General features: G+C 34.8%; 1 protein-coding gene across 1 annotated transcript; it reads right to left on the reverse strand.

Annotated features, from left to right (window-relative positions):
* Positions 1-9283: 9283 nt before the first annotated feature.
* On the reverse strand, positions 9284-48022 carry LOC129953643 (serine-rich adhesin for platelets). Its single transcript, XM_056066965.1, has 4 exons — positions 44151-48022; positions 35601-35697; positions 15472-15995; positions 9284-10054 (listed from the first exon to the last, which is right to left on the reverse strand). The coding sequence occupies exons 1-4, from the start codon at positions 47768-47770 to the stop codon at positions 9820-9822; spliced, it is 4476 nt and encodes a 1491-aa protein (XP_055922940.1). The 5' UTR covers positions 47771-48022; the 3' UTR covers positions 9284-9819.
* Between the last annotated feature and the right edge of the window lie 24067 nt (positions 48023-72089).

Below are 72089 nucleotides of genomic sequence, written 5' to 3' on the forward strand. Positions count from 1 at the left end.
CCTTTTGCATTTACATATTTATTTTGTCTCCCAACACAATTGCAAAACAGTGTGAGGTGAGAGTGGGCGTGGTTAATCCTGAGCCTACTTTCTTTTGTCCCGTTTTTGGTAGCAGAAAAGTAGAGTAGAATGCAGATCAAAAAATGAGAGTAGACAATATAATAGACTATACTAAAACACATATTCCCCTGTTGCAAAGATTTGTAACTTTAATACCGCGTTTGTTGGAGGAATGCGTTGAGGGGAAAGAAATGCAACAGCATAAACAGCAAGCAAAAGCAAATACCTACTGAATAATATGGTTGCCTGGTGAATCTAAACAAAGAAGCACAGTGAGTAGAAGAAGTCTTCGAGACTCACGCAGAAGTTGGTATAGATTCAGAGGTATTCTGCAAGCACTTTTTGAATTGTTGGCTTCCACTTTTTTTAAGGGTTATATTTTACTTAAAAAAATGTTAGAAAGTAAAAGCCCTATTCTGCTATTCACGTGGATCGTATATTCCATTCACCCATTCGATTCCCTTTCACACTGCCTTTGCATTCTGCTATCCATCGGGTGAACTACATTATCCCAAACCAATTTGACATTCAAATAAATAGCTGTTCATGTAAAAATCTTGGGAATGTTGGATAAACTGTTTTGATTCATAGAAAAATTGAGTTTAATCAATCCACCTAAAAAAAAGAATAATTTGTGTAATTTTTGGAAATGAGCAGTATTTGACTTTTTATTCCAATTGTAAGCAGAAAAATGAGAGAATCCTCAAACAGAGAGCTTTAGAGAAATGTTAAAAAATGTCTTCATTCTCCTAAAAATGTTAATATTCTTTTATTTATAAAAAAAATATTCTAAATTTAGCAATAAATTAGTTTTCACTTACGTTTTGCTTAAAAAAATTAACAAACCAAACATCAAATGAAAAATCCTCTTCATTTTATATGCGGATCTCAATTGTATAGAATGAAAGCTTTCACGTAAATAGAAGAATATCGAGCAGTATTACCGACGTTACCGAGATACAGAGATTCACTTCGAAGGAATAGCAGAATAATGATTAGGGAAAAATCAAGTATAAAAGTCAACCCTGAATAGCAGAATAGGCCTGTAATACTTATGTTAAAAATAATATTCTGAAGTATTATTATTTGCTATTTTTAACATATTGTTTTAATACAAGTTGGTAAAACTCAAGTAGGAAAGACTTTTTTAATACTAAGGCTAATTTGCCTTAAATAACTAAGGTAACACATTTTATGACCGAATGTTATTAGACGAGCATGATTTTACCTAAAACTGAAGAAAGATGTATCTCCTTAGTAATGTGAAATAGACAAATTTGACTCAGACAACATTACCCGTTTTTTTGGAATTCTATAAATAGTATAGTAGAAAATTCACAAGAAAACGCATCGGAAGTAGTCAGATTTTTGTATTTAAAAATTGGTACAACTGAAAGAAGATCTGTCAGAATAATAATAAAAAACACATAAAAGAAGAAAGTTTTGTGAAAATCAAAAGTTAAAATTAACTTCAGCAAAAAAAAACTTACTAAAACTAATAAAATGGACAATTTTCAAGAAGAAATGGTAAGAAAACACCTGGAAATTGAGATTCTATAAAAATTCATCTCACAATTGCTTCCTTGACATAAAATAAAAACTTCAAGAAGGGGGTTCGTTCGTAGACTACAACATTAACATGTAGTTAATGTAGAGCTTGAGGCTCGTCTCAATTCTTTATTTAACGGAATCGAGTTGAAATGAGTTTGATTTGACTCGATTCGATCGGAGTCGATTCCAAATTTTGTGAAGAAAAACCTGTGTGGAATAGTTGGTTTTATTTATGTACAAAAAATATAGTTTTGTTTTAATCAAATTAAAAAAAATGCACATGGAGTAGGTAGCATATTCTTATGTATTGCTGAACTATTCAGTTCTTCATTGTTTAACACGAATCAAACGATCTCACTTGCACTTCATAGGAACATCGAAACACCATTTGCATTTTAGAAAGTGATGTCAAACTCAATCATTTTTAAAACTTCTTGTGCGGTGGAAACACCAAAAAGATTTATTTAATCTAAACTGAGATAAACCTTTGGTGGAAACATAGCAAAACTTAATTATCTTTTCTATTCTTGCAAAATAAGCTCAGTTAGTGCAATTTCTTTAACAAAACTAAATAATATCAACAGTAACAGATTGATTTTTTTTCGCCAATGGAAAACAGATGCACAACTACTCAACGAGCACAGCCATCGAGATACAAATGCAATATCAATCTTATCAACATTTTACAGCGAAATCACATAAGATCCATTCGAGACTCAAAGAAATGTCAAAAACCCATTTGTAGTAAGATTCTACTTTTACCTGTATCGGTAGTATTCATACTACGGAAATTGTTTTGTTATTCGTGTAAAATCCTACTATACTTTTGATAGATTTTCCAAGAAAACACGGGTATTGTGGTTTGCCTTATATAACCAACCTGGCCAATCAAGTGCAAATTTAGGTAAAAATGAGATAATTTTACGCTAGATAGTAACGTAAGCCACTAAGATCCAAAGGCGATAATAAATGGCTTTAGCATACATTTTAATAAAATAAAGAAAATCACCCTTGGCACTAAGGTCTTTTAGCTTACAAAGATGTTGAGACAAAAAATAATTCCTAGGAAAAAATTAATAAGACAATTTTGAGAATGGAAATAGAGTAGTTATGCTTAGTTTTAGGCAAGTGTTAGCAAAGATTTGGATTTTACCTGTCTTACACAAATCATTTTCATTTCACATTCAGGCTTTCATCAAAAAAAGGCAAAATTGTTTGTAAAAAAGCTTTGTTCTTGAAACGAATTTTGGTCTAAATAGGTCTATAATAGGGTATTTTTAAAACTTGGATGGTTAGTGCGTTGGACTCTCTCCCGAAAAAGGGATAGGACAACTCCAACCCGTCAAATCTTCGGTTGATAAGTCTTTTTCTGAGTATCAGCAAAGTTTTCAAAAAGATCATCAATTGGGCTCTGACTTAGTGGGTTGCGGACAACAAAAAAATTCCGGATAAACAGTTCGGGTTCAAGGCGGGTCATGACACAATTCATGCTGCGTCTAAACTCGTTTCTGATATCCAATGGAATAAATTAAAAAAACAATGCACAGGTGCTGTGCTGGTTGATTTGGAAAAAACCTTTGACACCACATGGTTAGGGGGTCTTTAACTAAAACTGAACAGGCTTGGCATAAGCAAGCCATTGTTGTATATACTTTATTATATGCTTAACGGTAGAAAGTTTGTTTTCAAAAGTGGTAATGTATCTTCTACCACAACATTCTTAACTAAAAATGATCTTCAACAGGGAGCGGTGAATTCGCCGATTCTCTTCAGCATTTACACCAGTGATCTACTAGGTTGTCTTACAAAGGCAATTGCGTACGCCGACGATCTAATTGCGTACAGAACGGCCCGAAAGGGTGAAGTTATTAGAATTTTCTTGCAGCGTGATTTCGACAAGATTCAGCGATATTGCGACGACTAAAAACTGAAAATAAATGTCCAGAAGTCAGAGACAATTCTGTTCCAGACTCCGTTGGCTAGGGCCACGAGGGATACGTGCAAGAATTGGCTCAAGATGGCATCATCGTTGATCTCCATGGGCACTGGGCAGCCATTAGCGAGCAAAAGTGTAGTAAAGTACATAGCTATCTAAATAGTGTGTTTATATTTCGACAGACATATAAATGCTACTCTGACCAGGGCCAGAGGAACCTTTGCTCTAACGATACTGCTGTTTTACAGCAATTCGCTTGACCCCAGAGTGAAGGTAATTTGCTACATGGCCCTCATACTGCCGATGATCGTTTATGGTTGCCATGTGTGGTTTAACGTTGGCCCTTTCCAGATGGAAAAGTTTTGTGTGTTCGAGCGGCAATGTTTACGAACCCGTACAAGCTTGTATCGAACAGCCGAATCTTCTTACGTGCATTACTATTCCAACGAGGTCCTATACAACGGGGCTCAAATCAACAGAATTGAAAATTTTTTGATAAAACTCGTTCGAGGTCACAAGAGCTATGTCTTCGATCAACAATTTAATTTTCGGGACGTTCTATCCGAACGACGAGCATTTAGAGAGTGCACGCTTGATCGGCTTCATTCCACCAGAGGCATTCCTCTTTTTAGATAGATGCGGTCGGATACAGGATAGATTGGCAGTTCCGCTAATTTACCGCGTCAATCGGGACGTCATGGCACAAGGCGGAGCAGAGCTCTTTCGGTTCAGTAGGGCTGGGTCCAAGCAGGAGAACCAGTTTTGGTGGCTTCAAATGGCACTTGATAGTGGGTAGTCGGGATGGGGTTTTAAGCCTTGGACGGCTTACATACTTGTTTTATAGTTTTAGGGTTTAGTTTTAAGTAGAATAGGCATGGTGGCACAAAAAGAAAAACAAAAAATCCAAAAAAAAAAAAAAAAAATTTAAAAAAAACATGGTGTACAAAATAAAATTATGAAAAACAAAAATTATAGATAGTTAGATTTGCTGCTATGGTTGTTCTTATTAACTTCCCATAGGAAGTTATTGTAATGGGACCGATTTGTCAAATTGAAAATTTTGACATTTCTCGACGTTTCAAGGTCCCTAGAGTCGAAATAAAAGATTTTTAGAAAGATGTCTGTGCGTGCGTGTGCGTACGTTTGTACGTTCGTACGTTCGCGACGTTTTTTTCGTCGTCCATAGCTCAAGAACCAGAAGAGATATCGACTTCAAATAAATTTTGTTATACAGATAATAAGGCAGAATGATGCAGAAAGGGCTCTCAAGAAAATTGCGTGGGTGGTTTTTTTACCATAGCAGTTTGAAAAAAGGTGAACATTTTGGTTACCCTTAAATATCTTACGAACCAAAAACGCTAGAGACTTAAATTAAATTTTATATAATATATTGTAACGTGATACTAAACAGGTATATTTTTTGAAAAAAAAATCAATATAACGGTTTATTGTATAAATCAATAAAACTGAAAAAAAATGTATCACCTCCAAAATTTTACGACTGAAATATGATTTCATCTCTAAAACAATTTTGTGCAACGAAGAATAGTGTTTTTGAAATCTGATAAAATTTTGAGAAAAATCGAATTGACAGTTTTTTTTTACAAAAAATAAAAACCTAGAAAAAAATGTATAAAAGTTGGTAAAAATTGATTTTCGTCTCAAATATCTTTTAAAAATAGGTTCCTACTAATTTTTTCTTATAAAAAATATTGTTTTCAAAATAAGGACAAATTTTGAGAAAAATCGAATTGACAGTTTTTTTACAAAAAATAAAAACCTAAAAAAAATGTATAAAAGTTGGTAAAAATTGATTTTCGACTCAAATATCTCTTCAAAAATTTGAAAAATTGGCTTCAAACTAATTTATCTTATAAGAAATATTGTTTTCAAAATTTGGTAAAATTTTAAAAAAATTCAAATTGACAGTTTTTTTACAAAAAATAAAACTCTAAAAAAAATTATACTAAAACTTGGTAAAAATTTACTTTCGGCTCAAATAGCTTTTCAAAAATTAAAAATATTGGCTTCAAACTTATTTTAATTCTGAGAAAATATTGTTTTCAATATTCAGTAATTTTTATATAAAAATCCAACAGTCCGCTTTTTTCATAAAAAATAAAATCTACAAAAAATAGTGCGCAAATTTGGTAAAAATACATATAGACAAACTTTTAAGCAAGACAAATCGACAGACGGGATGGGAAGTTATCAGTGTGGGTCGCATCCCAGCCTCTTTTTTTTAAGTAATTTATAGGTAGGATATGTAGTTTAAGTTAGCTTTAAGTTAATAAATACAAAAATAAATTAAATTTAAATTGAAGTAAAATCGATCTTAGGGCCGAAAGGCATTAGTGTCAAGTGATATAGTTTAACTTAGTCTGTCCATATGGGACCAGTAAGTTAGTTGTAAGTTATGGTTAACTAGGATAGTTTAATGAATTTTTGTCTAGATCTAAGATAGGTTTAATATTGAATCAATAAAAATCAAATGGGGTGGCGCAACAATCCGTTGTGAACCAGGGCCTAGTGGCTTACAACTCTCACCCATTCCTGTGTGTGAGTACTGTTGTCAGGAATGGAAATTTATGAATTTAAAATAAAATAAAAAAAAAGTGCGTTTGAATGCCATGCAAGGGGTCAATCCCTGCCTGTGCCATCTAACTTTTTTCACGGGTACTACCTCCTGCGAGGAATTGACAAATCATCCAAGAATAATTCTTGTCATGAAAAGTGCTTTCTCATATTAGCTTCGGGTTCGGCTTATAAACTGTAGGTCCCTACCATCTCTAACTAAAATGATTTAAATTGTATTTCAGTTTTATTTTAGCCTTAACAACAAAGTGTTTCAACGTAATTTTGTGGGTGAGTGTTATCAAAAAATTAACAACTCTCAAGTACGAGCCTCGAAAAATTTATCTTCTTAACATCACATTTTTTTTATTATTGATTTAACAGGCGACCATGCTGTCTAGTGGTACTTGCTTTTGCTTGGAGCTTCTGCTTCAAAGTTGACATCTAATGCTTATTCTCTTCTCTCTGCCCCAACGACTTCTTAAAGTTCCCTTTCTTCCCATATCCACACGCAGAGCGCTAACATGCCAAATTAAATTTTATTCTTCGCCCCAGGTGACCAAAATGAGTAGTAGGTATACTTTTGCCTCATTTATTTGAATGAACAATACTAGGAAATAGTTATGTATTTCGAGAAACTTAATCCCGATCGCCAACACTACTACAGAATTAAACAAACCACGCCTACTTTCTTCTCTCGATCTTCTTACATTGATAAATAAAAAATATTTCATGTAGGCGTTTAAACAAAAATTATATAATAATTATTACACCTATGTATTATGACACATATATGTAAGAAATGCCAAACAAGGTAAAATTAGGAATATGTACCTTCCTTGCAGCATGTTCGCCTAGTAACACAAATTGAATTTAGTTTCTGCGGAACGGGAATGGTAGGTTGTGGTTTAGGGGTTTGTGCGAAGCACTTTTTAAAAACATTCGCAAATCTTGTTTTCCTTTTATTAAAACAAAAATTAATAATTTCTACTTCCGACAAGTTCTATTCTAGTTCTAGTAATTAAAATGAATTGTGAGCCAAATTTTGGAAAAAGTTCAATAATGAAATTAAGCTCTGTCTATATTATATATGGAATTCCTTATTCAAATAGATTTTTCAATAATCGTCAAGGAACTGACAAACAATTTTATAAAACTAAAGAAAACTTATTATTTCTTCATATTTTTTGTTTATTATTTTAGTCAAGTAATCTTAGTTTTGTAAAATAATAGTAGTACAGAATCATTCATTTTCTAAAACAATTTCTTAAAGAAAGTTTTGTAGGTATTCCCTTTTTGGTTTCCTCATAAAAGTTTGACTGGACTTAAAAGGTAGGTACTCAAAGTGTAATGTTTTTGTTGTTTAGGTTTCTTAGAATTGTAACGTTGTAAAAAACTTCTTTTTGGTCTCCTTGTTTCTCATTTATTTATCCCATTTTTAGCGTGAAATGTTTCTATGTTTTTAAAAGGTTTTTTTTTTATATGTTTCTGAAACGTATTTTTTTGTTCTGGAATTAAATTCCTTTAGTTCCATTGATCACAGCTTCAAGGAGTCATAAAGAATCTTCTGTTTTCCATTCAATTTTGGAACATTCTTACGAACTATTTCAACTAGTATTTGAATATCCTAATGGCATTCTCTTTGCAGCTCTTGATTAAGTGCATCATGCATAGGACAAACTGGGAGATGTCATGCTTAAAAGCGATAACACTTTATTTGAGATAATTAGATACTTGTCTTCTATCATAACACTGGTCAACGAGGTAATTTGGTTATAAATCAAATTAACCTTTTCTAAGGTTATTGATTGCTTTAGCTCGAATCCGACTTAAAAATCAATCTATCACCTCAGGTTTTTGAGATACAAGTTAATATAGTTGGAAAAAAAACCTAAATGGAACACAAACACGCTTCAGCTTCGCCTGACGTTTACGAGTTCAGCCCTAGGAATTCAATGCATGCCATCACAATGAAACTTCGACCTCACGTTTCATTTGGCAATCATAAGGAAATAACGTAATGTTACGTAATGTGACTCCATACGGAAGCTCTAGTTCAAATTGCGGAACCTTTGCTTGGTCTGAAAACTTAACAGCTGTAAGAAAGTCAACAAACAAAACACAATTGCTTTTGAAGGGATTCCCATTGGTTGTTATAAGCTGTTTAAGCTACTCATATTTTTTTATTTTGAGAACAAATAACAGCTGCTAATGACAGAAGTGCCATTTTAGAAATGCCATATTGCCATATGACACTTCGTCATTAAAAACAACCTCGAAGATGGCTCAACGTAACGCAGATGAAGCCGAAGCTGAAGCGTGTTTGTGTTTTAGCTATAAGGCTTTTTGAGGTTATGTAAATTCATGAAGAAATTTTACTCCAATATTCCGTTAGAAAATGTTCAGTATCTAGCTCTATTTAAAAAAAATCCTTATTACCTTTTAAATGCCGTTCATCAACCTTAAAAGTTTCTTGACAGAAAAACATAAAACCGTTTAAAAGCAATGTTTTATCTTTGATTCGTAGTCTTATGGTTATAACATCAAGTTCTTGAAATATATTTAACAAAATATACAAATATTTTTGAAAAACTGTTTTATCTGATTTCAAGCACATATAAGCCAAAATCAGCATTAGGATTCGGAATTAGAACTAAAACGGATAATTTAATAACTTAAAGGTTCAAAGGGTTTTAATTCTTTAAACAAATATTTTTGTCTTTGTACCACGAGAAAAAACGTAATTTTGTCGACCAGTGTTATGAAAGAGATGTACAAAGGAGAAAATGTTTTAATTCCACGTGTCCTGAATCCTGATGATTCCAACAGACTTGCCATTTAAGTTTTAGCGACTATCGTTCCAGGTGCGCTTGGCCCTTGCAATTACCTACTATAAACAAATCGCAGTTGAAAGTTCGCGAAATACATTTAGAATAAACGTGTTTTTGGCGTGTTCGCACTTAAGGAAAACAAATGCATATATATATATTTATGCTCCTAAAACTATAGTTTACCATAAAGCTTCATTTTTTATAAATAAAATATCCAATATTTTTTGAAATGCAAATGATTTTTCTATTGATAAGGCAGGGTTGTAAGAAAACAATGTACAGATGATACAAAGTTCAACGGGTCAGCTAGTTTAAAAAATAAAACAATAAATTAATTCTTTTATGAATAAATGTACGCATAACACAGTTTATATTATAATTATTTACAAATAGAAATTTACAATGTTGTTTTCTTAAAAACTAAAATATTATAATATTTTTGAATAATACCATTTTTTTAAATATATATTTTTGTATACACAATTTATGTTTGATTTTTGTTTAATAATACATAATAATAATTACAATAAATGTGAAGCATAATAATTTTTGACATTAACAACATAATTTAGTTGAATGTAGCATATTTTTCTTTTTAACGGCACTGCGTGGCGAATCAAACAAACAAAATAAACAAAAATAATATTTAATACAAATTTAAATTTAAAAAAATATATATACATATATTTATATCACAATAGAGAGGAATACCATATTATATAGCTCTTTTGGAATTTGTTAAATCTAAGCTCTGTTTCTCTTTTTGTTTAATTATTTTGTGAATAAAGCTTAAACAAAAATAAAAAAAATACAAAATAAAGAAGACAAACTTCGAGAGCACTTTAATTTGTTTAACAAAAAAAAAAATTAATTATCATTGTTTATATTTGAAATTTTCGTTGCATACATATGGGTAACTTTGTAAATAAATTCGTATTGTTCCTTTGTCTGGACGGCACTGGCTCGGCCTCGTCGTACACTGTAGACAATCTGGGGTATATCAACGGTACGTTTGGGTTCTTCAAGGCAGCGCATGGCAATATCACATGCTAGAATGGTTCCAGTTCGGCCCGTACCTGGAGAGCAGTGAATCGTAAGGGGGCTATAAGTAAGTAGATAAATAGACAAAATTACAAATCGATTAGTTTATTGAACAATCACAAAACAAAACATAAAAATGATGATGTAACAAAAAGTTAGTGCACAAAATCTAAGTTTAAAATGACGAATTCGAAAAAAAGAGCGAAAAAATGCCATGACAAACATATAAAATAATGAAATGCCAAAGGTAAGGTTAGGTTAGGTTAAAGTGGCTGCGAATTCATAATCCACACAATTAGGCCAAAAGAAAAGGCCCATTGTGATACCACATGAATCTAGAGAGTTAATTCCTACTAGTCGAATCATTTTGAGCTTTTTATAAAGCGAAGGAGATATTTGATATCCTTTTTAGCTAGTTCACTGGGATTATCAAAAGATTGTTCTCCCAGATGAAGTTTACGTCTTAGTGAAAGACCAGGTTAAGTGCAGAGAAGGCGAGAGATTGTTTCCTCTTCTTTCTCGTCCATGCAGCTCCTGCAGAAGTCATTTGAAGCTACACCAAGTCGTACTGCGTGTCTGCCTATAAGACAGTGTCCCGTAAGGACACCTATTAGGGAGCTAATATGAAGTCTGCTTTGAGATAACAGGCCTTTAGAGCGCTTTAGGTCCAGTGAAGGACATATGAAAGCCATATTGTGGCTGCGCATGTTGACAAATTGTGCCACCTAGAGTTTGCTATCGCAAAAGCTGTTCCTTTTAGCAGAAGTTTACATGTAGCTATCGGTATACCTATCTTCTCCCTTTCAGGTGAAATAGGTATGACGGTTCCATTTTTAGCGAGTTCATAGACTCTAAAATTTCCTGTGTTCTCTCTGTGGCCCGGCACCCAACAGAGGTGAATTTTAAATTTCTGTCCCATCTCCTAAGAGACGATCGACGGTCAAGGGCCGTTTAAGATTTGGTTGAGACACCGTCAAGAGATTTAACAGCAGCCTGACTATCAGAGAAGATGCGGATATCAGAAGTTTATATCACGTTTTCTCTTAGCCAAGAGATAACCTCTTTGATCGCTAAAATTTCCGCTTGGAAGACGCTACAATGGGCGGGAGGGAGAATGACCAACTCCGTCATTTGTTTTGGATCCATCTGTATAAAAATGAATACTTTTGTTATCCAAGAATTTTGTTTAATGAAGGTTTTTAAAAGTAGCTTTTCCTTCAAATCTCGAATTTAAGCTTTATAAAATTGATTACAAAATATATACTTGGCAGTAGTAAGGTAGCATATATACCAATCTCTGTAAATTGTGCAATATAGGTTTAAGTATGAAAAATATAAACACAAAATTTGGCTACAAATAAAATATATATATATATAAGAATTTTGTGTCTTCCTATTCTTCTCTGGATGGAATGGATACCTATAAGTTTTTTCCAAATAGGGGTTTTGGAATTTTTCAAAATGACGGAGTGCCCCACATTGTTGTTGGTCCATTGAGACGAGGCGTCGAGTCTTATCGCTGTACTCGCTGTTATTTGTTAGCTAAATATGTCGAGGGGTGTCAGATGGAAGATAGTGTCTAACGTTGCTGAGGGTGTGGTTCTCAATGTCCCGCTTATGCAGAGGCATGCTGTGCGTTGGACTCTGCTGAGTTTGTTGTAGTATGTGACTTTCTCCAGTGGAGTCCACTATACTGCAACCCTGTACATAAGTATTGGTCGGATGACCGATGCGTATAGCCAATAGGTTATGCGAGATTGAAAGCCCCATTTGCATACTATGGCTTTCTTGCAAAGGAACAAAAACTACTGTAGCTTTTTTAACTCTTTCCTGAGTGTTAGGTTTCCAACTTAAATTTTGTCCAATATCAGACCAAGATATTTGACTTCATTGGTAAAAATTAGTGGTACACCTTTTATAGAAGGAGGTACAGTTACTGGGATCTTGTATTTCTGTGTAAAAAGGGCAAGGTCTGTTTTTTGAGGATTAATAGTAAGTCCGCAGTGATCAGCCCATCTAGTGAGCATATTGTATTAGGATGTTTTCCTGCGACGGCGATAGCAGCATCATCGGCATACGCAACCACTCGGTATCCTTCCGTCTCAAGGGATATTAGTAGTTCTTTACCAATATGTTCCACAGAAGAGTGACAGACCTTACAAAAATCCCCCATCTTAGAGTTGATCCTGCTTTTTAGCATTAGATTTATTAACTCACAGAGTGATTATTCAAAGTTTGGGGTCATCATAGCAGAAGTGATAGCGGATGTGTCAACGTTGTTGAAAGTGCCCTCAATATCCAGGAAGGCCACCATAGTATATTCCTTTTGCTCTAGGGAGTATTCGATAGTTCTTACCACATTGTGAAAGGGTGTTTCTACCGATTTCCCTTTGTAGTAAGCATGCTGAGACATCGATAATAGGTCTTAGATCTTTAGGTTTAGGGTTGACATGCGAACATTTGGCCGCTTTGGGAATGAAAACTACCTTTACTTCTCTCCATCCCTGATGTATAGAGACCAGATCTAGACAACTTTTAAAGATCATCTTAATGATTGGTTAAGTTATGTCAATTGTAAGTTGTAGCTCAGCTGGTATGATTTGATCTTGACCTGCAAATTTATAAGGTTCGAAGCTATTCAGAGCCCATGTCAATTTTTCTTGTGTAACAAGACCTTGAGGAAAAGTTAAGTTAATACCCGACCCAGAACTGTTTTTTGTATCAACGGATTTCGAGCTATCTGGAAGTGGGTGTCCAGTAGCAGGTTGAGCGTTTCTTCGCAAGAGTTAGTCCATGTATCATCTAAGTTTTTAAGACAACTAGGCATGGTTGGATTTGTCGAGAGAATCTTCCTTATCCTTGATGCCTTCTAGGATTCTTCTATTGAGCTACAGAAGGATCTCCATGAGGATCTTTTGGCTATTTTCAGTTCTTCTTTACACTTTTTGAGGGATTCCTTACAGGAGTCCCAGTCTTGGGGATATCTAGTCTTTTTTTCACGATTAAAAAGCCTTCTACAATCTTTTCTGAGTGTTTCTAGTTCAGCAGTCCACCAATATGGTTTCTTCTTTCCCCGCAATGTAGATCGCTGAAGTACCGACATCCATAGAAAACGATCCAAAACATTCACTTTACGACGCTGAGTTCTCAAAAATTGAGCATCAAAAAGACCGCATTATAGCTTATTTTGGACAAGGTACAGAATCTTGGTTAACACTAATACAATACTAATTCAAGCTGACTCAAGATTTGAAGTCGATGAGCCATTTGAAGGCTACGTATGTTCTCCGATTGGGCTTGCGAGAAGATGCTCCAAGATGACGAATTTCAACACAAAATCTTTAGTGACGAAGTTCATATACGTTTTGGACCCGGTGCAAATCTAAATTTGCTTCATGAGAGCGGCGTTTTTGGACCATTTTTTTCGTCAACGATAACGATCGTAACGTTACTGTTAATGACCAGCCACCAGCGTTATAGTGCCATGATTGGACCGAATTGGAAGATATGGACTTCGAAGACAAATGGGCCAGTAAATTGACGGCCTCTAGCTTTTTCTACAGGCCAAGCAATATTGAGTCATTGGTTTATACAATCTAGCTGAAAGCGTTTAAAGACCTCATTTATAAACGTTATTATATATGAATTACACGATTACATTTTTACACAAATTTAATATTATCGTTTTTATTTGGCACACGTTCTTGTCTCTTCTAATAATATTCACTCGACAGTTCTGATTTAAAAAAGAAATACTAGATTCGCGTCGTGAAATGAGGATCGAAATTAGAACCACTTAAACGTCAAACTAGACTGCTGTCATTTTTAGTCTTATAATTTCCCGAAGTGATTACTATCAATAATTCATTTGTTTCACGTATAAAATCACACCAAACGTTTGTTGGATCCTTAGAAACACCAACATTTGAAAGATATATCATGTGTATTACAATCATAATAATTGACAGTTGTTAGTTTGACAAGATTTGTATTCACAGTGAAGAATATACATTAACAGTTATGGCAAGGTAAAATCAATCTAAAAGCGTAGCCTAAACACGCGTATTACACGCTGAACAGATTTTGATAGATTAGAGCTGAGACACACTTGCTGCGTTCAATCTCGTGTTGGATAGGTGGATTTTTAGATACCTTGTTAAACGAACAAATAAAAACAACTTTTACATTATAAAATTCGGAGGCAAATAGCTTTTTCATAGTCTATTATGTACAGAACATTCTCAAATACAACTTCAACTAACATTTTTTATCTTTTTGTTTACCAACAATTACAAAAAGCTGAAATCAATTCTCAAGTTTCATGAAATTCAATCATGTCAGCTGTTCTGTCAGATACCTACATACCTACCCCAGAAATTCTTCGATACTTTTGGATTCCTTTCCTGACAACTCAGCTGTTTTTGATCAGCTGTTATTTTACACGTAAAACACTAACAAAAAGTTATCCGGATATCCTATCTGTCTGAGATTGAACGCAGCCACTGGATACCGAAGAATTAAACTGTCAGAATTTCTTTTATGTCATACGTATTAAACGTGAAGTCAACCGCACTCAGCTTTTTACCCTATAGTTCGGTTATTTTTTATTCAGAGCCTGTGAAAAAGAAACACAAAAAGAGCGCTCAGATTATGTCTGATAGCACGTTTCCACCAACAAATAATCCGAGATTTAAGGCAAGTGATTTAAAATAAATCATGAGGTGTTCCATCAAAGAAAAGGACATTAATTTGAGGTTTGGTTAATGTCATAACAACCAAATAATAATATATTATTGATTGATAATTCAATATTTTTTTAATTTATTTAAAAATGAATGAGTTTCGGTAACTTAAAACTTTAAGTATCTCGTCAATTGATTCTTCTTAACAATTTTTAAGTGGTAATGGGTGCATTGGACAGGAGAATTCATTTTTTATAGAAAAAAATCCTGCAGTGCTTAATAAACATTTTGGTTTTGTTGATAATTTTTGTTGACATTTCCATCTGTCAATAAACGAAATTGGCGTTTAAATGGGTCGGTTCAACAATTATTCTCTAAAAACAAAAAGTTTGTTTGATTTGACAAACTTATGTTTCCAAGTAGATTTCAGTGAGTTTCATTTGAAATCTTCATTTGAGGAGATTAAAATTTGTATGGAAAATTTTCGAGATTTTAAGGAGATTTGTGACAAATATAGCTAAATCTCTGTTTAGTGCACGGTGGAAACGTAGTATGAGCTACAAAATAAAATTAGATTTTTTCGAAAGCTCATTTCATTGCTCTGAGCTTAAAAATAAATATAAAGACACAAAACTTAAACTGAGATGAATGAGAAAATAAGGCCTGTTTGTTGATTTGACGTATTTTACAACCAGCTTAAGTTGCAATATAATTTAACGAAAAAGCTAGCGTTAATTTGAATGAATATAAAAATGATTTGAAAAAATATATGACTCATTTTTACATTGACACATACCCTTGATCCTTTGTTGATGGTTTTGACTTTTCCGATGCAACATTTCCATTTATTTCAATCTTCGCCGACGATGAATCATCTTCAGCGGTAAAATTTTCAATTTTAATATCGCTCTGTTCGATTGTGGAAGCCTTAAGGGAACTTCTTGCCTCAAGAAGCATTGCAATTATAGCAGCCTCATCTGTAGGTACACCAGTTTCAGGCCACTGATACCAATAGTGGGTAATTTCTCGACTCTCTTCATTGCCATCAGTATTCTTGAGCATCAACGTTGAAATGGCATATTTTTCTTTGACTTCTCGATGCTTCAATGTTACTTGATAATCACCAAAAACTGTATGATTGTCAAGTGTCACCGATGGTGGTAAATATTCAGCACACTTGTCAATGCCATTCTCGATGAGATCAGTTGCCATTATAATGACACGAGAATTTTGTTCCCATATCATTCGCCAAAAATCATTGACAGTTGTTTCTAGAGGTGCCTGACATGCAATGTAATAATTCGTTGTGTCTTTTGGACCCTGTATTAAATAAAAAAAAAGAAAATAATAACAAATTAAATTTGATATATATATTTAATACACATTTTTATTATAAAAAAAGTTTTAATTCTATTTAATTAGATTATTTTATAGACTATGATCAGACATGTTCAATATAATGAGTAATCCAGATGGCGCTGATGTAATTAGCCTCGTCAGAATAAACAAAAGAATTCAATCAAGAGATTTACTGGGTATGTGTTTCGCTTCATTTGATTTAACTATTGGCATTGGTGTTGATATACATAATGATGTAGACAAGAAAAAACAGCTGACATTGTGAGTGGAAATTGAACAACTATACGGCCTTCCTAAAAGTCAATTAAAAGTTGTAATTGATTTTAAATCGAATCAAATTGTGCAAATAAACAAAAAAAGTAATACAATAAATTGTTACATAGTTCAAAAGAAGTCAATTTCAATAATCATAAAGAAACTACAGAAATATCAAGAACTTTGATAGATTCGAACGGACTTGATATAGTCCAAGTGTTAAATCCACTTTTATGGATTAATCTTGACCCAAAAGTCTTTTAAAAATAAATTAAATCATGGTATTTATTGAAGAAATTAATCACAATTTGATCGAGTAACAAATTTTAAGGGCCGATGTTGTATGCGAACCACACCTAAACGTCATGTTTTTTTCTGCATTTCATTTGACATTTCTGAATTTCTGACTGATTCAATTTGAATCATATATGATATATACTATACATATATGATACACAATGGAGCAACGTCTTCAAGTTTTTCGGGATTATTATGAAAATTGGCGTTTGTGATGTTTATGGTCAATTTAATCGTCCAAATATGCGTTCAATCGAAAAAATCTTTGCAAACATTTTAGCTAAACGGGTCTACAGTAGATGTAAAAAAAAATTACCAGTGCATGCTCGTACATCTCGTAATTTAGAAAATATTACTCCTGTTCACTATAGTGTGGCTCAAGCACCGACCACGTGGAATGTTAGGTTGCTTAACAGACCAAGTGCGGCCGAAGAATAAGCGGAGGCCCTAGACTGCTATAAAGCAGACATCACCGCCATCCAGGAAGTACGATGGGATGAGCCGGGCAAAAAGAGGATGAAAAACTGCGATATTTTCTACCACGAAAACCAACAGCGCTTATTTGGATGCGGCTTCGTCATTGGAACCAGACTTAGACAAGAAGTCTTAAGCTATAGGTGCATCATTGAGCGCTTCATGACCATACGCATCAAGGCAAAATTCGGCAACATTAGCCTGATATGCGCGCATTCCCCCACAGAAGAGAAAGACGAAAACACCAATGTTCTTCGAGCTCCTAGCCAAAACATATGAGCAGTGCCCTAGCTACGATATTAAAATAGTCCTTTGAGATTTTAATGCCAAGCAAGGAAGGGAAGACATCTTTGGTGGACAACGGATTCAGGCTCATAGATTTTGCTGCGGGGCGAAACGTCATGGTAGCCAGTTCGCGTTTTCCACACCTCAACATCCACAAAGGTACTTGGACTTCTCCAGATCAATCTAGCGTCAACCAGATTAACCATTTTGCTATCGACGCGCTTCCAGCATCATAGATGTACGACCTTTCCTAGGAGTTAACATCGACTCGGACCACTACCTCGTTGTGGCCAATGTAGCACTTCGGATTTAAAGACCCAAGGCAAAACAAGGATGTGCTGGGAGAAGGTACAACGTCGAACGGCTACAATCGCCAGAGGTCGCCAAATCCTTTTCCGATCGAGTTACAAGCAACCTCTCTCTAAGTTCTTTGCCGCCAACACAATGTATCAAAAACCAGTGGCACATTGCCAAGATGCAATCAGAGAAGCCGCCTCTGATGTGCTGGGTTTCAAACAGCCACCAACAAGGAACCCTGGTTTGATGAGGCAGGCAAATGCAGCCAAACAACAGGCACGCAAAGCGGCGCTGTATAAAAGGACGAGAGCTGCTCATGAGCTCTATGAGCAAAAGAGGCGAGATTAACGCCGACTTCTCAGAAGGAAAAGAGAGGACATGAGAAGCGTGCGGTCGAAGATGTTGAGAGGTTTAAAAACAGGAATGAAGTTCGAAAGTTTTATGAACAGGTGAAACGAAATTCACAGGTACATAAACCTAGAACCGAAGGCTGCAAAGACGAAAGTGGAAACATCATAATGGAACCGCAGTCAATGCTGAGGATATAGAAGGACCACTTCTGCACACTGTATAACGGCGACGACAAACTGAATTCCGCTGTCGGGCAGGATGATCCATTCAACATAGACGAAGAAAGCCAACAATCCTGTCCTCCCGACTTAGACGAAGTAAACATTGCCATATCCAAGCTGGAGTCTAATAAAGCCGCTGGAGCGGATGGATTGAATGCTGATTTCTTTATAGCAGCTTCAGATAAGTTGGTTAAGAGCACGCACCAACTTATCTGTAAGATACGGTCGGAAGAAAGCATGCCCGATGAATGGAACCTCAGTATTGTTTGCCCGATCCTAAAAAAGGAGACCCTATAAACTGTACCAACTATAGAGGAATCAGTCTACTTAACATCGCCTATAAAATCTTTTCTGCCGTAATATTTGAACATCTTAAGCCCATCGTCAACAACCTGATAGGTCCTTATCAGTGTGGTTTTAGACCGGGAAAGTCAACAGTTGATCAAATATTCACATTCCAGCATCTACAGGGACGAGCTGTATAGAGCCATGTCTAGTTTAGGCATCCCTGCCAAACTTGTCCGTTTGTGCAGAATTATCATGAATTCACGCTGCTCCATAAAGGTTGGAAACAACTTAACAGAACCGTCCGATGTCAAAAAAGGTTTTAGACAAGGTGATGCGCTGTCATGCCATTTTTTAAACATCGTGCTTGAAAGAATAGTGCAGAGCTTACACGTCAACACTAAAGGCACTTTCTTTCAAAAGTCTTTCCAATTACTAGCATATATAGCGTGATGTCAATGGGGTTTTTGTGAGTATTGAGGCAGAGGCGGCAAAAATGGGTTTAATGGTTAATAAGGGGAAAACAAAGTATATGCTGTCGTCAAGAAATTACATACAACACCACCGTCTTGGTCAAAACGTCACCATCGACAGACGTAACTTTGAGGTAGTCAAGGACTTCGTCTACCTAGGCGCCCGCTGTAAACGCAGACAACAACACCAGCGCTGAGCAGCGCTGAGATCAAACGCAGAATAACCGCTGTTTTTTGGACTAAGAAAGCAATTGAGTAGTAAAGTCCTCACTCCAGGGAACAAAGTGTCGCTATATAAGACCCTTATCATCACCGTCCTGTTATACGGTGCAGAAGCATGGACTATGACAAAAGCGGATGAAAGCACCTTGGGTCGGTTCGAGAGAAAAGTTCTTCGTGTGATCTACGGTCCCGTATGCATCGAAGGGGAGTGGAGGAGAAGATGGAACGACTAACTGTACGGGCTGTACAGCGACGTAGACTTAGCCAGAAGGGTAAAAGTCCAACGACTAAGATGGCTGGGTCACGTAGAGCGCATGGAAACCAATGCTCCGGCCCGGAAAGTCTTCGAATCCGCACCCACAGGACAGCGCAGTAGAGGAAGACCGCGGAACAGGTGGCGCGCACAAGTAGAAGGTACCCTCACCCAACTTGGAGCGCGAAACTGGAGACATCTTGCTAGGGACCGAGCTAGATGGAGAAGTTTGTTGGAAGAGGCCGTAATTCACACAGGACTGTAGCTCCGCCGAACACAGACAATGCACTATCTGCTTCACCAAACACTGCACTCCTGATTTCCTTCGGAGTTGCAAAAGGTTTTTTTTGCTTTCCCGAACAATTAGTGTATCTTCTCTATGAGAGGTTGACTTTGGTCTCGGCTTTCATGGTATTTTTTCTATTGTGTTATTTTTCTTGAAATGTTCGAAATTCCTTATGATGGCTCAAAACTTCACGTCGAGTCTTTACGTCACAAGATCTGTTTTTTCCCATTTTTATTACCTAACTAAACAATTAAAATTCAATTGCCGAAAAGACAAGATACAAAAGTGTAACTTACAATGCCCAAAAATAACTTTTTAATCTTAAAAAGCCTTAAAATAAGGTTCGTTTCTAATTATATGCACGATGGATTTTGTAATTTTGTGCTTTTTGCTTTCTTTAATGAAAAAATAACGGTGTCCTATGTTACTATTATGGTTTTATAGTGAAGTTGGCAAGATTTCAATGTAAAAGCAAAAAAAAGATGGCCGCATTTATTTAAAGAACACATAATATTTGAAAGTTGGAATTTGACCCAAAAAGCGTTTATAATTGAGTGCACGACACTTAAGCTCTAGATTAAGTCTAAAATGTTTTAAAAACATATTGCTGATGGGTTTAAAGACATTCTAGATATCTGTAAAAGGACTTATACATATTAAAAGATAAGATATTTCATTTTCATTTTAAATCAATAAAACGCTCAAAAATGATACTAGCCAAATTACAGCCAGGACTTCGGCTACAACACTATATTATTGTTATGAAATTTTGCATGACCAATTAGAACATAGCGGGTGTATACATACAGTGGTGGACACGAATTTAGCACATTGAAAAGAGTACAAGTATTTTTCTACTTTCAATTCTTTATTATTTGCAAGTAACGGTTCATTTTTATGTTGTTACTATGACTACCTTATATGGTAATAAAAATGTGCAAATGATTGAAAAGTAAAATACCGTTTTGCGAAAAATGAAGATTGTTTGCGATTCGCGTTGTTTTATGCTGGAAATAAATTTAACCCGTTTTGCAATCAAAGAGTGTATTTTTAATTTTTTTTTAAAGTAATAATTTTTGAGGTAATAAAATATTCCCTTATGATCTATATTAAAAAAAAAATAAAAAAAAAATGAATTAGTCATGTCAAAATGGTGCTCAAAGGAAAAAAGAAGTCTGATCTTGAATATGAAGTCAAAAGGGCGGACGGTAACAGACATTTCTAAGTTGTTAGAATGCTCCAGAAAGCTAATTTATAATGCCCTTCGTCATTTCAAAAAGTTTAGGATGATTAAAAACATTAAGCAAAACCCCGGGCCAGAAAGACAACTACAAATGAAGATAGAATATTATCGACCAAGGATCCGTTTAAGACCTCCAGTGCCATTCAAAGCAAACTTTCAAAGAACTATGGAATGAATGTTTAATCAAGGACCATAAGACGTCGATTAAATAAAAACAAATGAAGATAGAATTATTTATAGGTTATCGACCAAGGATCCATTTAAGACCTCCAGTGCCATTCAAAGCGAACTTTAAACGAACTATGGAATAAATGTTTACTCAAGGACTATAAGACGTCGATTTAATAAAAACAATCTATGTGGGTGCGTTGCTCAGAGAAAACCGCTTGTATCAAAAAAATCTGAAATCTAGGTTACAGTTTGCCAAAGCTCACCTAGACAAACCAATTAGTTTTTGGAAAAAATATGTTCTGCCGGTTCGGATCAGATGGAAAAAAATATTTATGGCGTCCAAAAAACAGGTAGATAATATGAACCAAGGTACACCATTAAGACAGTGAAACATGGTGGATTCAACGTTATAGTCTGGGCTGATTTTTCATGGCACGGCGCGTCGCGGCGTTGGCCCCATCGTAAAAATTGACACCAAAATGGACCAGAACGTTTATAGAGATATCCTGTTGAATCATATGATACCCTACGCAGAAGACAATTTGCCGTTATTATGGCGCTTCATGCACGACAACGACCCTAAGCACACTTCTAAGTTAATGGAGTGTGCCTTAGAGGTGAAAAAAAATCGACGTTTTGAAGTGGCCAGCACAATCACCCGATCAAGAATTTGCGGAATGATGTTGAACATCACATTGAGCAAAAAAAACAAACAATTTAACACAATTGAGGGAGGAGATTCAAAATACTTGGTATGCAATTTCAAAGTCACGATGCGAGGCTTTGGTTGAAAGTTTGCCAAGAATTGCTTCTGTACTGCATAATAAAGGTTTCGCTACAAAATACTAAGAAAAACTCAGAATTGATAACGGTAAGTAAAATTTTATCAAGAAACTGTTGAACGTGCTAAATTCGTGCCCAGGCGAAAAATTGATGTTTCTACATTCCAAACAAAGTGCTATGTATATGTTTTGTAAATAAAATATAACTAATTTCATAATAAGAAAACAAATTGAAAATTAAATGGTTTTTATTTTTTTTAACAATGATGCTAAATTCTTGTCCACCACTGTATATCTTTGATTACTTCGTGAATGCCATTTTTAAGAGTTTGAGTCGATTGTTGAAAAGTCTAAAGACGTTAAATTATAAGATCTGCCTGACCAGTTGTAGAACAACTTTATGAGAAATAATATGCTTTGGAAACCATTTTAAAAATGAGTTTTAACATTGTTAAAGCCGGTACCGCCATCTTTTTAGTAATGGTATAGTTTTTATGTAGACAACAACTTCAAAAGTGCCAACCGCCTAAATAGAGCTCTATTTAAAAATGAAACCTTTTATTGGAAAATTTAATAGTTAGCATTATGCAGCAATTTCAACTTGAATTAGTTCCGAACTTTAAAGGCATCCTCCTTTATGTATAGTGCTTATTTAAACAATTTCTGATTTAAAAAGAAATAAAAAAAGTTACCTTTTTCAGAACGAAAGTACTAAAAAAGCCGTTTTAAAATGACTTAAAAAACATCAATTTCATTATCCGTGCACTGGGGCGTATGTGGAATACTTTTTTTAATTTTATAATACAGGGTGGGCCAAGAATTCGTTAACATTTAAATGTAGCTTACCGCGCAAACTATTGCCACGCGGGGCTCGTACGCGGGAGGGGCACTAGCTCGCTTCTTGGAAATTTAGTCGCAATGGATAGCTTCGGGGGCTGCAACGAGCTTACTGCGTGAAACAGTTTTATTTAAACAATATTTCGCTCATTATTGTGAGACGATTATTTCGCGTTGAATATGGTTTACACGACTCATGTCAGTGTCCAAGTGCTCCTTTAATAAAGAAATGGGTGAAGAAGTTCGAAGAGACGGGATCTACACTAAATGTAAAACAAACCGGCGGCCCGCGGTCTTCTTGGAGGGAAGAGAACGTGCAGCAAGTTTCTGCCTCTGTTCGACGTGATCCAGATTTATCGACACGTAAACGTGCGTTCGGCTGAATTAGGATTATCCCGCACATCATCACGCCGTATTTTGAAATAAGATTTGAAATTACATCCATATAAGATCCAGGTAGTGCAAGAACTAAATTCTAATGATTTAAATTTGGGTAAGTCATATGCCGAAACAATATAAACTCGATTCAGTAATTTTGACAACATCCTATTCTCTGACGAAGCCCATTTCCACCTAAATGGACATGTAAGCACACATAATTGCAGGTATTGGAGCAGCGAAAATTCTAAAGCTAAACATAAGAGGCCACTTCACTCTCCTAAGGTAACTGTATGGGCCGCAATTTCAGCAAAAGGAATCATCGGACCTTACTTTTTTGAAGATTCTCGAGGCCGTTCAGTTACTGTTAATTCTACCGAGTATGGGAAAATGTTACGGGAGTTCTTAGAACCGATGCTACTGGAATTTGCTGGCTATAATCGTAACACATGATTTTAACAAGATGGAGCCACATGTCACACATCGAACGAGTCCTTGCCGGTGGTCAAAGAAATGTTTCCGGAAAAGCTGACTTCCAGACGAGGTGACATCCCATGGCCACCCAGAAGTCCAGATCTATCCCCAGCAGACTTCTTTTTATGTGGTTATTTAAAGAGCCGTTTCTACATTGATAAACCGAATACACTAGGTCAAATTAAAGAAAAAATCATCGAAGAGATTTAGGTGATCTCGCGGTCTCTTTGCAGAAGAGGACTCGCTTAGATGAGTGCAAAAACCGAAACGGTGGTCATTTGGATAATATAATTTAAAAAAAATAAATTACAACTAATTAGCTTTCTCGTAAATAAATGGCCCACCCTGTATTTAATAAACCAAAGCTCAATGGTGGACGATATTATTAAGTTGATAACACAAAGTTGATTATCCATGTATGTATTTATATATTTTTTTTTTCGTCCACACTTTAAAGTGTACATTATTAACAATTTACAACTATAAACTAATAATATGTTAATATGTGCATTCATCGCGGCGTGGCCTGGCCATGTTAAACTTCTAGATATCAATCAAGGTTAATAAATTGTATCTATTAACTATTTTAAGTCAATCCATACATGTGCATATTTTTTTGCTAGTTTTATTCTGTGTTCATTGAAAATGAGACACAATTAATAAAAAAAAGGCAATAGGTATGACATATTCTCAACAATATTTAATTCTTTAATCTTTAAAGCTTTTTCCTACACCTACGTTTCGTTTAATATACAATAATTTAATTTATGGTAATAAAAAAAAGACGCTTTTGATACGATGACAAATCATTGGTGCTTATAATAAAAAAACCGTTATAAAATCAAAATAACCTAGAATAATGTTAAAATGAGGTATGAAGTACATAGATAACACACATACATATGTAGATGGAAGTTTAATCATTCATCAATTTTGACATTTTGGAGGAAACCTTTCCTTTATATAGAGATAAGGGTAGGCGTTTGTGTATGATTTACATATGGACAGTTCATATTTGATAGTAAAAAAAAAGTCAATAAAAAATGGCATCTGAAAATACCACGCAATAAGGTGGAATCGCATGATTTATCTGTGATGTGGTAAAATAAATGTTTCAAAGCTAGATGACCTCTTGAAACGCGCTATGTAGTAGATACCTTGCAACGGATGACAATCAATCAATTGAGTATAATATATATAAGTAACTAAAGGGTGTTTTTTGTAGACGTGTGGTTTGCAAAGAGAAATTAATCGCATATAATTTAATGTTAGGGATTAAGGTTTGCTATTAAGTTTAAACAATTATTCCGAGCCGTGGCTGCCTTGAATACGCTAACCAAAATGTTCTTTCATTTAATTGATTGTTTAGTAGGTATTCGATTGTCAAATGTTAGACATGTGCATTTAAGAGGACTCAAGTATCCACAGGTTTTTTTTCTCTCAAAACCCACCTCTGTCTATCAACTCCTACTCTCACCTTCCCGCGGTGAACATCGGGTGCCTAGTACCTCAACTGGAGATTGGGTTCTAACCCCAGTGGAAAGTTGTTGGGGAAAGCAAACGAGAGAGGGAGAGGTGTTTCCACTAAGGCACTTCTCCTTATACAGACGGCAGCGGACGAGTTCTCAAGATGGAATCAACGGTGGCGTTTACAGTTCCAGTAAGGTTGACCTACTTAGTGAACACCTTATAGGGCTTCTTCGACATATTCGGAGCCCAGGCTTATAAGGAGCTGTTTATCTGGTTCCCCGTCCTTGGAATTTTACTAAGGATCTGGCCCTCCAGGTTGGGGGTTGTGCCGACGGGGTGACTTCCTGGCCACGTAAAAAAATGCCTTAGTTGTAAAGCACCAACTAGTCTCGGATACAGACGGATTCACTGTTGACAACCCACGTGAACGAAATAAGGACAACGAACTTCAGATCTGTACGTGGAATGTTAGGTCCCTTAACAGACTACGTGCGGCCAAAGAGTTAGCGGAAGCCCTAGACTGCTATTAAGCAGACATCACCGCCATCCGGGAAATACGATGGGATAGACTGGTCAAACGCAAACTAAAAGGTTGCGATGTATACTACGGCGGCTGCTACCGAGAACAAAGAAAGCGTCTCTTTCGCTGTGGTTTTGTTGTTGGAACTAGACTCAGGCAAGAAGTCTTGAGTTTTCACAGTTAGAGCGAGCACATCACGAGCATCAAGGCTAAATTCGCCAAGATAAGCCCGGATAGAGGAGAAAGATGCGAGCAGCAAAGACATATTCTTAGAGCTCTTGGACAAGACATATGAGCAGTGCCCTGGCTATGACATTAATTGTCTTAGGAGATTTAAATGCCAAGCTAGGAAGAGAAGACATATTTGGTGGCAAAATCGGGAGATACAGCCTGCACGACACCTCCTCCGACAACGGATTTAGGCTTGTCGATTTCGCTGCGGGGCGAGACGTTGTAGCCAAGATACGGCTACGGACATCTCGATCCAAGCCAAAATAATGAAGTACTGTGAGAAGATTTAACGTTAGACGGCTACAATCGCAAGAGACTACCATTTCCTTTTCCAATCGAGGCTCTAATAACCTCTTAAGGAGTCCTATGCTGCCTGTATAAAGCATTGAAAACCAATAGCAACATTGCCTTGCAGCCATCAGAGATGCCGCATCTGAAGTGCTAGGTTTCACACGGCCACCACAGCGAAACTCCTGGTTTGACGACGAATGCCGGCAAGCGCACGCAGCGAAACAACAGGCATACAAAACGGTGCTGCACAAAATGACTAGAGCTGCTCGCGAGCACTACGAGCAGAAGAGGAGAGAGGAACACCGGATTATTAGATTGAAAAAAGAGATCATGAGAAGCGCGCGATCGAGGAAGTAGAGTGATGTCACAACAGGAATGAGGTTCGTAAATCTTACCAAAAGGTAAAAAAAAACCTCCCAAGGGTACCAGCCACGAACCGAAGCCTGCCAAACTATTCAAAGCAGCAGGCGATGACTTGGTACGGAGCATGCACCAACTCATCTGCAAAATATGGTCCTAAGAAATCATGCCTGATGAGTGGAATCTCAGCATAGTGTGCTCGATACATAAGGCATCAGTCTCCTTAACATTGCATATAAGATCCTCTCTGGCATATTATGAACGTCTGAAGCCATTCGTCAACAACCTGATTGGTCCTTATCAGTGTGGCATATTCACACTACGGCTTGGAAAAAACCCCGGAACTTCAAATCGATACCCACAATCTCTTTATCAATTTTATGATGATGATGTTGACATAATGGGAAGATCAAAGCGTGTAGTCAGTGGAGCGTTTGTGAGCATTGCGACGGAAGCGAAGAAGAGGGTTTAAGTGGTTAATGTGGGCAAGACCAAGTATATTCTGTCATCAGAAAAGGACACTAAACAACGACGTTATTAACACAGTCAACGACACCAGCGCTGAAATCAAAAGATGAATAACTCTTGCAAATCTCTCCTTCTTTGGACTGAGCAGAATTAAAGTCTAACGGCCTAAATGGCTAGGTCATGTAGAGCGAATGGACATCAACGCTCCAGCCCGGAAGGTCTTAGAATCCAATCCCGAGGGACGGCGCAGTAGAGGAAGACCGCGACTCAAGTGGCGCACTCAAGTGGGTGAAGACCTCAAAAAACTTGGAGTGCGAAACTGGATACAGCTAGCTAGGCACCGAGCTGGCTGGAGACGCATGTTGGTTGACGTACAGGTCCGCCCCGGACTGTAGCGCCACCTTAAGTAAGTAAGTAAGTTGGAATGCCGGTTACATTTTTCAAGAATTATTAGCAAATGATTCCCTCTGTCGAAAGAGAACACCAACCAGTGATGTTTTGAAGATGAAATGGCGCGGCGTCTCAACAATGGCTTGTGGTATATGATCTCCCCAAATACGACATTTTTGCTTATTAATGAAGCTATGCATCCAAAAGTTAACTTTATCGCTGAACAACATTGTGGCAATCGGGAACGGTGGCTATTTGGTTTTGGACCCATTCATGGAACTTGCGACACGCTTGATGGTCATTTGGCTTCAATTCTAACACGAGTTGGATTTCTTAAGCTCACAAACCAAGAACTTTCCGCAAAATATTTAATGAAGTGGATCGGCACATCTAAAAATATAACGCCTGATGGCGGATGGACTTTTTTTTACATTATTTCTAAGGACAAGAACTACCCACTAGAGTAAACGTGGTGCGAAGCCAATCCATGACTAATCAAATTAGAATCTCTTCTGGGAGATTATATCAACAGCAAGGAGCGTTGCGTCCTTTATTTTTGTAATAATTTTGCATGATTTGCAAACGTTTTTATTCATTAGGCGAAGTAAGTGTGAACCAAGTGACAGCTGACTAAAAGACCAACTCCGAAAAAAATATTGCGAGATTGAAAACCACTCGTTATTTAGCAATATTTAAAAATGGCTGTAGTATACATATAGTACCGAGTGATGATTAGTGCGTAAGATGGTCTTGAATTCAATCTCTGCCTGTGCCATCTAAAGTATTTTTTTCACGAGTTCTGGCTCTTGCGAGGAATTGACAAATCCTTTAAGAGTAATTCTTGTCATGAAAATGTGATTCCTTAAATTAACCGTTCTGAGTAAAAATAGTAGGTCCGTCTCTGAAATTACCCGCACGCAGGAAAGGTTGAGAGTTGTAAGTCAGCTATTTTTTTTTACTTCATACACAGTTGTCACTTTCCAATAAATTTGACGTTTATGAGCCATTCACAAGAACGTTTTTTTGTTGCCAAAAATTTGTGTAGCTATCTTTATACAATAAATGGTTTCTTGTTTATTAAACATGTATGATCTTTGTTAAGAACTATGATGGGTCAAGGACAATATCTTTATTAGTAAAAAATAAGTGAAAGTCCCATAGCTTCAAACTGCTTCTCAGTTTTAATTTATTTAAATTCAAACAAACATTCGTATCAATGGTTTTGAAAAAAGAAAGAAAGAAGAAAAAGCTTATTCACAAAGAAGTCAATTTGATTTGTCAATTTAGATATCTCAATGAAATCAATTGAAAATTTCACCATGGTAACAATGATGTTGATAATATTCTTTGGAAATTGAATGTGGTTGCATAACTTAACGCAGAGAGCTCTTTTTTTTAAATCTTTCTGAAACTCAGAAACGGCCTTTACTAAAAAAAACTCCAATAAAGTGTATAAATAACCAGCCTGTTAAAAGCATAGTAGGGGTTCTAATTCACGCAACTGTATTCAATATCGGCCTTATATAGGAATAAAATAATGAGAAGGAAAAGTCCTTAGAAGAAAATGAAATGATACTAAGTTAGGAATTTGCTTTCGCAAAAATAAAATCAAATATTAATCAGAAATATCGTTGAAAAGAAGAGGACATAAATGACTCCCTTCTGGTACTCCAGAAACTACAACCATGTTATCAGATATTATGTTTTTGATAGGCAAAGTGTTATAAAAGATTCAAACCATCTCAATAGTTTAAAGCGAATTTATCTGAAATTCGCATTCATTTTCAAAATGTTGGTGAGCTTTTTCTATCATCATCTCTTCAAGAGTTCGATGTCATTATCATTGTTAAAGCTTGGCTGAATTCAAATTTTACATCATGTGAGCTCTTTGATTCTTCGTACAATGTTTATCGTAAAGATCGTTCAACTAAGACACGATGGGATCGAGGAGGTGGTGTTTTAATTGCCGTCCAAAAAATCTTTCAACAGTACTCAACACAAATTAAAGAATGATGCAGAATTTTTCAAAACCATATGTTTTGGATAGCTTAAAATAAATTGATGTGTCAAAAAAACCTGGCTCCTTTTGTCAAAATGTTCGTATTCACTTTGTAGTGTCTGAACTCTTATTTTTAATAAATATTTACAAACCGGTGTTTTTCTTAATGAATGGAAAATATCTTATATAGATCCCATTTATAAGAGTGGGCTTAAGCACTTAGTGAAGAACTATAGACCAATATCAAAACTTTCAGTTATTCCCAAACTTTTTTAAAAAATAGTCACCCAAAGACTTTATTTTTCTGTCAAGAATTTCTTGTCTCAAAAACAACATGGTTTTGTAAAGGGTAGATCAATGTGTAATAATTTAAGTCTATTTGCAAGTTATTGTTGAAAAGGGAGACAAGTTGATGTCATGTATACTGATTTTATTAAAACCTTTGACCGCGTGCATCTTGGTCTTCTCCTACAAAAGCTTAAGATGTAAAGATTGAATGCTTCATTTTTACAATGGTTAGATCCATACCTGTCTGATAGAAAACAAGCTGTTAAAATAGATGATTTTGTTTCAAATCGTATAGACGTGGTCTTCCACAAGGCAGTCATTTGGGTCCTATTCTTCTTATAATCTTTATAAATGATCTACCTTCTATTTTTAAAAGTATTTACAGCATTATCTTCACTTGAAGATTGCGTATTAATGCAGTTGGATATAAACAATTTTATTAAATGGTGCGACTACAAACAAATCATCTTCAGCTGAATTACTCGAAGTGTAAAATGTATAGTGTATCTAAATTTTTATCTCTCATTAATTTTGAATATAAATTCAATGATGTTAGTCTTCTGAGGGTAATTGAAGTAAATAATCTTGGGGTAATTTTTAATTTAAAAATTGACTTTGACTTAGGTTTCTTGAAGAACTTATTTATGTCAATAGTCCTACCTGTTTTAAAATATTGTTGTATCGTCTGATCTCCTTTTTATGATAATAATATTTTGAGAATCGAAAGAGTTCAGCAAAGATTCACTCTCTATGGACTTCGAAAATGTAACTGGGTTAATTTTATTGTCTTAAAAACGCTTAAATGTTGGAGACAAGTCCAAAGAGTTTTGTTCATTAAAGATATTGATAACAGAATAACCTCTTGATTGATTTGCTTTCATCAATTCCATTCCATGTTCCATCACGAGTTTTTCGAAACCTAAATGAATTATTTTATCCTCCTCTTCATAAAACTAATTATGGTCTTAAATAATTACGAATGACAACTTTTGAAATGGAAAGGTTCCACGCCTCAAATAACAAACATTACATTGTTACAATTCGCTCTAAAAATACTCTATGTGCCAAACAAGCATCGAAACAATCAACAATTTACCAAGAAAAGTTGACCGTGTTGTTTCTCCAAAAGATGAACGCAATTTTCCTCCTAGACCTTGTGATTTAACACCTTTAGATTTTTTTTTACTTCATGCGATATAAGGTCTACATCTTTGCTCCCTATAATTTCTTTTGTAAAGATTCATCAGAAATGCACTGATTTAGAAAACTATGCATTTTTTATTTGTGAAGAATTCTGTTTTTGAATAATTTCAAGGTAAACGAACCAGAACTTGAACTTATGCAAATGTAATTGACAGCATTTGACCACAGGAATATTTTGCCCTCTAACAAAAGGGAACACAACTTCACTTTTCACAGCCTGATGATTCCTATCGAAATTTGCAGGCTATAATTACTAAAGGTCCACACCAAATCTTTCCCCAGTTATTTATAATCTTGAATACGTCTTTGACTCAATTGAAGGTCTTTAATGATTTTATTTTGTTTTGTGCATTTTCAAAACAACAACAATTTGGATTTGGACAGACAAGAAAAAACTCTGTTAATTAGACAGAAGGAGATCTCTTAGAAGAAATAATTAAAAATAAACTCATAAAAACCAACAAGTTTCTAAGTCCAAGTTACCCAAATAAAAATATATTTAATTAACTAGATCCACATAATAAAGAAGCAAAAACCTCTGCCTCTGACTCTGACTCATCGCTCAAACATTTTTTAAATTAAATCAATTCAAGCACACGTGAAATAATCTTATCTGAAATAATTCAAATAAAAATAATAATAACAACTCTATAATCAAGTCCCTGGCAAAATATTGCGCTCTTAACTACAAAAGTTGCGATTAAAATAATTCAACTTTCCCCACAGAAAATGTAACTATGATGAGAGTGTGTTTTCATAAAAATAATATCACATATTCTCACATCTCACGCCCGCTGCTCCAAGCCTCGCCGTGTTTTGACTACGAGACGCAATGTCAGGAAAATTTGTTTTCAAGTGAGCAATGAGCATTGAAATTTAATTATTATTATTAATTCCAAGATCCACACACAAGGTTAAAATATTCATATTCAATTCAAAATCGAAGACGTTTCTATAAGAATCTTTGTAAATAAGTCATCACTCATCAAAAGAATGACAGGGAATGCCAACAAAAAACTCAGGAGACAATGAATTCCAAACAAAATATTACGATACTGCAGTTTTGAAACTGAAGCACAATTATTGAAGAGGACTGAAGACACGTTTTAAGATTAAGAACAATTTGAATTCTTACGTCATCTTCAATGAGTACGTATGTAGAAGGTGTCATGACTAATCCCGTACTCAAGATAGCACATCTTAATTTTTGTTTTAATAAACAATCAGCAGACTGAAACATTTTTAGTTATTCTTGGGTAGTTCGTGTAGAGTTCCGATGAATTACTCAAAACCTACGCATTATTTATATCAAAAAAAAAGTACATTAGAAGAAAAGAACAAACTATGTTTGTTTAAGATATTCATAATAATAAGCAATGGTAGATAATTGCTTTTCTTTAAATGGGTGTTTTTTTGTAAGGTATTCGTAGGTGGTTTTAATCTGGGAACACTTTTTTTTCGGAGTTGGTCTCTTTGATAGCTGTCACTTGATTTATCCTCAGTTTGGTTTGACATTTCATAATAAATGGAATTAAGCTCAATGTCATTAATTTTCTATCAACCATTTTAGAACAAAATTTTAACTGTCAAAATTGACAGAAAAAAAAAATTGAGAGACAATTTTCTATCAAAAAATTGTCCGACTTCTTGAAACACCCAATTTTTGGTATTTTCAAACAATTTGACGATTGTACACTAATTTCATATTGAATGATATCCTTTTCAAATAAAATTATCCAATTTTTAATTGACAGAAAGGAAACAACAACTATGACGTATGGCGAAATAACGAAAATAGAAGTAGTACTAAAACAGTTTAAAAGGCACAAGCTTTACAATTTACCAAAAAAACGAGACCAATCGATGTTTGTTTGCTGGGCAAAGTATAAATTGCCTTAGGACACGGTTTGACAAGACGTTGACGAAAGCTGAATGGTCAAACCTCCACGCAAGCTTTAATTTTAACCCCGTACCCTCCAGGAGGTCCGCAAAGCTGGAAACACCACAATCGAATTTCGAAATTCTAATGATGGGGGAAATTATTTTTTAGGGGGAAGGGATATTTGAACCAACTCGGGATAGGAGCACTTAATTAGAACAAAAAGAACCCTAAATTACCCCATCATTAGATTTTTAAAATTGTGCTTGGTTAAGAAAGTCTCCAAAATTTTAAGCTTTGAAACTTAAGTTTGGGGATATGGGCTTTAAAAAAAAATTGGAGTTCCGCAAACTAAGGAGCCCAAAAATTGCACTTAACCCCATCGTTAGTTTTTTAACATTTTGTTCGGTTTACAAAGTCTCCAAAAACTTCAACTTTGGAGTAGTTTTAGGGGGTAAGGGGTGTAGATACTAATTTGGAGTATCGCTAACTTAGGAGTCCAAAAAGAGCCCTAAATTCCCTCTTCTTCAGTTTTTTGAAATTATGAACCTAAAGGTGACGTCAAGCTGGGAACACCACAAGTTTGAGGGGGAAGGGATTTTTTAACCACAAAAATAGCCCTAAATCACCCCATAATTAGAATTTCGAAATTCGATTGTGGTGTTTCCAGCTTTACGGCCCTCCCTCCAGGGTACAAGTGACAATGAGCAGGTTTAGACAACACAAGGGACTTATGGCTGAATCACAAACACGCTTCACCTTCGGCTTCACCTGACGTTTACGAGTTCAGCCATAGGAATTCAATGCATGCTATCACAATGGAGCTTCGACCTCACGTTTCGTTTGACAATTTTAAGGAAAAGAACGTAATGTGACTCCAAACGGAAGCTCTATTTCAATTATCTCAACATTTGCATTGTCCTACAGCTCAACAGCTGTAAAAAAATGTCAACAAACAAAATATTGGCTCTTTGGCGGGATAAAATAATAGAAATGTCATTCAAAGCAACCTCGAAGCAGTGTTTGTGATTCAGCCATTACTTTCTTTGAAAGTACATTTTAACCAGGCGGCTAGTTTCATAAATTTCAAACTTGGAATTTTACTTCACTAACCTCTATACTCAGTTCATCGTACAAAAATTATCTAAAATATTACAGTGTGTAAAACACTCTTCACTAATTCTTGTATTGTAAAATATATTACTTACTTCTTTTCCAATTTGATTAAATGAAAATATGCAGAAAATAAATAAATCTAAGAGCAATAAAGTTCAGCTTTCAGTTAAATGAAATAAAAACCCTACTAACTGGCATTTTGACATAAGAAGACTTAGATTAGTTGCGTTTTTATTGCCTAACTTTGAAGTCAACTTTCCAATAAAGTCACTTTAGTTGGAAAGCAATTGGCAGCTGGGTCTTGTGATACCAGAAACTAGCTTTACTTTAAGGGTCCTTACGTGGTGCCGTCTGCATCTGCCCAATGTCTATTGGTCTATTGGAAATTCTTTATTCTGATGCTGTTGGTAGAGTTAAGATTTTTTTAAACAATGTTTTTGAACGACCTGTTGTTTTTATTACTAAAATAAATATTTGTATTCTCTTCTTTTAACTGTGTAAATAGACATTTTTTAAGTGGAAGAAACAACTTATCGGCAATTTTTAACCAATTTTATACTTTGTCCAGTTCTTTAATAAATTCAACGAAAACGAACCATTTCGACTTGATTAGTAAATTAATTGGATGCTATTGGAATACTATAGACAATTCGGTCAATATTGGAAGATTTTTTAATCATGTTATTCTTGATCTAGATCTGTCAAAACACAAATTTCTCCTATTTTTGAATTCAATGGGGCTTGATTTAAGATCAAGTGGATTTGTCCGTACATTTATTTAATTAATGCTGATAAAATTATTAAAAAGCACTTAGCTGGGAATTTTGCAGCTCCACGTCCACAAAGTTACACTAATATAATTTTTAAAATAAAAACAATTCCAATAGTGTTCCATGCTCCACGAAAAAAGCAATTTTTGAAAGAAATCTGAATTTGCCCATGGAAAACCCCATCAGCTTTACTCTTATACAACGCTTGCAAACCGTGTAAACTCATTACTTAAATAATAGTTCTGTCAGCACGACATATAACGAAACAATCAAAAATAATCAATTTATTGAAGGAGTGATTCTGTAACGTTTACCACAAGATCGTGATATTTTACATCGCTGAACTATTTTTGTGGGATTATTTGAAGTCGTTTGTCTACGCAGTTAAGTCCGAGAAGATTGAATACTCAGCGCGTTATTATTTAAATTACTTACTATACTAATTTTATAGAATTTGTTTGTTTGTTTGTTTGCTTGCTTGTTTGAGCGCGTTAATCTCAGGAACTACTTGTCTGTTTTGAATAGCCCTTTTGTTGAAGAAGGCTAAAGGCTCTATAACATCAAGCAAAGCAACGAGCGGGGCACCAATAAAGATTGTTCCAAAGACCCGGATTTCTACCATTTTGAGAGCTTCCGGAAACGTTTAAGTTTGGTACAAATAATGCATAACAGAATTGTTCCCCTTTAATCGTCATAAAAAAAGTCCACGCAAGCATTCGTCTATCTTTAAAGGTTGGCTCACTATATCACTATAACCTTATCTTTATTCTAAGGCATGCGAGTACCGCCGTGAAGCACAGACAGTCTTCAATAATTCTTAGCCATAATAATGAATTATATTCGTTTTATTGCTTCTTGAAAACCACTCGTCTTAAATAAAAACACCCTTTACTACATAATAAATAATTATTATCATTATGCTTTATGCTTCCGTGACTAAAGTGCAGATTAGATGAAATAATAATTGTATCTTCTTTATACGGATGATACTACTTACCCTGACATAGTTGGCGTTGATATATTCGCTCTTCTCGTCACCATTCTGTTGCTGAAGTATAACCCTTGTTTCTGGCAAAGGTATAACATTGGCGTACCTGAAAAGATTGCATTATTGTTTTAGATTTTTATTTCTCTGTTGTATTTAATGGATGAGTAAATTTTTTGGCCAAAATATAACAAACAAAACAAGATACAAGTACAACTTAAATCTTTAAAGAAAATTAAAAAGAAAATTTTTACTAAACTTAAACCATTTGAAACAGAAAAGAGTGTGAAATCAATTGTCATGGCTTCCAAAAATTTAATGGACACTTAAAGATCGTAATAATCATTTCCTTTTTACAATTATTTTCGTAACTATTACACAAGCTCAATATAAGCAAACATAAGTTTTGCTTTTGTAGAAATGTTGTGTGGATTGGATAAAGGTGTAGTTATGAGTTATAACGAGGCAAGCAAGCATTAAGTTAAAATTAAATTTTGAAGAAAAATCTTGCCAGTTTAGAGAGATAGGCAGTGAATCTTGACGTTGACATGAAAACTTATAAGAGTAAAACGACCCTCAACCTTAGTATACATATATAATTTAAAGGTCTGTTTAAAAATCAAATTTCATGGTTTCTTGAATATGACTTTTGATTTTATGTGTAAAAAGCATACACTTTCTTAGATGACACATATGGAATCTGATTCGGGAATACTACCTGTTTAGCGAATGAGCAGTTGTTGAGCATTCATAATATTGACAATAAATCCAACAGCTCACACACATATTTTAGAATCCAAATCATTTCAAGGACCCAATAAACAAAGATGCAACGTTGAACTTTAAAACTCTGACTTAAGTCAGCAAAATAAGGTGAAATGTCGTTTATAGAATTCCTTATTCCAAATATCAACAAGCAATCTACACAACTGGAATATCGTCAACACTCCAGGCTAAACCAGCAATTTTTAGAGCTTCGATTTTTTACATCACTAATTTGGCACTATAGCTAACATTTGTCAACCCATTCCACTAATACTAAAACTGTCAAAAGTGGCAGCTGTAAAAACTAGTGCTACTCGAAATAATACCTCTTATTTTCAAATCAATCATGATATCAACTCTTTAGAGTACGGAACAGCATAAATTACTCGAAACTAAAAAAATAGAAGCCGGTGTACCACAAGGTAGTGTCTTAGGACAAACCTTTTATTTTCTATATACAAGGGATATTGCAGTGGATATAAATGTTATCTTTACCAACTTTGCCGATGATTCTGCAATATTGGTGCCACATAGATATATTGTAAAGGCTATACCTTGAAATTGCCTTAAAAGCTTAAATAGAAATACTACATCAAAAAGAAAATAGAAGAACTAAACGTGAAGAACAGTAGAAAAAAACTAGCTAATAGGAAAGAACTCTGACCTTTCTATCCAGAACTAACAAATGATATAAAAGCAAGTACTGAAGAGAAGAGAAGAAAACAAATCCTGAACCCATCCAAAAATTCTAAAACTACGCCCTTCGTGAAATAATAAATGCCCCTTCGTATGTACCGATCTACATCGTAACCTTTAAGTTGAAATAATTACAAAAGTGGTTAAAAAATATGCTGTATCATAATTACCAGCCACTGTGAAATCATAGCTATTGAGCTTATGGTCTAAAAGCTATGGGAAAGTGTAACAGGTTTAAACTTCCTGTAAAGTAAATTAGGGTGGTTTTAGTGCAAAACTAATCGGTTCCGATTTTTACCGAGTAGAAATCGCGTTAGGTTTCTCTGCCCAAATTCTGAATTTTCATACAGACCAAAATTGATCACAAACCCCAAAAATAAATAAACGGTCTAAAGCGAATGACGTAACGCCCAAATAAATATTAAAAAAGAGGCTGGGTGCGACCCACACTGATAACTTCCCATCCCGTCTGTCGATTTATCTTGCTTAAAAATTTGTTAGATTGGGTTAAAAAAGTTGTTGGTTGAATTATTCTTAAACATTTTGAAATTATTAACAATATTTTTCATATATAGAAATGGTTAAGTTTGAAAATCTAGTTTCGACATATTTAGTAGCAATTTTAGTAGCATTTCTTGAAATTTTACAAATTGGATGAATAAAATTAATTTGAGAGATACTCGTATAAAGAACCGAACATCAATTTTTATCGAATGTGCGTCCTATTTTTTGTAAATTTTATTTTTTTTTATGAAAAAAGGAACTATCTATTAGATTTTTATAAAAAAAAACTACTTAATATCGAAAACAATATTTTCTGTGAAAATATATATTTTTTCAAAGATAAAAGTAGTTTTAAGTCATTATCTCAAAGTTTTGAAAAGATATTTGAGTCGAAAATCAATTTTTACTAACTTTAAGTAATGTTTTTTTTTAGGTTTTTATTTTTTATAAAAAAAAACTGTCAATTAGAATTTTCTTAAAATTTTATCAGATGTCAAAAACATCATTCTTCGTTGCACAAAATTGTTTTGGAGATGAAATCTTATTTAAGTCGTACATTTTTTTTGTCAGTTTTTTGATTAATAAAAAACCGTTAATTGGATTTTTTCCAAATTTATACTTGTTTGGTATCACGTTACAATATATAATATAAAATTTTATTCAAGTCTCTAGCGTTATTGGTTCGAAAGATATTCAGGGTTATCCAAATTTTGACCTTTTTTTTAAACTGCTATGGTAAAAAAAAACTACCCACTCAATTTTCTTTCAACTTTCCAACTTACAATGTCGTAACGCCCAAATTTAGAAATTTTCAAACTTTTTTATTTTGAAAACATTTTGAGTAGTTGGCTTTAAGACGAGTCGTATGAATAGTGGGGTATGTATGTATATGGGGCAGGAGGCATGCTGGCCCCCCTGCAACTACCCTACTTGGTCACACTTTAGGATTTGGGGTACGTGCGAAATTGGGTGAAGGTATTTAAAGAATCTAGATTAAAACATGCAAACACACAACTTCGCACCTAGCCCCAATCTTGCAGTAGGCTCAAGTAGGAGGGTTGCAGGGGCAAAATGCCCCCACATACATATTTAACTGTTTATACATAGTTTGTTTTATTCTCTTCCAAAATTGGCTTTATTTCGATTTCTGAAAGTGAAATAAAGCAAAACATATTTGTTACGTTTCTTTGAAATTCCGAGTTTTTGGGCTATTTGACATTTTGTTCGTTTAATGTTTTACATTGTTTTAATGTTTTACGATTGCTAAAATTTAAAATCGAAAATATCGAAGTACCCAAAATAAACAACAATTTTGACAGAATGCTCAAATGTTCAAACCATGACATCTTTTGGGCGATATGTCAATCAGCAATAAGGCGTTATAAAATTTTTTATGGCACTGATTTTGGACTTTTCTTCTAAGAAAGTTTTTGGGTCATAAAACAACTTTTGGGGGATGTGATATTTTTAATATTGTACGTTATTGTATTGGAATTTCATTAAACCTAAATGTCAACTGAACATTTTTCAATAAATGTCAAAAGTAAAGTATTTGCAACTAAGCACACCGATTTACATTTTAAAGCTATTATTTCTTACTTGTTAATGTCTTTGACTTTTGAAGTACACGTACTTCAAATATGATTTAAAAAAAAGCCATGTAGGAGTCGCTAAAAAAGAACACCTAAGCAAATCTCTTTTTGACACTTATCCCAAGGCCTTAAAGTAAACTCTCATTTACATTTACTCTCTCTATTTTGAACTCATATTGACATTTTACTGAACAGCGAATAAAAATTTTGTACACTGTAATTCGGCCCTATCGAGGTAACTGTCGGAGCGGAATTCTCTCCGATTTTCTCCGAATCGGACATTCTCTCCGGCAAAATTCAACGCATGCAATTTGCATGCGATGCTTTGCGATGAAGTACTTGTTTAGTTTTATTCTTGACAGATACAAACACAATTTTCCTTAGTCCTCCGACAAGTTCTTGTTGCGGAAAGTGTTTTCTTTTTTTAAAAAAATAGTTTATTAAAATGTAAGTAATAAAAAAAATTAACTTTATTTTCGTTATTTTGTGTTATTAATAATGGACTGTTTGTTTTTAAGCAAACCGAAAAAACAAGTGGTCAGAAATATGAGGCAATAGTAAATCTGCTCAGCGAATATCCAGACATAGCTCAAAACTATACAAAAAGGTCACCAGAAATAGTGGCTGTGTTTTGGGAAGATCTGGCCAATCAGCTAAATTCATTGGGACCAAGGCAAAGGATGGATGGAAAAAAGTATGTTCGTGATTTTGTGCATTGATTCCATTGCGATGTTTGGAGTGACTATAAGTCTTACATTAAAAAAAAAACTCTTGGCAAATAAAAAAGAAATAGCGGGTACTGGTGGAGGACCATGCCGGCAAAAGTCTTTCACCCCTTAAGAGGACGCTGTGATAGCCTTTACAAATATTGGCAGCTCTGTAAGTGGCATTGGAGCTGCATCATTTGGAGCAGGAAGCACATCAAGTGCCACCTGCGGAATTGTCCACATCAAATACCGCTGTCGTTGATGAGAACAAAAAAGATAAAAAGTCAAGAACATTTTTATAAGGACACAACCAAAACCTTAAAAAGCGTTTCTCGATCACTCGAATATGTTTGCAAAATTGAAAGAGAAAAAGAATTGCTTTGCAGAATCTCCGATTGAAAAAAGAAAATTGGAGTTTGAAATTGCAAAAGCCAACATTGTGATGGAAACTTTAACAACGCCATGGAGGCAAGTGATTTTTTTATTTTTTAGTTTTAAGAACAATCATTTTAAGACAAACGCCAAGGAGGCCAGTGCTTTTTTTTGAAAAATTACTTTTAAGAACCAAAGACAAACACCATGAAGGCTTGTGATATTTTTGTTATCAAATATACATATGCATTTATTTGTAATAAATGTTTATGCATTAAAGTAGAGTTGAACTATTTCATTTCGATTTGTAGCTGCTTGGCTTCGAACCAAATTAATCTGAATTTTATGAATTTCCTCTTTTGTATTGTTTAAATCTTAATGCTCGAAAATTTCATAACTTGAATCAAAATGTAAACATAGGGAGGGGACTTTATTCGCTTTTTTGATTTAAAAATCGTTGCATTTAATCACATGTCCTAAAAATGCTAGCGCATTATAATTGAACAAATTACGTTTTATAAACAATAAATTACGTTCTGCTACCTATTTTCCATGGTTTTAAACGCATATTGTCTTTATTTTATAAAATATTATCGAAAATATATCGCAGTTTCGATATATCGGTTAATTTGCACATCTCTGACTAACATTTATATAAATCGCATTGCGTCATCTCATGTCCGTAAAATTTCTTTAGATGACAGCTACCTCAAACCAAAATTCAATCTCCGAAAAAGGATGCATTGCAGAGAAAGTTTCGATCTGACGGTTACCTCGAAAGGGCTGATTGTCAAATGTTTTACTCCGAAATGTACTTTAGACTAAAATTGAGACAAAATCAAAAAATGAACTGTCGAAAACTGAATACATTTTTTTAAAACGTTTTTTTTTAATCTTTCTTCAATAAAAGATTGATCAAGACATCTTACACTATTTTGGAACCTCTGAAGAACAGGAAAGATTGGTGTTATCTCCTTTTAAGTATCAATAGAGCTGTCAAAATTTTGTACAATTTGCACAATTTCGAATTGAATACAAAAATCTGAAATCAAATCTATCAAAGTAGCAGTAGAATATTTGACCTCAATTTCGGATTTATAATAATTTTAATAAGTTTGGAAAAGTTTATCAAAGTATGGAAGCCCACCTCGATTTATTGTAAAAGGTTTTTTTTTCAGAAGTGTTGTCAAGAAGAAATAAAACGCATATAAATTAATGTTATGACCAAGAATTTGGATTCATCATAAAGATAAAAGATGTTTTAAAAATTATTTCGGTCATTGACTCTAGATAATGCACTCTTCAAAAAATGTATTGTTTCGTTTCGTCACGCGAACATGAACTGTCAAACTCAATACTGTGTTTCCTCTTCTTTTGACTTTGTTCAGAGCTTCAAAGCAAACATTTTTTCAGACCGAAGACGCCTTCAAAATTTTTAGAAACAATAAGCTACGATTCTTCCGAGCGTTACAAGAAAAAAGGCTGAACACAATTTACATATGTAACGGGTTATCAATTTGCGGTTTCAAAAGTGTAGGGCTGGAATTTGACATCTGTCAAACTAAGTTGTTAAACTTAAATTGGCAAAATTGTGAAGAAATTTGAAGGAAATGGATTGGTTACAGATATTGTAAGGCTTGTGACTCGCTCGTTAACTGAAAATATCGCTTTTTTAAGTGAAAGCCGAAGACCCAAATGTGTCGATTCCTCGTCGTCTTCAGGAAGTTGGACTGTATTACGGTTCACCAAAGCATATTTTGTATTTTGATCTACACATACATCCATAAAAAGTCCAGCTCACAAACAACGTCGGATATATATCGAATGGGTGCTTGAACAACAGGACGCGGTTGACGGCGATTTTTCGAACAAAATTTTATTCAGCAACAAAGCAAATTTATCACTCGGTAGTTGATGGGTATGTTAATAAACAAAATTGTCGTATTTGGAGTTCTGAGAATCCTCAAGTAATTTAAGATGTTTGATGCACTCTTTGGTCCAGAGTTGTGATTGGACCTTACTTGTTCGAAAACGACGATACAACGACTGTCACCTTGAATTCGAAGCATTATGATAACCACCGTTTTTCTGCCTGCTATTCTACAATAGCAATACGACTGGGAGAATATGTGGTTTCAACAAGCCGGTACCACATGCCACACAACTCGAGCGAATATGACTTTATTGCAAGAGACATTTCCTGGCCGCGTGGAGGTCATTTCAATAACGTAGTGCGTTGGACTGTCATGCAAGAGGTCTTGGGTTCGATCCCTGCCTATACCATCGTAAGTCTTTTCAGGGGTACTTCCTCTTGCAAGGAATTGACAAATTCTCCAAGAGTAACTCTTGTCACGAAAAAGTGCTTTCTCAAATTAGCCGTTCGGATTCGCCATATAAAATGTAGGTCCCCTCCATTCCTGACAATATTACTTGCACACAGGAATGTTTGAGAGTTGTAAGTTCACTAGTAGAAGAAAGTTTTGTGAAAATCAAAAGTTAAAATTAACTTAGCCAGAACAACTAATAAAATGGAAAATTTTCAAGAACAATGTTAAGAAAACATCTGAAAATTGAGATTATATAAAAAGAAGTTCATTTAACAATTGCTTCAAGGAGGGGGTTTGTTCGTAGACTGCTACATTAACATGTGGTGTTGAAGCGAGCTTGAAGATTGCCTCAATTCTGTATATACCTGAATAAAGTTAAAATGAGCTTGACTCGACTGGAATCTCGTCGGGGATCAGAGTCGAGTCAAAATTTGTGAAGAAAAACCTGTATGGAGGAGTTGGTTTTACAGATAATACATTATGGTCTGTTTATTTGCATGTTTGTGTACAAAAAATATAGTTTTTTAATCAAATTAAAAAAAATGGCAGGGAGTATATGGTGCTGAACTAATCAATTCTTCATTGTTTAGCACGAATTAAACTATCTTAAGTGTACTTACACATCGAAAACATCGAAATACTTATTTGCATTTTAGAAAGTGCTGCCAACTTCATCATTTTTAAATCTTCTTGTGCCAACACCAAACACCAAAAAGGTTTATTTAATCTAAACTGAGGTAAGCCTTTGATGGAAACATATCAAAACTTAATTATCTTTTCTATTGTTTTCTCTGGCAAAATAAGCCCAGTTTTCATTAACAAAACTGAATAATATCAACATTAACAGATTGATTTTTTTCCCCAATGGAAAACACACATCATTCCAAATGCACAACTTAATGAACACAGCCATCGGGATGCAGATGCAATATCAATCGTACCAACATTTGAGAACGAAATCACTTAAGATCCATTCGAGACTCGTATAAATGTCAAACACCCATCCATAGTAAGATTCTACTCTAAATTTTATCGGTGTAATTCACACTATGGATATTTGTTTTGTTATTCCTGTAAAATCCTACTATACTATGGATAGATTTACCAACAAAACACGGGTAATGTCAATGTTTAAACTTTATATTAAAAAAGAAATATCATGAAAACAAATATTTATATATGTTTCTCTTTTAAGAGCTTTTACTGCGTAAACGGTTAAGGTTCTGCTAAAATAATGTATGACAGAATTGCTCCCCTTTATTAGTTCAAAAAAAACTTAGTGTCTATTTTGTAAAGTTGGATCACAATAACCATTTTTTATGCTGACCAAATTTTTTGTAAAATAAACCATGCGAGCAACGCCGTGGGACGCAGCTAGTTTACAACAATTATGTTTTCTCAATTAAATACTCTTTGTTACACATAATCCAAAAGAATGAAACCCTAGCAATTTAATTGACTAAATACCTTTAAATTTATATACACTACACATATACAAAGTTTTTCTCGCATGACTTAACATAGTTTTCTTTTTAAAAGCCCCTATAATGTCACACCCTATACACTTCACACATCTAAAGTTAAATCATAAACACATACCTGTTCTTGTCTTCACATCCTGCTGGGACTTCATCAGCTCTTGCGATTATTTGTGGCACCTCTTTGAACTCCTCCCATATGCTTGATTTTTTCTCCACATACCTTGCCAATTCATGCGTTCCTAATACATTGTGTCTGAGAGAAGGATCATCAAAAGCAACATTACCATAGGAACGCTTGGACGCCCTCAATGTTGCCCCCTTACGTCGTACACTATTATACACCGATACATTATCTAAACTATACGCATCCAAGCTGACCGGTCGACACCTTTGTCCGTATGACATCTGCTTCTGTCTCTTCCGCATCACATACAAAAAAGCTACCAACAATATGAGGGCGATGATTCCCACCGTACTCACTGATATGGCAATTATGACATTAACATCAGTTTCCTGGGCCTCTGGTGAGTCCATTGGCTGCAAACCACCACCACCACCGCCAACACCGATTCCCAGTTCTCCAGGGGGCATTAAGGTGCTTGTATCATCGAGCACAAATTTTGGAACATTGAATATACCACCACCTTGTCCATCATTATCGATTGTCGGAACAATTGAATATACATCTTCTTTCTTTGTCGATATTGATTCGAATGTTGTCGCTGAATCATCATAATTCGAAGTCGAGGTTGTTGTCGTTGACGTTCTTTCTGTAGTTGTTGTTGTTGTTGTTATTATTAAATGGACAGAATCATCGTCTCCCCTATCCGTTGGAGACATTTTCATATTGTCTTGATTGCTTTCCGTTGTCGTTGGTGTTGCTGTTGTTGTTGGTGTCGCTGCCGTAGATGTATCGCCCACTTGCAATGGATCGATGACATTACTCTCGATTGACGTTTCGGCCGTGTCCGAAATTTTATGAATTGGATCAATATGATCCAAATGTTCGGTTGACGTTGTTGATGATGATGATGGTTCAGTAACGTCAGTTTGAGCCGTTTCGGTTACGATTGGATAAGTTTTTGGCGCCAATGTAACGGTACTAATGGCAGTAGTTGTAGCCTCTGTTGAATTCGATAAAGTTGTGACGTCTAAATTGTCATCTAACTTATCTACTTCCGTTGTAGGTATATTTGCGTTTGTTGTTGACCAGTTAAACTGATGCAGCCCGACGCGTGTGGTAGCTTCAAAAGCTTCGGTAGAACTGTTGTTGTCGGTGTAATTTTCAGTCGATTTACTCACTACCTCGTATTCGTTATAATTATTGTTGTTGCTTTTTTGTATCATCATCGTATCGTTGCTGATTATTGCGGGAGTATGTGATGGTGCTTCAGTCGTTTGTGTTTCTGTTTCAGTTTCAGTTGTTATTGCTTTTGCTGGTGTAGTAGCGGTAACAGCTGTCATTGTTGTCGTTGTTGTTGTTGTTGCCGCCGATGAATCCATCGTCACTGCAACTGGGGAAGTGCTTTGCGTAGATATTTTCGACGGATTTGAGCTTGATGGGGGTTCATTTGTTTCATATTCAGTATAAAGTGTGACAGGTGGAGTTGTAGTCTGTACATCTGTCATAGCTACTATTGTTGCCTTTGTTATGGCGTCTGTGGTTGTCAAAAAGGGCATCGATGTAGTGAAATCTGATAACGATGATGAGATTGACAAAGAAGTCGTGCCGGCATTTGCTTCTTGGGTGATTTCGCCATTGACAAGTGAATCGGTTGTTTCTGTTTTCACTGTCATTATTTGGGGTATAGGGGTTACCGTGGTCGTTGTTGTGGTTGTTGGTATTACCGCTGCTGCTGTGGTCGTTGGTAGTGGAATTATTTCTTTTTCAAAACTGTCACCATCAACTTTGTTTTCCTCTATGGTTTTCTCGTGATTATTTAATGCATGAAGAAAACTTGTATCAGTGGTTGTTGATAGAATGTCTTCCGTTGTTATTTGGTCAATCTTTTCATATTTGTCGGTTGAAGTTTCAAAATTATTGTCTACATTTTGAGATTCTGTTGGGTTTGTGATTGTTTCTTTTTCGTCTATTAAAGTGACAGCTATAACAGTTGTAGTGAAATCGACTTTTTCTGTTGTGGAAAGTTCAACTTCGTTGTCTAGATTGGACTTGGATTCGATGGCTTCTTGTTTAATTGGCATTTCAGTGTTTATCTCGGTTGACATCTCAATTTCTGGTTTGACAGTAGTGTTGGGATCTGTTTCAGGAGTAATCATAGTGGTTATTTCGGTGGTTGAATCTTCAATATTTTCCATCATTTTAAGAGAAGGTTTAGACTCGATATCATGAGAGGTTTCCATAACACGGGTCCAGTCGTGTAGATTTTTTGTCACCACCGAGCTGTTCATTGGTTTTTCTTCAGAAGTCTCAACACTATTTTGAAGTTCGGATGACTTTGTTTTTCCAACAGATCTCAAACCTGCTAATGCCCAAACATCACTGGTATTTGGCAAATGGAAATCATTAAATGAACTATAATTGTTTCCAATAAATTTGCCACGTTTTTCAGTTGACGAAGAATTCGAATTTTTTGTATCGTTTGTTGGCGTTTTATAATATTGTAGAACTGTCATTGTGACAGTAGATTGTTCATCTTCAGAAATTTCCGTTGACGTTGAAAGAAATTCGGTGGTTTCTTCTGGTTGTATTTGTTTATCAGTATTTTGATTTTTGCTATCCAATAAGATCGATTCAGTTGTTACTTCCTTTTCGATTTTCATTGCTTTTTGTTCATTTGTGGCAAATGTTTTAGAAACGTCATCGTCGATTAGCTCAGTTGATGTGTCAATTAGTCCATTTTGTGTGCTTAACGGTTCTGTTACTTTTACATTAATTTCCTTAGTGGTAGGTGATTGTGTTGTTGTTATTATGGTTGAATCATTTTCAACTGCGTTTGTTGTTGGAATTACTTCTGTTGCAGTTGTTCGGTTTGTTTTTGCAGTTGTGTCAATAGCACTGACATTTGTTGTTTCTTCAAATGATATTACCTCTGTTTTAGTTGTAGTGTCAACTAAATTTTCAAGAGTTGTTCCAATGTTATCATCTTTATCAGTTTTGACTTTTGAACTGTCAGCTGATTCAAACTGTGTTGTAGTGTCAAATAAGACGGTAGATGTTTCTTTTTCTTCTTCTTTTTGCTTTAAGGTAGTTTTTTCATCTTCTATAACCGGCGAAATTGTTGTGGTTTCTTTCACTGACGCAGTAATTGTAGATTTCTCTTCAATTTCTTCTGTTGTAGTTTCCTGAGATTTACTCTTCACAGACTCATTCTTATTTTCATCTTCAATTGCTACCTTAGATGGTTTTTGATCACTATCCAAGGACAAACTTACAGTATTCTCATCCAACTTTAAATCTGTCAACCTTGCATCGCGTTTGTTTTCTTCGCCAAATATTCCGGTAGTTATGGAATCTTGAAGCGTGTTTTTTGTCGTCGTTGTGTCATCTTTAGCATATGTAGATAATGTTTCAAGTAATAAATTTCCATCATCTTCTAGTCCTATAGCAGTTGCAGGTTCTAGTTCTTTGTCTGCAGAAATTGCAGACACTGTGCCATTATCTGTTGTTATTGATCGTGGTTCTCTTCTAATGACAGCTGAATTTATAAATGTGACATTTAGAAAAATGTGTAGAATGACAACTATGTGGAGAATGTTTTTTATTTGCGGTGGCATATTAAAGTATAAAGTTTATGACTTTGAATAGAATAGTTTTTAAAAACAAAATTGCTGTATTTTTATTTTTTATTATTTTAATATTGAGTTTTTTTTTAATTAAAGTTGTATGAAAGTGTGGCCGGATAAGGCAGCCATTTAAGAATTTTATTAGGGTTGGTAAGGAACGGTGTTTGATTTTATTTCGGTGTTTTGACAGCAGCTATTGTCCATTTTGTTTTTTTTTTTTTTTTGTAGAAAGGTGAATATGATCTGAAAGAAAACATAAAATTGATTGTTGTTTTAATATCATAGCAAAAATAGTCTTGAAATTAAAGGTAAGAAACATAGCTATAGAAATAGAACAATACAATACGGAACATGAGGAATCTGTCAAAAATGACATCAGTCATTAACTTTTTGACGTTTAGGGAGTGCAAAGTTGTATAAAATTCAGATGCATTCTTTTCAATATTTAACAAGAATAAAAAGTACTCATTCGAAAGATTTTAATCAATTATTTTTCATAAATTATCAACCAGAAAAAAAATGTAGGTGTTCACTTCAATTTAGCGATGACATTTGCCATACCATTTCTAAAAATAACATTTTCCTATAGGGTAATGACATTTGCTCCTGATGTTTATTAAAAATCCACTCAGAAGTATTTTTAAAACGCATATACACCATTAATATCATGCAACACGTCATCGAAGTTAGACACGTTTGTTTAATGGTCACCCCCAAAACGTTCATTCAGAACTACTTTCAACCATTACCTAATTGCCTCATTTAAGGGAATACTGTTTTCACAAAAACCCATACGTCAATCACCTTTTTATAAAATTGAAAGGCAAAAGGCTGTTGTCACTTGGTATTCCCTGAATAACTATTAACGATATATACACCCAGCTAAGTCCATAAAGGTATAGGATAGAGGTATACTTACTTACAAATGTGAATGACACATAAGTTCCCATAATATTCAATGAACAATACTTGCGTGACTGGGACTCTTAGCTAATGTTTTGTTGTTGTTGTGTTTTGTCTTTGTAGCCTGCAACACTCCAATCATCAGGAAGCACTATCCTATTAGATATATGGGAATAATCCCTCTCATCATAGGAAACTTTATAAGGTAGTGTCATGTGACAGTAAAGTTACCATAATATATAAAATAGACAATGGCGAGTGGGAAATTATATTAACATTCAATTTCCATTTGGATTTAAATCAAATCATCATAACAATAAATAGGCTTAGGTACACACTCTACTATATCTCCAACACGATTGTCTATTTTATATACTCTGGCACTCAACTTTTGCAGGTTATTGTACCGGTAGCGTATATATGTAACTATAAAACATGAAGCACCATAATCGGTGAGTATACTCGTATTATTTTATAACAAATGAAAAGGAAATTAAAAAGTATCAATCTTATACTATTGTACACTTTAACCGGGGTTACACGATATCATTATAAGGCTATAACAACAATTTTCATCTAAGTGAGGGCCTTTGGGTACCTAATTAGAAATGGGAAGCATTTGCTATAATTTAGGAACAAAAATTATGTTTTATGTAAGCATAATATTATAGTTTTTGATTACTTTGATATAGTGTGAAAATTTGCTGTGCTTTTTTGTACGCATAAAATAAAGGTGCAAACACAAACTTCATGTATGACTTTTGTGTTATTTTTGACACTACGTTTCCTTCTGGTATATTGACATAAGACAATTACAATGTTGGAAAAAATAATGGAAACAATCTTCGGCTACATCCACTACATAATCAAAAAAGGGACTGTGAGAACTCGACAAATGAGCTTAGGTGACAGTTTAAATTATGTATTTATTTTACAAATTTTAGCCATTACCAAATACGACGAAAGAGAGTTAAACGAATGTCGGTAACATGCCCTGCACCACCGACATTTTCTTCAACTTTTTTGGAATCGCAACTCTAGACATTTTTTAAAATTTGTTATTCGCTCCGATTTTGAGACAAATCTGAAGTGAAATTTTAGTTAAATGAAAACAAAACAAAAATACGGAAATGTATGAGGCCTTTCTGGAATCAGCATTTTGTTGTTAAAACGGTTATTTAAATCTTTTACTCAAACTGGAAATGTAGTCTTAAAATACATATACGATAAAGCATCATTTTAGAAAGGTAAAGGGTGATTTTTTTGAGGTTAGGATTTTCATGCATTAGTATTTGACAGATCACGCGGGATTTCAGACATGGTGTCAAAGAGAAAGATGCTCAGTATGCTTTGACATTTCATCATGAATAGACTTACTAACGAGCAACGCTTGCAAATCATTGAATTTTATTACCAAAATCAGTGTTCGGTTCGAAATGTGTTTATCGACAAATTTTATTCAGCGATGAGGGCTCATTTCTGGTTGAATGGCTACTTAAATAAGCAAAATTGCCGCATTTGGAGTGAAGAGCAACCAGAAGCCGTTCAAGAACTGCCCATGCATCCCGAAAAATGCACTGTTTGGTGTGGTTTGTACGCTGGTGGAATCATTGGACCGTATTTTTTCAAAGATGCTGTTGGACGCAACGTTACGGTGAATGGCGATCGCTATCGTTCAATGCTAACAAACTTTTTGTTGCCAAAAATGGAAGAACTGAACTTGGTTGACATGTGGTTTCAACAAGATGGCGCTACATGCCACACAGCTCGCGATTCTATGGCCATTTTGAGGGAAAACTTCGGAGAACAATTCATCTCAAGGAATGGACCGGTAAGTTGGCCACCAAGATCATGCGATTTGACGCCTTTAGACTATTTTTTGTGGGGCTACGTCAAGTCTGAAGTCTACACAAATAAGCCAGCAACTATTCCAGCTTTGGAAGACAACATTTCCGAAGAAATTCGGGCTATTCCGGCCGAAATGCTCGAAAAAGTTACCCAAAATTGGACTTTCCGAATGGACCACCTAAGACGCAGCCGCGGTCAACATTTAAATGAAATTATCTTCAAAAAGTAAATGTCATGGACCAATCTAACGTTTCAAATAAAGAATCGATGAGATTTTGCAAATTTTATGCGTTTTTTTTTTTTAAAGTTCTCAAGCTCTTAAAAAATCACCGTTTATATAATCGTATATAAATTTTTTGAAATCTATCTTAATGGTTACAATAAAGCAAAGATATACATGGTTCCTAATGCATGTCAAAAACTGACAGCGTCGATAGGCAAGTTCAGAAATGATAAGGTAGTCTTAGGAATCGACAATGTAGTTCATAATTAATACTTACTACAATGCGAAATGTCAGTAGATGGAGTTGACTCACCGGGAGTTAAATTCTTAGAATTCTGTAATTAAAAAAATTCGTGAAAGGCGTTAAATATGATACGACCATCAGAAGTAATTCAACGAAATAAGGTCTAACCCAGTAATTTGTATAAAGATATACTAAAAATATTTCAATTGTGGTAGAAATCATATCATAGTGGCAGAGTCAAAGTTGCAAAAAACTTCACATGCATATAACATTACAGGTAAAAAAGCTTTGGCAAGTAGCAATTTAGTTTTAGTAGGGATGAAACGTCGAGTGAACTGAAGAGCACGAAGACTACCAAAGACTTTTTAAATGGCACTATTAAGGTGGTCGTTCCATGTAAGGGTACGATTGAAAACTATCCCTAAATTTCTGGCAGTGCTGACATAGTAAATGACTTTGCCTTCAAGCTTTAATGGCTGAATCACAAAGACAAACACGCTTCAGCTTCGGCTTCGGCTTCACCTGACTTTTACGATTTCAGCCATCGGAATTCAATGCATGCTATCACAATGGAGCTTTGACCTCACGTTTCGTTTGACAATCGTAAAGAAAAGAACGTAATGTAACTCCAAACGGAAACTCTAGTTCAATTATTTGAACGTTTGCTTTGTCTGACAGCTCAAGAGCTGCAAACAAATTTCAATAAACAAAATATTTGCTCTTTGGAGGAATGAAATAACAGAAATGTCATTCAAAGCAACCTCGAAGCAGGCCCACCGTAACGCAGACGAAGCCGAAGCTGAAGAGTGTTTGTGATTCAGCCATAAGGGGTTTAGGACCGAAAAATCAAAGGTTTTGCGATATTTGAGAGGATTTAAGCAAAGATGGGTCTTTTTGGACCATTGTAGAATGAGGAGCAGGTCCTCATTCATTAAATCTACGGCATCATAATTTGTTACAAAGGGTCCACTTATAATTAACTGTACATCATCAGAATAAAGATGAATCAGACAATTTCCGAGGATAGATCCCTGAGGCACTCCAGCTAAGACATTGAGAAAGGAACAACAATGTTCACTTGTCAACACGCATTGTTGTCTTCCGCTAAGGTACGAATGAACAAGCTTACAGGATTCTAAGGAAAAACCAAAACTTCTCCGCAGCTTTTTACACAGAATTGAATGGCTGACAGTGTCAAAGGCCTTTGAAAAGTCTAAAAGCGTTAGCAGTGTCATATAATCATTGTCCATTGCGATTCTTATTTCATCAGTCACGAAAAGTAAGGCTGATTTGCATCTGCGGTTTGGACGAAAACCAGATTGATAGGAACTTAACAGGTTGATAATTGTTAGTTTTCGAACGCCTTTGAAAAATGAAACAAATCTTTTCATCGTTTTGGAGAAAGTAAGATTTCTACACTTGATATTTCAAATTCATTTGATTGAGTTTTTCATCAAACTCTCTTATCGAAAATGCTTGCTTTTTTGTATTTATGAATTTCTTCTTTGTTGGGCTAAAAATTACGTTTCGGAAAATTCAATTCCAATAGTATTAGACGGAATTAAATCTGATATCCAGAAAATACACGCTGGTGTGCCCCAGGGCTCCGTTTTGTCTCTGATACTCCTCCTTATTTTTATAAACGATCTTTTGTCTGAAACGTCTAACCCTCTTTAATGGTTGGTTTTTAGATTCTTATCCTTTTTCTTCGGATGTGGACTACCAGAAGTATTTAACACAGTTTTGAACCGAATTAAGAACAGTATTGTGTCAATTTGAGTTATTAACTTCCCATAGGAAGTTATTGTAATGGGTCCGATTTGTCAAATTGAAAATTTTGACATTTCTCGACGTTTCAAGGTCCCTAGAGTCGAAATAAAAGATTTTTAGAAAGATGTCTGTGCGTGCGTGTGTACGTACGTTTGTATGTCCGTACGTCCGTACGTTCTCGACGTTTTTTTCGTCGTCCATAGCTCAAGATCCAGAAGAGATATCGACTTCAAATAAATGTTGTTATACAGATAATAAGGCAGAAAGATGCAGAAAGGGCTCTCAAGAAAATTGCGTGGGTGGTTTTTTTACCATAGCATTTAGAAAAAAAGGTGAAAATTTTGGTTAAACCTAAATATCTTTCGAACCAAAAACGCTAGAGACTTGAATTAAATTTTATATAATATATTGTAACGTGATACGAAACAGGTATATTTTTTGAAAAAAATCAATATAACGGTTTTTTTTTAAATCAATAAAACTGAAAAAAAAATTTGTCACCTCCAAAATTTTACGATTGAAGTATGATTTCATGTCTAAAACAATTTTGTGCAACGAAGAATAATGTTTTTGATATCTGATAAAATTTTGAGAAAAATCTAATGGACAGTTTTTTTTATAAAAAATAGAAATCTAAAAAAAAACCATTACTCAAAGTTCGTAAAAATTGAATATCGATTCAAATATCGTTTCAAAAACTTGAAATTTAGGCTTCAAGCTTATTTTATCTTATAAGAAATATTCTTTTCAACATTTTGAAAAATGTTGAGAAAAATCGAATTGACAGTTTTTGTACAAAAAATAAAAACCTAAAAAAAAATGTATAAAAGTTGGTAAAAATTGATTTTCGACTCGAATATCTTTTCAAAACTTTGAGATATTGGCTTTAATTTACTTTTATCTTTCAAAAAATTTTGTTCTCAACATTTAGTTAAAGTTTGAAAAAAATCGAATTGAGAGTTTTTTTACAAAAAATAAAAACCTAAAAAAAATGTATAAAAGTTGGTAAAAATTGATTTTCGACTCAAATATCTTTTCAAAACTTTGAGATATTGGCTTTAATTTACTTTTATCTTTCAAAAAATCTTGTTGTCAATATACAATTAAAGTTTGAAAAAAATCGAATTGACAGTTTTTTTTACAAAAAATAAAAACCTAAACAAAAAATTTATAAAAGTTGGTAAAAATTGATTTTTGACTCGAATATCTTTTCAAAACTTTGATATATTGGCTTTAATTTACTTTTATCTTTCAAAAAATCTTGTTGTCAACATTCAGTTAAAGTTTGAAAAAAATCGAATTGACAGTTTTTTTTACAAAAAATAAAAACCTAAAAAAATGTATAAAAGTTGGTAAAAATAGATTTTCGACTCAAATATCTTTTCAAAAATTTTAAATATTGGCTTCAAAGTAATTTTATCTCATAAGAAATATTGTTTTCAACATTTGGTAAAATTTTTAAAAAATCGAATTGACAGTTTTGTTTACAAATAAATAAAACTCTAAAAAAAAAACAATACTAAAACTTCGTAAAAATTTACTTTCGACTCAAATAGCTTTTCAAAACTTAATAATATTGGCTTGAAACTTATTTTATTTTACAGGAAATATTGTTTTCGATATTCATTCATTTTTATATAAAAATCCAACAGTCCGTTTTTTTTCATTTCTACAAAAAATAGTACACAAATTTGGTAAAAATTGATACGAGTACATAAAGACAAACTTTTAAGAAAGACAAATCGACAGACGGGATGGGAAGTCATCAGTGTGGGTCGCATCCCAGCCTCTTTTTTAATGGTTAACATTGATCTTAATCTCTTCCCTCCATTTAGTGTATTGTACTATGGAAATTATATTCTTTCTACAGCTTTTATGAGTGCTTCAGTTCGTTATCTTGCATAAACTACCATTTAATTTTCATGTCCTTTTCGTCTAAATTCATCATTTAGTTGCTTAAAAAATTGGCCAAGATTCAGCAGCTGAATAAACAGAAACACTGTAAGCGGTCTTAGGAAAGGAATTAAACAACGTTTATTTCAATTTATAATTTTTATTCAATTTCAATAAGATAAAATACACGAATTTCGTGAAGCGACGTTGTTTTTTTAGATGCTCAAAATCAACGAAACTCATTTGAAAAACCAAAATAGAGAAGAACATATTTATTTTTAGTTTTTAAGACACCTGTCCTCTTCTTTTGTATTAAGGTGTTAACACAAGAAATCTTTGTGGTGAGGCCACATTACAATCTATTTTGACATCATTTGGGTCCTACCACAAAACTCCTTCGTTTTTAGTTCGGTTCAAATAAAGAGTTCTTTCGAAAGTTTCGGTAATAGCAAAAGTTTGGAAAATAATTTAAACTGAAACTTTAGCTAATTCGCTGAATTCTATAATAGGGGTGTTTAACTTAAAAAGCGTGGCCGAAAATTGACCAACATTAAAATGCAAAATTTGTGTTAATGTCTGGCTGGAATTTCAAAGGGAAATACATATTCATAATGGCATTCAACATAATACAGCATAATGTTCTTAATTTGCTAAGAAACACTATAAAAGTTAAATTATTTATTAATTTGTATCTTTTATTTCCTTTTTGATCGAATTATCACAGTATTTGAATCTAATTTTGATTTATTCTTTTGAATTGTGTTTGTTTTTTTTTTTTTTTTTTTTAATTCAATACCAAATTATTTGTTTCAGTTATCTTAACTAAGATTAGATCTTGAGTGTGCACAGTGAGTAACTGTAAAAACAAGGTTATTATATAAAATGTCTTATAGATAAAAAAGTCGAAGTCATGGACTAAGTTACGTACTATACTAATATTCCATAACCATATACATAACAACAATTCAAAATTTTCAGAGATTAATCATAGATATTCAGAGTTGAATACAAAAATTATTGATAAGATAACACAAGCTCAATGTCATAGTACGACTTCAGTAGGTTTTTTTTATTGTATATGGCCTTCAAAAACAGCCAACAATTCTAAAATAATTGTCTCATTATGAATCATTTCCGAGAAGACCGAAAAACTTGCAGACTTTTTGGATACAATAAATTTGAATTATCATATAAAAAAGTGATGCATATCTGAAGGAGAAAAAAATACAGCTATGGAGTAGCGTCGCTCGTCGGTAAGGCAGCGTCGGTAATACTAATAAGATGATTTGGCGGTTAAATTTAAAATTTTATTTGATTGTCAAGTAGAACCACATAAGAAACTTTTTTATCAATTTGAAAAAATATTAAAACTTTTCTCGAAAAAGAGATGATTTTGCAGAACATCTATTGAATGTACTTAAACTATTCTAAGCAAATATTGCTACTTATCACTTTAAGTTTGTTGCTAGGATTGACAATTGTAAAATTTCTTTTGTCACGCAACATAAGTTATCTAATTCAAAATCAGCTGAGTAAGATCTTTTCACTGCTCAAAAGAGCTGCTATCAATAGACTTCAAAACTCAAATAAATTTATAATAAACTAATACTTACTTCAACAAGGTAAGCCACCAACAGCAGTTACATCTTACAGACCAACATCGAATAGCAAAAGTTTTTGAAAAAAGGCTCAAGGATATGACAAGATTTGTCAATTGGGACTTGAGTTCAAACTGCATAGTTATCTTTTTTTTTAGCAGTACAACAATATGCTAAAAATTAACGTCTACTCTTTACAGTACTGTATGAGCAAAATTACGCGCAACTGAAGAAAATACAAACTGGTGTACCACAAGGAAGTGTTTTAGGACCAACCTTCTATCTTTCATACACAAGGGATATTTCAGTAGATATCATGATATGATATAATTATATTGTAATACTGGTGACAGATAGATCCGTTGCAAAATGAATCCGATAAAATAGTAAGATTGGAAGCATAAATTGAGTATCAAACTCAGTGAAACAAAATCGTCGAATATAAAATTTACAAACAAAAACATAAATAATGTTTCAGTTCCTATAACCTTTTACCCTACTGGCTAAGTCTACGTTGCTGCACAGCCCGTACAGCTCGTCGTTCCATCTCCTCCACTCCTCTTCGATCACACGAAGAACTTTCCTTTCGAAACGACCCAAGGTGATTTCATCCGCTTTTGTCATAGTCCATGCTTTTGCACAGTATAGCAGGATGGGGATGATAACGGTTTTATATAGGGACACTTTGGTCCCTCGAGAGAGGACTTTACCACCCAATTGCTTTCTTAGCCCAAAGAAACAGCGGTTAGAAAGAGTTATTCTGCGTTTGATCTCAGCGCTGGTGTTGTTTTCTGCGTTTACGGCGGACCCTAGATAGACGATGACTACCTCAAAGTTACGTCTGTCGAAGGTGACGTTTTGACCAAGACGTCGGTGTTGTATGTCCTTTCTTGATGACAGCATGTACTTTGTTTTGCCCTCATTAACAGTAAAATCCATTTTTGCCGCCATTCTACTCACAAAAGCCCCATTGACTTTACGCTGAATTCTTCCGATTATGTCAATGTCATCAGCATATGCTAGTAATTGGATAAACTTTTGAAAGATAGTGCCTCTTGGGTTGACGTGTGAGCTCTGCACTATTCTTTCAAGCACGATGTTAAAAAAATCACATGACAGCGCATCACCTTGTCTTAAACCTTTATTGACATCGAAAGGTTCTGTTAAGTTGTTTCCAACCTTTATGGAGCAGCGTGAATTATCCATGGTCATTCTGCACAAACGGACGAGTTTGGCAGGGATGCCAAAACTAAAGATTTCTCTATACAGCTTGTCCCTGTAGATGCTGTCATATGCGGCCTTGAAATCGATGAGAAGATGGTGGGTGTCGATTTGGTGTTCTTGGGTTTTATCCAGGATCTGCCTTAATGTGAATATTTGATCGATTGTGGACTTTCCTGGTCTAAGACCACACTGATAAGGACCTATCAGGTTGTTGACGATGGGCTTTAGACGCTTACGTATTACGTCAGAGAAGATTTCATAGGCGATGTTAACTAGACTGATTCCTCTATAGTTGGTGCAGTTTAGAGGGTCTGCATTTTTTTGGGTCGGGCAAACAATACTGAGGTTCATTCATTGGGCATGCTTTCTCCCGACCATATCTTACAGATAAGTTGGTGCATGCTCCTAACTTATCTCCAGCTGTTTAAAAAAGCTCAGTATTCAAGCCATCCGCTTCAGCGGCTTTATTAGACTTCAGCTTAGATATGGCAATCTTTACTTCGTCTAAGTCGGGAGGACGGGATTGTTGGCTTTCGTCGTCTATGTTGAATGGATCATCAATCTGCCTGACAGAGTTATCCAGTTATAGGTTTATGTACCCGTGAATTTCGTTTCACCTGCTCATAAACCTTTTGAACTTCATTCCTGCTTTTAAACCTCTCAACATCTTCCACCGCACGCTTCTCATGCATTCTCTTTTTCCTTCTAAGAAGTCGGTGTTCCTGTCGCCTTTTCTGCTCAGAGAGCTCATGAGCAGCTCTCATCTTTTATGCAGCGCCGCTTTGCGTGCCTGTTGTTTGGCTGCATTTGCCTGGCGACATTCCTCATCAAACCAGGGGTTCCTTGTTAATGGTTTCTTGAAACCCAACACATCAGAGGCGGCTTCTCTGATTGCATTTTGGCAATGTTGCCACGGGTTTTCGATACATTGTGTTGGCGGCAGAGAACGTCGAGAGAGGTTACTTGTAACTCGGTCGGGAAAGGATTTAGCAATCTCTGCCGATTATAGCCTTCTTCCAGCACCTCCCTGTTTTGCCTTGGGTCTGGAAACCCGAAGTGCTACCTTGGCTACAACGAGGTAGTGGTCCGAGTCGTTCTTAGCTCCTCGGAAAGTTCGAACATCCATGATGCTGGAAGCGTGTCTGGCGTCGATTGCAATATGGTCAATCTGGTTGACGGTAGATTGATCTAGAGAACTCCAAGTTCCTTTGTGGATGTTGAGGTGTGGAAAACGCATACTGGCTAAATCCGTTGTCGGAAGTGTTGTCCTGCAGGCTGTTTTTCCCGAACGCCACACTAACGTCTTTTTCAAAAAAAAGTACGGACCAATTACGCCACCGGCCAAAATCCACACCAAACGGTAACTTTTTGAGGATCCATTATAACCTGTCTCATCCATTATTGCCTGTCCCATATACGGCAATTTTGCTTTTTAACACAGTTATTCATCCAAAAATGCACTTCGTCAGTACCGATGATTTTTTGGCCAAAATTCGGGCCTCTCATTTTTATAAAAAAGTTTTATCATTTCAGATTCGTCAGATGTCATAAAAACCAAATGGCCGCCACGGGGCGCCAAAATCTACTTTGATGAATTCGTACTATAAGAATATTGAATACTTTTTTTCATCAGTGCCCATAGACCTCTTTTTGAAACACCAGAAAGCATGGAACAAATATTGAACGAACTTTTCACGGAATGTAAAATACACAGCCTAAGATTAAACCTTAACACAACCAAATTAATGGCGAACCTCATAAGAAAGAACGTCTCGTTTAGAATGAAATGAAAACTACGGTAACCACAACAGAAAAACAAGAAGAAAAGGAAACCGACCGACGTAATATTTGGAAGCAAATTATGTAATGTCAAATGTTGGAAAAGACACGCCAAAATACACAATGGACTCCACAATACTTCCTGTCATGACTTACAGATAAATAATCAATGGAACTTGGATCAGCTTCACTCAACAAACTTATGGATTTTCAAATAGGCGTTTTTCTATTTTAACTCAGAATATATCGCTCTGAACAGAGTCCGACCATATCAAGCATGCTCTGAACATCCTCTGAACAAAGCGTGTTCTGAGCGTTAAGAATTATTTTTCAAACACACTTAAGCACCATTGGTTTGAAGATTCTTAAACTGTACATATTGTTAAAAATAAAAAATATGCGGAGGATGTTGTTCCATGGTTTTCGGACAGAACAACATTTTAGAAAAGATCTAGATGTTTTTGAAGCCGTATGCAAAGAAATACACGCTATAAATAAATAAGAGATAATTATGGACTTGGAAGAGGGTCTATTTTAATAGAGAAGTCTATTGTAATAGCCCGACTATGTCATAGCGCCATTTTAATTGTTTGATTTTGTTTGTCTTTAATTTCACCTGTCAAATGCTTGTGTTGAGCATTCAACTCGGTCTGCTCAGTTATTCTATTCAGGTCCGTAAAGCTGGAAACACCACAATCGAATTTCGAAATTCTAATGATGGGGTGATTTAGGGCTATTTTTGGGCTAATTTAGTGCTCTAATCCCGACTTGGTTCAAAAATCCCTTCCCCCTCAAACTTGTGGTGTTCCCAGCTTGACGTCAAGCTGGAAACACCACACCTTTAGGTTCATAATTTCAAAAAACTGATGATGAGGGAATTTAGGGCTATTTTTGGGCTCCTAAGTTAGCGAAACTCCAAATTAGTATCTCCACCCCTTACCCCCTAAAATGACTCGCAAAGTTGAAGTTTTTGGAGACTTTCTAAACCAAACAAAATTTTAAAAAACTAATGATGGGGTCGTTAAGTGCTATTTTTGGGCTCCTTAGTTCGCGGAACTCCAATTTGTTTTTTTAAGCCCATATCCCCAAACTTAAGTCTCAAAGCTTAAACTTTTGGAGACTTTCTTAACCAAACACAATTTTAAAAATCTAATGATTGGGTAATGTAGGGCTCCTTTTGTGCTAATTTAGTGCTCTTATCCCGAGTTGGTTCAAAAATCCCTTCGCCCTAAAAATTAATTTCAAAAGTTCTAACATTTTTTTATTGCATTACCCTGACGAAATTTGAACAATTTTTAAATTTGAAATTTGAAATAAAATTTCTGTGGAGAAATTCTGTACCCGACGTTTTGAAAAACAAAATACAAAATAATACCATTCCATTAAAAAAAATACCAGTTTCGTGTTTTTATTCTCACTTGTTTGTGTTTTAAGCCTAGTACATACTTCCTCGTGAAGTGAACGTTCGCCAGTGGAGAAAGTGAACTTTTGACATTGCTCACTGGTACACACTTGTGAGTACACGTTGTGAACATTTGACTTCAGCTTCACCAACAGTTCCCGTACATTTTGCACGTGAATTGCCCGTGAACGAAAACTCTCCACTTTGTTCTCCACTCAACTTCACGAGCAAGTTCACGGGTGAACCAAAAACTGAAATTTGTATGGGTTCACGAGATGGTTCACAAGTATGTACTAGGCTTTACAGGGAAAAAATCAATTTGTGATGACGTGATGACGTCACTCCCAGCAAACTTAACTCCACAGGCTTAACTCATTTATATTTACTCTTATTTTATTTTGGAGATTTGTATATCAACCAATTATATTTAAACAAAGCCTTTCAACCAATCAGATCAAGAATTTCTTTTTTGAAATCAAAGTAACCTTCACCGGAATTCAAAATTTAACTAATCAATTTTGAATTTATGCGTATTGAGATATGCGTAAATTGTGCACAAAATTCCTATCACAATATGCGTACTTTCAAAATTGATTAGTTAAATTTTGAATTCCGGTGAAGGTTACTTTGATTTCAAAAAAGAAATTCTTGATCTGATTGGTTGAAAGGCTTTGTTTAAATATAATTGGTTGATATACAAATCTCCAAAATAAAATAAGAGTAAATATAAATGAGTTAAGCCTGTGGAGTTAAGTTTGCTGGGAGTGACGTCATCACGTCATCACAAATTGATTTTTTCCCTGTAAAACACAAACAAGTGAGAATAAAAACACGAAACTGGTATTTTTTTTAATGGAATGGTATTATTTTGTATTTTGTTTTTCAAAACGTCGGGTACAGAATTTCTCCACAGAAATTTTATTTCAAATTTCAAATTTAAAAATTGTTCAAATTTCGTCAGGGTAATGCAATAAAAAAATGTTAGAACTTTTGAAATTAATTTTTAGGGCGAAGGGATTTTTGAACCAACTCGGGATAAGAGCACTAAATTAGCACAAAAGGAGCCCTACATTACCCAATCATTAGATTTTTAAAATTGTGTTTGGTTAAGAAAGTCTCCAAAAGTTTAAGCTTTGAGACTTAAGTTTGGGGATATGGGCTTAAAAAAACAAATTGGAGTTCCGCGAACTAAGGAGCCCAAAAATAGCACTTAACGACCCCATCATTAGTTTTTTAAAATTTTGTTTGGTTTAGAAAGTCTCCAAAAACTTCAACTTTGCGAGTCATTTTAGGGGGTAAGGGGTGGAGATACTAATTTGGAGTTTCGCTAACTTAGGAGCCCAAAAATAGCCCTAAATTCCCTCATCATCAGTTTTTTGAAATTATGAACCTAAAGGTGTGGTGTTTCCAGCTTGACGTCAAGCTGGGAACACCACAAGTTTGAGGGGGAAGGGATTTTTGAACCAAGTCGGGATTAGAGCACTAAATTAGCCCAAAAATAGCCCTAAATCACCCCATCATTAGAATTTCGAAATTCGATTGTGGTGTTTCCAGCTTTACGGACCTATTCTATTCTGAGCTCATAGAGAACGATATTCACAAGTTCAGAACACGATCCGAATGAAAAAAGAAACATTAATTTGAAGCTCTTAACGTTCAAAGGAAAAAAAGAACATTTTTTGTTTGACAGTTCAGACTCTGCTCTGAACTAAAAAAGATAAACGCCAAATGGGTAAATTCAGAATTTGATTTGTTTTCGTGGCGCATAGAACACGATTGTAATTTTTTCTTTATTTTGTCATTATATTAGTGATACTTCGTGTACGTGAGAACAAATGCGGTACAGCTGTCAAATTCATAGCCAAAAATTTTTTTAAATGTAAATTGTATTAAATATTAATCTGCAGATTTGAATTTAAACCAAAAATAATTCAATTTATTTTGCCTAAGGAATGTAAGATCAGAAAAAAATTAATGTTGACATATCGAGATCAAGAATAAATTGATTTATTTTACCCATGGAAACCCCATTAGAAAATAAGGTGTATGAACGACAACTGGGTATGAGGGAGGTTTAAGCCCGATATACATAAAATAAACTACAAAAGTTATAACGAAATATACTAACTTACACTAAAGAAACACAAAGATTGATTTTAAAATAATAAGTTTTAGATTAAAAATAATAATAAAGGGTATCCCAAAACTAACGCAAGATTAGAATTTGCCGCCATTTGTGGAGTAAAGTGTTGGCAACCCTGAACAAAAAGCAATTTGACAGCTAACAGTATAGGGTTATTAAAAATGGAGCGTTACACGATAGAACAACGTGTCTTCATTATTAAAGAATATTTCAAAAATAGTGAAAGCTTGGCGGCTGCAGTTCGAAAAGTTCATACAAAATATGGTCGGAATAGTGTTTTAACTTCGTCAACTGTGAAGAGATTAATTGAAAAATTCATGGAGACTGGATCCGTTGGAGACGCCAAACACACTGGTCGTCCAAAAACAAGCCGTTCAAATGTGAATGTCGAAGCAGTGCGTGAGAGTGTTGCTGACAATCGAGGAACCTCAATTCGATGTCGTGGACAAGAATTGCAAATTTCAAGAACCTCCCTACAGCGAATACTCATCAAAGATCTGTGTCTTCATGCTTACAAAATTCAATTAACTCAACAATTGAAGCCTAATGACCATGGATAGGGAAGAGAGTTCGTTGAATGGATTATTGAACATCAACAAATGGACCCTGATTTTTCGAGCAAAATCATCCTAAGCGATGAAGCACATTTTCATCTTGATGGCTTTGTCAATCGCCAAAACTGCCGCATTGGGGTTTCGGAGAACCCACATGTGATTGTCGAAAAACAAATGCATCCACAACGCGTGACTGTATGGTGTGGATTTTGGGCTGGAGGCATAATTGGGCCATATTTTTTTGAAAATGATGCTGGTCAAGCAGTGACTGTTACTGGTGCTCGATATCGCGACATAATTACACAGTTCTTTCTGCCAAAATTGGATGATATTGATGTGTCCAATATGTGGTTTCAACAAGACGGTGCCACATGTCATACAACCCGTAAAACAATTCAATTACTGCATGAGACATTTCCAGGTCGTTAACTCTCTCGTTTCGGTGATCAAAATTGGCCTCCTAGATCGTGTGATTTAACACCATTAGACTTCTTTTTATGGGGTTATTTGAAATCAAAAGTCTTTGTCAACAAGCCCACAACCACCCGTGCATTAAAGGAGGAGATTCAACGCTGCATCAACGAAATTCAGCCACATTTATGCAGAATGGTCATGGAAAGTTTCAACACAAGAATGCGCATGTGCATGCAAAGCCGTGGAGGCCATTTGTTCGATGTGTTATTCCATACATAACCCTATCCTAACTCCCCTAACTATCAAAAGACTAAAAACGGCGTTTTCTATTTAATTCAAATCTTGCGTTAATTTTGGGACACCCTTTACATTAAATTATTTAAAAACTTTGTAAATTTGTTGGTAAATAAAGATTCTTATAATAATAAAACAATAAAAATAAGTCCACATTATATCTCCAATTAAAACACCCATTTCTTTATATTCACATAAGTCCGTGAAGAAAAATAAAAACTCAGTCAAATGTTCACTTTCTTTCCAAAGTTGTTTTAAATATTATTTTTAACGTACCCATATGTGGAGTTCAGCTGACCATTAAAAGATTTACAAAATAATTTATTCAAATTATTAAAAACAAAAAATTCTGTTAAAAATACACACTGAATTGAGCCCCAGGCTTCTCCACCCCCATACTATTTATATTTTTGCCAAATTCATAAATCACAAAGCTTTCTCTTACTCCACTTTGAACCTACTATGCTTTTTACTATATAAGTTTACTTACGAGGTCATTTTTTTTTAATGTTCTAATTTTGGAAGTTTGTTTTTTGATTGCCAAAATCACATATGTTTACATTTAAACAAAAACAAACCTACTTTTAAATTGTACAGTCTGAGACTTGAGTTTGAGTCATCTGTTTAGGTCCACTGCTTCGCCATTTTAAAGGGTGTTTTTCTTTAGGCGTGTAGCTTTCATTCTGGCAATACTTTATTTGGAGTTTTTTTTTTGACAGCTGTCACTTGTTTTAAGTTCAGTTTGATTTTTGACATTTCATAAACAATCAATTTATTGAAGGAAACTTGAGCCCATCGCGTCATTCCCAACAATCGTGAGATCTAAGATCCCACTGGCGTATTTTGTGAGGGTTTTTTAAAAGTCGTTTGTCACCGCAAACATTTATGTTTATAATAAAGCAACATTTTTGATCATTTGCGTTTTATTTCTTGTAAAAAAATACATGTCTAGAAAAAAACACCCTTTATGAAAAACTACAATGATTAATTAGTCTTATTTTAAAGAAACAATCTTGAAGTTAATTTCAATAGAAGTGAACTTTTAAACACAATATAACTACTTGCGAATTTAGCTGTAGAAATTCTTGAGAAAACGATTAAGAGCAAATGCTTTTAGGCATTTCCTATTCTTTAATATATAGGAACTTTATTTAAGTAGTTATAAAATCTTATAAAACCTCAAAACTAAAGTCCATTGAAAAAGTGCCTTTCATACATTAATTTTGCATGATGGAATGAAAAGATATAATACAGACAAAAACAAAAATAGCCTCAAACCACTCATTCATAACGTGGTTTTATACTTTTACATAAGTCTTGTGAAATGTATGCGGCCAAAACCGTGGACAACGACATAGTTCGTTTGGTTCCTTGTCCATCAGCCATTAAAGTAAAGCATATCATAATAATACCTTATAGCCATGTAGACCTCTATTAATACCACCAGAAGAGTATAGAAGGGGAAATAATGACTAATTATTAAAAATGACAAAATCGTTTAACTATGTATTGTATATCTATTTTGCGTTTTGCTATACATGAATTGTCATTTCCATGCAACAAAAACGGGAGCGTTTTGCTATTTTCAAAGGGAACAGGCGACTTCTGTGTGTCAAGTTGAGTTTAAATGTATCGTCATTAGGGATTTGCCGCCTAACCGCGAGAGTCATAAAAGATCTCAACATGCATAAATTCGCTGGTCCGAAAGGTATCCCCGCTATTGTTCTGAAGAGGAGTTCTTCTAAGCCGGCAAAACCACTCCGTAAGTTTTTTCACATATCCTACTCCTTAGGTCTCGTTCCGAGCGGATGGAAAACAGAATTTGCCCAGCCCATCCCCAAAAAAGGTGGATCCTCCCCACCCTCTAATTACCGACCGATAAATTATCAGCTCAAGAAATATCTCGAAGATCGTAAGGTTCTTAATGACCGGCAGTATGGCTTTCGCAGTAATAGGTCCACTGGTGAACTCATAGTTCATCTCACCGAACAGTGAAGCAAATCTTACATCGTTTTGGAGAAAGTAAGATTATTGCACTTGATATTTCAAAAGCATTTGATAGGGTTTGGCATCAGGCCCTCTTATCGAAAATGCGTGCATTCGGTTTTCACGAATCCCTGCTTTATTGGATTAGTGATTACCTTTCAGATCGTTCAATACAAATAGTATTGGATGGGTTCAAGCCTGAAATCCACAAAATAAATGCTGGTGTGCCCCAGGGCTCTGTTCTATCTCCAACACTATTTCTCACTCTTATCAATGATCTCCTGTCTGAAACTTCTGAGTCAATATATTGTTTCGCTGACGATAGTACTCTTAGCTTTTCATATTCGTTTTCAGATTCACATCCCTCTTCTTCGGATGTGGAACTGCAACGACAAAATATGATAAGCTCATTAAATTCCGACCTAAACAGCATTGTAGTACCCGTAGCATGATGGTTAGTGCGTTGGACTGTCATGCAAGAGGTCTTGGGTTCAATCCCTGCCTGTGCCACCATAATTTAAAAAAATAATTTTCGCGGGTACTGCCTCTTGCGAGGAATTGACAATTCCTTCAAGAGTAATTCCAGTCATGAAAAAGTGCTTTCTCAAACTAGCCGTTCGGATTCGGCCTTAAATTGTAGGTCCCTTCCATTCCTGACAACAGTACTCGCACACAGGAATGGTTGAGAGTTGTAAGTCACTAGGCCCTGGTTCACAACGGACTGTTGCGCCACCCCATTTGATTTGAAACAGCATTGTACAATGGGGAATAAGAAACCGCGTGGAATTTAATGCTTCGAAAACCCAATGCTGTCTTGTATCGTTTAAGCGAAATATACCCCCCTTACCATTATCCATAAATGGCACTTGCATCGAGGAGACTGAACATCTTGATATTCACGGTATGTGTATTAGTAACCACCTTTTGTGGAACGATCACATACGCGATGTAGCCAAAAATGCTGCAAGATGTTTGGGTTTTCTAAGGCGATGCAAGAAGATTTTCTCCCCCTCTGATCTGGCTGTTATCTACAAAACTTGTATACGTCCAAAGCTTGAGTATAGTTTCCATATCTGGGCTGGTGTTTCTGCAACTAACTTACAACTCTTCGGCAATATTGAGCGTAGAGCATTTAGATCGATTGGTGATAATACCATAGTAGGATCATTTACGTTGCTCGAACATCGTCGTAAAGTTTCCTTTCTCATCCTCTTTTACCGTTATTTTAACGGTTTATGCTCTCGTGAAATAGACAGCTACACTCTTCCACTTAAACAGTTCTACCGTAATACTAGCGCTTCTAGGAAAGCTCATCAGTATACCCTCGAGTCCAACTTTGGTCGTACTTTCAAGTACAGAGATTCGTTCTTTAGCCGTACAACGTGAATGTGGAATGCCTTACCACACTCTGTTTTTTCCAGACATTGCAATATTCAGGAAATCAAAACCAATGTGCACCTTTATGTACACCAACAAAAAAAATAAACCTCCAGACAAATTTAACATCAAAAAACTAAAATAAACTATAATTGCGCTCTTCTAACAGGTTTTCTAATTAAATAATTGTGTCTTAAGGTCTTGGGAATTCTCAGAATTTTACTCCCGGTGAGTCGACTCGATCCTCTGACTTTCTGTTGTAAAACTTCATTATTAAATTCGCCAGATGAACTACATTGTCAATTCCTCGGACTACCTACCTTATCATTTATGAACTTGCCTATCGATGTTGTCGGTTTTTGATATACCGAAAACATCTACGACATCACAGATTTTCTGTAAGTATATGTTTCAGTGGTGTTCTATTGTTTTCTAGGGCCTATTGTAACCATTAAAATAACTTCAAGAAATGCATAAGGTTCACCAACATTAGTTTGAAATTTCTTTACGTGTGTACTAACTTTTTGAATTTTCATCAGTTTTACCATCGTAAAGAAGTGCTAATGGTAAATCGTATTGAAATAATCTATACCTTTTTAAAAGAAAGTTATTTTTCGAATTCTGAAAATGGAACCTTTATATTTTCAACTTTTGAGTAAAATATTTGAATGCCACTTTTAACAACAATAAGATAATTAAATAAATTAATTAATTGGCACACATTCCGTAGAGAACTAGGCCCTAGTGACTTACACCTCTCAACCATTTCTGGGTGTGAGTTATTTCAGGGATGGAAGGAATCTATGGAGTATATGTCTAATCCAAAGGACTAATCTGAGAAAGCACTTTTCATGACAATAATTTGAAGGGGTTGTCAGTATCTCGCAAGAGGAAATTACCGTAAACTTTAGATGGTATAGGCGGGATGAAATTCAAGACCTCTGGCATGACAGTCCTACGCAATAACCGTCACGCCACGAGTACTACAGCAATAAGCTCTGATTCCAAAAAGTAATCATCTTTGTACGATTTGCCGTTGGCCAGAGACTACAAATCCTTTTCTGGTGTTCTTGATTTTTTACTTCAAACTTACAGTTTTGAACTTTCCATTGTTTATTTTTGATCTCATTTAACTCTCAAATTCACTTCATATTCGTTATGAAATTGGCTCAAATGACACATTATTGAAATTTTATGGCTATGATTGCAGATAACTTGAAAAAAATGTCGGTTGTACAGTGCATGTTACCGACGTTGCGTTCGTTCAACTTTCTTTCGTCTTAGGTGTGAATTTTGCACGAATAATTTTGACAGGTTACCAAAAAGAAAAAAACTAGGTTGTATTTATCGCTACCACACAAGTGTCTTAAAATCTTAAAACTTAAAATTCTGTGTGACAAGACCACGAGTTTTGAAAAGTTTGAAATCCATTTTTTATGACCGATGACAAAATTTTGAAACTTTAGGACAAATTCTGCCAACTGAGACAAAAAACATTTTGTCATTTAAATGTATTGGGGTATTGCCAGCTCGTCGAAAGCTTTTATGAAAAAATTTTAAGATCTGCCTGTAGCTGCAAGAACACCGATTTCAACCACATTCGTCGATCGAATATTAATTTTGCATGATTTGTAAAAAAAGAGGCTATGTCTAAAAAAAATTGTCCAAAGCAAAAAGTGCTAGAAAGAAATTCATCGTCGAGTTCTATACTCGATGAAGAACACCGTTGTATGGATTTTCATTCCCAGCCTAATATAGTGTACAGTTGTACACAAAAGTTTTAAAATTGTAGACAACATAAATTTTAAGTTATTTTTCTTTAATCGAAAATACTCTTTTGAAAATCATTTCCCATATCAAAATTAATTCTTAGTTTCACTACTCTTTGGTCACTATTTTTACCTACTTCGTTCTATTTACAACAGCTTTTCAAAAGAAACATTTTGTTGGTATAAACTGACGTCTTCCATTGAAGGATGGTTACGATGTCCATGGATTAAAAAACCTCTATAAATTCAGAGATTTTAGAAATTTTGATGAATCAACCCGTTAACCCTTAAATTCGAAATTGATGTTCTTTGGGAAATTCGTCAAAATAAGAAAAAAAAAGCCTTTGTCTATTACCCGTGTTTTGTTGAAAAATCTATCCCAAGTATTGTAGATTTTTACACGAATAACAAAAACAATATCCGCAGTTTGAATACTACCGATAAAAGTTAAAGTAGAATCTTACTACGGATGGGTTTTTGACATTTATACGAGTCTCGAATGGATCTTATGTGATTTCGTTCTCAAATGTTGGTACGATTAATATTGCATTTGTATCTCGATGGCTGTGTTCGTCGAGTAGTTGTTGTTGGAATTATGTATTTGTTTCCATTGGGGAAATAATCAATCTGTTACTGTTGATATTATTTAGTTTTGTAAATAAAAATGCACTAACTGGACTTATTTTGCAAGAGAATACAATATAAAAGATAATTAAGTTTTGCTTTGTTTCCACTAAAGGTTTATTAAGAAGATTTAAAAATGATTAAGTTTGACAGCGTTTTTCTAAAATGCAAATGGTGTTTCGATGTTTCTTATGAAGTGCAAGTGAGATAGTTTGATTCGTGTTAAACAATGAAAAACTGAATAGTTCAGCACCGTATAAAAATATGCTACTTCCTCCATGTGCAATTGTTTTTTAAATTTGATTAAAACAAAACTATATTTTTTGTACACAAAAATAGAAATAAACAGACCATAGTTAAACCAACTCCTCCACACAGGTTTTTCTTCACAAATTTTGACTGGACTCCGATCCCCAACCGGAATCGAGGCGAATAAAGCTTATTTCAACTCGATTCATATATATAAAGGATTTCGGCGAGCTGTAAGCTAGCTTCAATACCACATGTTAATGTAGTAGTCTACGAACCAAAACCCTTCTTAAAGTTTATATTTGATGTCAAATTGTTTGGTTAAAACTTTAAAATCGACTATCACATTACACAGACGTATTTTCTAGATTTTGATAGTCAACTATCACGTTTGGAATTTTTTGATAAATTATTCATTATTATTATGTATCAAATATCAAATATAAAAATTGGACTACTGCGGATCGATCGTTTTTTTAACAATTTCTCACTGATAAATGGAATACCAAAAAAACACGGCTATTGTCTTCTTTACTATTATTTACTTTCTTATTTTCCAAACCTTTCATATATTTAAATAAGTTTCGACAATTTTTCAAAACAAAGTCTTGTTTTTTTGGAAATTACTTGGTGAAACGTAATTTGCAAAGTAAAAGTGCAAAGATGCAAAATGAAAAGTGTTTGGTGAAACAGGAACAAGGAAGCGTAAGGAACTCAAAAATCGACTTTATGCTGAGCAAGGTTAAAATCTAGAATAAAATCACAAGTAATTAAATTAGCAAAAATTAGTTCAAATATCGGACACTATACAACGATCACAGCCATCAAGTGTCAAACGGTTCAACGTCAAAGAATGAACACCTCTAAAATTTTTGTCGATACTCGAATAAAAATTAAATCTCTATCTGCACCAGGATTTCACCTTAATTTTTATCGACAGTTATTCTACTGCTGATGTTGTATTTTCTTTTCATATTCATTTCTTCTGTACTAAGGATGGCTTTTCCAGAAAAAAATATACGAATATTGGTGATACGAGTTTGTTGGGTTCTTACCATTTTTCCATAATTCAATAATTTCGTCCCTGGATTATAATAGCTCTTTAAGTTTCGCCATAAAAATGTATAGTATTATGTACGGTCATGTTTTAAGTTACTATACCTACTACCAGGCAATTTACCACTCCCGCTTTTGGCCAAAAGCTGCAACAGTGGTTCTATGCCAAATACCTACATAGACTACCTGTTAACAATCAGAATGTATCTGTAGGTCGTGAATTGCCTTTCAAACGAATTATATACAAAAGGTTAGTTTTTATATGCGCTTTATCTCTGAACAACAGCCAAGCCGCTCACTTTTAACTCCTATGCTATTTTTATACCTACACTCCTATTGCTGGCTCGAAGTTTAAGCTTGGCTAGTACCTGGGGCCCCGGAGCTATGATTTATGGCTAATACCGAATTCCTAAAAGCTAGTGTCACTTTACTTAAGTGTCAGTGGTGGCGGGAAAGTAGTATTCTTTTGACGTTTATGATTCTTTGTTTGTCATATAGAGTTTATATGTGGTTATTCGGCTCTGGTATATGCCTCTGTCTAAATTTGACCGTTTCTTTAATGTCATTCGAATTAGGGGTGATTTTCTTTTATCACGAAATCAAATTTATTTTAATGCGTAATGAGAGCTCTGAATACCAGCGCCGCCGCCGCCGTAGGTAATAAATAATTATAATGGAAGCACGAATAAATTACTATGAACGTGTGTACGTATTTCCTTTTTACGCCGTCACTAATAGTTCACCAAAATTACCTAAATATAACATAGTTTTCGGGGTTTTATTTATATTAATCTTGGGCGTAAATAAGTACGAGTGAAATAAAAACAAATTAGGTGAACTTGATGAAAAAATGTAGTTCGATGGAAATTATTTTTATTATAGATTCATATTTGTATTGATGGTAAGCGTCAATTTGTTTAAAAGTGAGCTATAACTTTAGATACATTTGTAACTTAATAT

Source organism: Eupeodes corollae, chromosome 1 (assembly GCF_945859685.1).
Source record: "Eupeodes corollae chromosome 1, idEupCoro1.1, whole genome shotgun sequence".
Classification (NCBI taxonomy): Eukaryota; Metazoa; Arthropoda; class Insecta; order Diptera; family Syrphidae; genus Eupeodes; species Eupeodes corollae.

Coding starts and splice junctions, on each gene's coding strand:
- LOC129953643 (XM_056066965.1), bottom strand. CDS start 47,770: ATGCCACCGCAAATAAAAAACATTCTCCACATAGTTGTCATTCTACAC. Junction 15,996..35,600: donor TCAACGCCAACTATGTCAGG/GTAAGTAGTATC, acceptor TATTTAATACAG/GGTCCAAAAGACACAACGAA. Junction 10,055..15,471: donor CCATCAACAAAGGATCAAGG/GTATGTGTCAAT, acceptor ACTTACTTATAG/CCCCCTTACGATTCACTGCT.